Source organism: Triticum urartu, chromosome 1A (assembly GCF_056163025.1).
Source record: "Triticum urartu cultivar PI428250 chromosome 1A, HENAU_Tu73, whole genome shotgun sequence".
Classification (NCBI taxonomy): Eukaryota; Viridiplantae; Streptophyta; class Magnoliopsida; order Poales; family Poaceae; genus Triticum; species Triticum urartu.
The window spans coordinates 464,086,969-464,159,057 of NC_141873.1; the positions used below are offsets into that span (position 1 = coordinate 464,086,969).

Here is a 72,089-nt window from a genome sequence, read left to right on the forward strand (position 1 = left end):
CCTCATACCCGGCAGGCGTCCTGATTGAGGAGTGCGCTGGACTGGTAGGTGCCCCATACCCGGGAGGCGTCCTGGTTGGGACCTCAGGTCTTAGATGTTTAGGTTTGGCTGCGATGTTTGTTTGGTATTAGGCTCAGACTATCCGCGCCCCTTCATCAATTGGATAGGTGTAGCAATAGTTATTGCTTAGACGATGGTTTTAGTTTTGCTGTTGTTTGGCTTTGTAAGGTCTTGTGAGAATAATTAATAAAGTGGCCGTATGCATCGCCCAGATGTAGAGGTCGGGGTCATCCTCTTTTTCTAAAAAAAGGTAAAGGGTGAGTAAAGTGGCGGTGGTAGATATGTGAAGATAGTAGCCTTGCAGACCTTATGTGTATTGGAAAGGGAATTGTTCATGTCAAACGAAACCGAGGTAAATCTATAAGGTGATAAGGAACTTTTTTTAACATTATTAAGGCAGCTCTTTATTCATGTCACAGAGTCATTACATACAGTGTCCTGGATGCGACCAGGAGTAATATCACGGATGAGAGAGTAAGAACAAAGCTCACTCCTCCTAGACTTCCTAATCCCAAGCCATAGAACCAAAGTCAAAATATTTCAAATAAGAAAAGGTAAATTTCTTAATAATGTACAGACACGTATTTCATATTTACCCTGTCACACCTATTAGTCCAATAGCAGTGATCCGCCTCGTTTTTGTTGTCCACCTATTAGATCCAAAGAAGCATAGGCCAGTTGTGAGATAGTATGTAGTATAACGAGTCTATTTATGAGGTAATTTTTTTGGTGAATAATGAAAATGTGCTAGCTTTTGAAGTAAGAAAACTTTATGATTATATGTAGGTTATCAATGAAATGTGTTTGTGGTACTTAGGTTGATTGAGGTTTTCTTTTGTCTAAGTCGATGATGCTAGCGGTCCGATGTAATCTCAATACACTTATCCATGCATGACACATAGGAAAGCTCAATGCGTTGACTTAGACATTAAAGAATCTCAAAAAACTTATAATCAGCAGCACGCTTAAGCTTTACATGTATCCATTTGGTCCAGTTATGTCCTATACTCAAGGAGGCGAGAGGTGGTGCATCAGCTATGTGCAAGATACATTTGAAGATCGTGTTCCTAGAGTTCTTCACCAAATATAGATGAAGATGTTTTTGAAAGGTTATAGATGAAGACGTAACAATGAGCTAGGCCTGGATTTGGCCTACAAGTCTAATGATTGCCAATTTGCATGTTCATTGAACATGTGGAAAAATATGTGTATAGTGGTGCACGTTGTGTGTCGAACTTTATCATCCCACTCACCCAGTTGATGACACGCTGACATGGTAGATTGGCAAGTAAGGCGCAAAATCTGCGCCTATAAATAGAGGTGCTACTAACTCTGGCCAACAACAACGATTACAACATAGTATTCCACTCACAACCTAAAGAGATAAGTGAGAGATATTTGCTCGAAAACCTTAAAATCAACCATGAAGAACACCAAGCTCGTGGCGATCCTTGTCCTCCAGGCCATCCTGGTCATGGGAATCCTCACACACGTGAATGGTTCGTAGTTGTTCATGCTTCTTTATTCTATTTGTTTCCTTAAAGAAGTTTGATTGCCTTTTTGCAATTCCATTGATGTCTTATATATCTTATAAGTGATTACTAACATGATACCATGCTATGCTTGCGTGCAGCCAACTACTTTCCCAAGTGTTGTGACAAATGCAGGTCATTCTCGGGGGTTGATGTATGTGATGACGCGCATCCTCAGTGCCCCAAGGACTGCTCCACATGCCGCGTGGTGCAGACAGGCCGTGTCAAGATGTTCCGGTGTGCCGACATGCGCTCCACCATCAATGGCACATGCGGCCCACGTTGCAAAAAGAACTAACCGGTTCAACTCAGGCCACAAGGCTTGTTCCGCCTATAATAAAAGCTCATATAAGAAGAGAATTGTCATCGTGTTTATGCGTACATGTGGCCTCACAATGCACGCTGAGAATGCATGTACTATTGCCGGTCATCGTCGTTGTTATTGTTTCTATTTACCTCTTTGAGACTAAGATGTTGTCCGCCGATCAGGTGCTCGTTCTATCCTCCGTGAATAAAATTAATTGTGTGCCTCCGTTTAAAGAGCATTTGTTCATGTCACACAAATTTTGCAAGCAACTAGTGTCTAAATATCGGTTTGCTTTTATACATAGTAAATAACTCGTATCATCCTGCTCTTTTATCATTTCTTTGCCAGAATTCAAACACTATATCTGCTAAACCGTTATTAACATTCAGAGTGCTCAGGCTATATGTGGCTCTATCTTCATATTCTACACATGTATATGAAATGATAATTTCATTGGATCTACTTTCGTCTACACAAATGGAAATACGGAAGAAACACAACATAGTTGTTCACGTGTACCGCCCTTAAACTGGTGCGAGAACCATCTCTGTCGCTCCCCCGCTCTCACTCTCATACATCCAAGAACGGGCATCCTCGTCAATGGACAACAACAGTGACAAGAAGCTTGACGAGGTACGTCGGTGGTGACCATCCACTACAGATCCGACGCTGAGAGGTAGGGTGTGGACATCGATGATGTGTCTATAAATCGCTTTCCTTGGGTAGATGTCATCGCGTGAACATATTGTGTAATCTTGTTAATATGGATGCAAGACATGTTCTTCTTAGAAAACCTTGGAAGTATGATGTGGGTACTATACATAAAGTTGCGATGAACACGACGATGCTGCCATAGAAGGGAGGACAAGGTCACCGCGCTCATGCCTCTTCAAGGTCGATCTCAACCCTTGATGTTCAACGTATTAAACCTTCGCCCAGGGAAGTGGCCCGAAGATGACTGCCAGAGAGTGTCAACAACAAGTAGGACATAGTAGTTATCTCTATCTAGTATCCATGTTCGTCACATCTGTAATATGCATTATTTTTATGTTTAGAATTTGGTAGGACTTCTTAACATTAGATCCAAAAATTTGTTGATAAATTAGTGCATCTGTTTCCTCAAGGGCAAATTTTAAGATGGTCCCAACTATTATGGACCGTTGTTAGTGTTTGTACAAGAGACTATCTGATATTAGTTATTTTTTATGCATTGAACATTTCTTTAGGACGATCTTGTAACGTCATGGTTAATCAGCTAGTGTTTAATCTGAAATATTTCTTTCTACGTCATGGTTAATCAGCTAGTGTTCAATCTGAGATGTTATTTTCTAATCCATGATGGATGGTTGGCACAAAAAAATTAGTGGCAATCGTTGTGTGTTTTCGATTGGATGGTGCAGACGGCGGAGTGAATGATTCTCCGGTGTTCTAGTTCCTTCTACTAGTTGCTACTCCCTTCTTGCCAAAGTATGTACAGTGGTTTTAGTCTAAATTCTCTTCTTATAAAAAATCAAGTCGGTGATGATGATCTATCTGTCATCCTGACCGTTTAATCTGTATCTAATAAGTAGAAATCAAACTACGACAGTTTTGTAAAAAGATATCCGCACCTCTCTTCATATTCGCATATAAGGTCTTTCCCCGTTCATCCTTATCCCCACAACCCTATTGATGATCAATTAAAAAAGGAAGCCTCTGAAACAATCTGGCATGGTGACCGTTGTCGGCGTCGTCCATCCTCATGCCTCCGCTCAGTCCGACCACCTACCACCATCACGCCCCACTCCTCAATGTATCTCTCCTCTTTCTCGTCTCCCCCACTCCGCTCAGTCCGAGCTGTTGGGACACGAACCACGCCATCGACGTGCTTGTGGAGGTCAGAGTCGGAGACGATCTGCATTAGCGGTGTATGTGCTGAGTTATGTAAACCTGTAGATGTCGTTAGTTTTTACACATGAGATTACTCCTGCATGGGTCAATCACAACAGAATTTTTCTAAAATAAATGCATCTTGGCATTCCGTGCAATGCACGAGCATCTTGCTAGTCACATACCAAAGAGGAGTTGAGAGGGGTCATTTCTTCTTCATGTAGACTATCCACAGTGGAAGTAATATAGGTAGTAACATCGCACATATCTAAATAAAATAGATGATGTGGCAAACAATAAATGAAGAAAAAGAGGAAACTGGTAACATAGCTAGTTACTAATATTATGAGTAACATCACACATATCAAGACAAGATGAGTCTATAGCCTAATAAATAAAGTGTTGCATGTTACTACACATATGTTACTCCTCACTATAGAGATAGTAATATCGACTAATAACATAGGTGAGTTACTAGTCTATGTTAATACCCATTGTGGCTAGTCGTATTGCCTCAAGGAGCACGCACTATAACATAGGAAAACATTGTACAGTAGAAGGGAAAAAAAATCTAAGATGCACTATGTTTTAGTATGGAGGGAGTATTGTTTAAACAACTCAATTTGCAATTAATCAAATTGATTAGAAAGTTACTTCCAAAATGGTACTATTGCATTAGGGCAGTCCTAGTGCACTATGTCTTAAGCTACATTTAATGTCATTAAACAGATGTTTAGATATAGCCATATAGGAGTTTCGGTGCACTGCTACCCCCGTCCTGATTTATTAATCCCCTTCGCACTTCGTGTCAAAATTTAACCACAAATTTAACTAGCAAAATATAATTTATACAAAAAATCAATGAAAACTTCTTTCAAATATTAATCTATCAATATAAATTTTAAAGATCATTTATTTTGTTCTAATCAAATTTAATTCAAAGTTTAACACAAAATACAAAGGTGACTAATAAACCCAGATGCAGGTAGTATATCTTAGTTTTGTATTAAAAAACCTTCATTTAATGTCTTTCCGAAGAGAAAAGTTATGAGATATCTTGAATTTGGTGTGAAGATCTATAAATATATGATTGCTCGCTCTGTCCTCATTAAATAATCAGGATGTCACGTCAAATTTTTATCTATGAAACCTTGCCCACACAAGCATTGAGAGTGCCCTTAAAGCATCTATAGCCGGAGTCCTCAACCCACTGCCCCTATATCTGCGATTTATGTACACATAGGTTACGATTCATGTGCTTGCATGGATTTAGGGATTTGCTAATAAGATAGCCGGTTGTGGAAGGGGACATTTGAGAGGTGACCAGTCAAATATCCTCAGATGGGCCCGGGCGCGTCCACCAACTTTTGTGGAGCCGGATTAGCTGTATCCGTTGTAGATCTTCTGAGTCCGATCTGAGGTGGTACATGATTAAGCTGTAGAAAATACATCTATAATATTATAGGACTATATTAAAACATGACCATTTTATTGTTCAGAGCATGCCATAAAATATGTTATAATATTATTTATTGTCTTACCTGAGCTGTATCTATTTTTACAAAATCAAATTTCTTATAGTGCAGGAACTAATTTGTTTTATACTCACTCCACTCCATAATGTAGTATAATGTAGTGTGCCCGCACTTTCCGAGATTCAATTTTGACAGTAAATTTAACCAACGAGACCGATTGCGCCGGAGCAAAAATTATAGCATTGAATTCATATTTTTGATATGAATTAAGTGATATAATTTTTGCTCCCGCCGCAATCGGTCTCTTTGATTAAATTACGGTCAAACTTGGATCTCAAGAAACACGGACACACTACATTATGCAATGGAGTCAGAGCATCTCTAGCAGAACCTGTATATAGCCGCGACCTGCAAAATAACCGCCAAAAAATACGTGTCGGCAAGGAAAATTCGCCCGACCAGACCCCTCAAACGCGACCGACCCGTAAAAGATTTTGCGGGGTGCGGCAAAAGTTCGACCTCAACCTCTAAATTCACGGGGTAGGAGGCCGGCCCGAGCTCGCCTCCTATCCACAGCGAGATTTGGCGGGAGGGAACTTTCCGCGCGGCCGTTCTCGCTCCCCCTCCCCCCCCCTCGGCCGCCATTGCCCCGCCACCGCGCGCTCCGGTCTGTCTTCCCCGTCATTCTTCGCCTCTATGGAATCCTTCCAGCCGTCCCCCGTCACCGTGGAGGTTGCGCACGCGCAGTCCCCCTCCCCCCACCTCCCGCGTGCCGGATCTCGGTGCCGGCCATGTCGCCCCCGCCATCGCCCAAGGCCCCAACACGCCTGCCCGCAAGCGGCAAGGCAACGTCATCGTTCAGGGCGGCAATCCGGCTGGCCCTGCCGGAAAGGCACGCACCCCGGGCGCCGCCGCTGCTGTGCGGTCTGCCCGGCCGCCGGCGGAGAAGGCGAGCAAGGTTTCGGGCGTGAAGCGGAAGAAGGTTCCAACGAAACAGCCGTCTCCTTCGTCCACTCCCCCCGCCCCGGCAACATGTTCCCCGGCGATGCCGTTCAACAGAGCCGCTTCCACCGTAGGTAAGGTGTTCGGGGGCGACGATGACCTCAATGGAGGTGGTGCGGAATGAAGAGCGGGAGACGTGGTCGTTTGCAAGTCCTTTTACATTTGTCCTACAAAACTATGATTTTATTTGTGCGTCAATTATTTTTTATTGTTTAAATTTGAATTCATTTATCGGAATTGCCGTCAAATTCGCTCAATTGAGGGTTTTTAGTTTGCGGATCCAAGCGGCGGCGCCCGAACAGACCTCGTGTAGCCGACCCGTAAAAGATCATCTACTGCGAATATCCTTTTTTTCGGGTCCGTTTGCGAGGTCTGGCTCTGCCCTCACCCACGCCGGTCCGCAAAACCGTTTTTCCACACCGTAAATGCGTTTTGCGGGTTGACGTTATATGGGATCTGCTAGACATGCTCTTGATACTATGGATATGGCACGGCACGTAGTTTGTCTTTACGTGATTGTTGTTCTCTTACTTCCATGCAATCACTAGTACTTCAATCTAGGATTGTGCTTTTACCCCATGTGCATGGTCGACCAGTGATTAGTGATTCGGTGATTGCGTTCGGGGCACTCAGGTCCAGTGGAGCCGTACAAATTATGCATGTATTGGGACCATCATTGCTGGACGCAAATCAAGGCCGCGTGGAAGTTGTGGGCGGCTATGCGACATTGGATACTGGCTACCTACCAGACTTAAGGCCATTTTCAGTGTTTCAAGGTGAATAGGGATTAAGCATGTCACATAAGCGAAAATCGGAAATGATACAATATTTAATAAGAGCACGGTTAATAGTATAATTAAAATTAGCTATATAAAGTTGTCATATCATCTACAGTCAATCTAATAGCCAATATTATAGTAGCTATATACAAAGTAATACTACTTCATTAATAGATGGTCCACCTTACAATCTCGCATTGTTTTTTGGAGCACATGTTGCAGCCGGCTCTTAATCTACAACCCGTTTCTGTTCTCTCTTCTCTTCTCTCATCCTACTCAGCAAACATATAATATTTTAATTCTTACAGCCTGCTGACTGTACCTTACTTATACTTGCTCTAAGGCTGGTCATAGTGGGGAGTAACTTAGACTAGTGTCATGCATATGACACTAGTCTATGTTAGTACCTTCATAGTGCAAAGTGTCATAGAAATAGTATCATATATGGTTGCATTTATTAGTTTATAGACTTAATATTTCTTGGGAAGCGCTATGTGATGGTAACATAATATGTTACTTCAAACACCTCTCTCCTCATTAACTAGGTGCCACATAAGCAATTTTGTTTTGGGATGTGTTATGTTACTAGCTAAGTTACTCCCATTATGACTAGCGTAAGACCGCTCACAGTGGGGAGTAATATAGAGTGGTAACTTGCCGATGTTACTAGTCTATGTTACTACCTCCATAGTGGGTAGTAACATATGAGTGGTATCATGAAAGAGTTCATTTATTAGGCTATAGACTCATTATGTTTTGAAAAATATGATGTTACAGTAACTAGCTAAGTTATCACAAACCCCTCTCTCCTCATTAATTAGTTGCCACATAAGCAATCTTATATCGAAATGTGTGATGTTACTAGTTAAGTTACTCTCATTGTGACTAGTCTAAGGAGAGAGAGCATTTTGGTGACCCATGAACCAATGCCAAGCACGAGAACATAGGCAAACCACTTAAATGAAACAACTTGACCAATGCACAGAAGTCTTTAGGTGCTAACTCATTAAATAAAGTATGCTTAGCAACAACAAGTTAATGAGACCAACTCAAGGGCTAACCCTCGTTGGCATTTTTTACAGTAGAAACTCGGTGAGCACCGCGCGTCCGAGCCGGGGATCGAACTCGGGTGGGCTGGCAGCAACCCTAGCTGCCCAGCCAACGGGTCGACACCCCGTCCTCCTTAGCAGCAACAAGTTAAACACCTATGCATTGAAGAGATGAGTTGCTAAGATATTTAATGCATTTAGCACCTCATCTAAATACTTTTGCGCTGAAAAAGGTCTAATGAGAACTAATCATGCCGACTATTATCGTTTATAGTTTTTAAATCACACATGCTGGGTAAGGACAAGTTTTGCGGTAATTTGCGTCGGTGTTTGCAAAGAAAGCAAACGGTAGGTCCTGAAGCTCCTGCGTGGGCATCTCTTTCTTTCTGGTGAACGATTTTGCTGATTAAAGGCCAACTACATTCCCGATGAGGGCTGGCTAGAATTACGCCGAAGACGGAATGTGGCACCATCGACGGAGGCGGAAAAGAAGGTAGGCTAGTGTGGTTGGAGGCCTTTTTCAGCTTTAATGCTGCTCCGATTAGGGCATCTTCAATGCCGACACACTAAACTGCCGGCAACCATTCAAACTGTATGGTTCAGATGTATTGTAGTCCTGTATCGATCCGCAAGACGGTTCGGTTTCATTTTCTTTCGCAAATTGAAGACAAACTAGAAAGATCTTAATGGCGTTCGGACAACGGTCGCGTCTGCTTCTGAGCACTCTGACCAACCCAAATCCATCCCATCCTTGCCCACGCGCCTTCCAGCCTGGGGCCGCCGCTGTAGAGCGGCGACTTCGTATTGACGCCGATCCAGAGTGAACGTCACCTATCACTAGCTCCACCATCGAAGCAGTGCCCCATCCGAGGGCGCCGCCCACGACGCGTCCCCGGTGTCTGCGCATGTTCAATGCTGGAGATACATTACTAGACGGGACGAGATGGCTATCTACCACGCTCGTTTGTGTTCCGTCTGTTCGACCATGCCCATGCATGGCACGTTTCCAGGATAACTCTCTACGACCGATTCAGTAGGAGGTCTAAGAGCAACTCCAACGGGCCGACCCAAACGGACGGCGTTTTTGTCGCTTTTTGTTCGTTTGGGTCGGCCCGGCGGACACAAACGTCTGGCGATGTGTTTGGGTCGGCGCGAGCGCCCAACACTGGCCCGACCCATTTCATTGGCGCGTCAAAAAAAGTATTGCAAGCATTTTGAAAATAAATACGTGCGTTTAATTAAACATAAAAGCCGGCCACGAAGGCCGGCGAAAGTCCACATTACATTAATTAAAATACTAAAAACTAGACGACGCGCTGCCCTAGGCGTCCTCGTCGGCGGCGGCGTCTGCATGGGGACCGGTCAGGTCGATCAACGTCGGCAGGTCCGGCCCAGGGGAACGCCGTGTTCCAGATGGCGGTGATGTCGGGCTTTGCCGTTGCTGCCTGGGCCTCGCGCGCCTCCCCTTCGGCCTCGCGCTCGAGCATCTGCAGGCGCTGGCCCTCCCGACGGTCCTCGGCAAGCCGAACGCGGCGCCAGTGGTCGAGGTAGGCCGCCTCCTGCTTCTCCGTCACCCCGAGCCAGATCGGCGGAGCGCTGACCCACTCGCGGTCTACTCCGGTCTAGGAGTAGCGCTCGATGTAGGCCGGTTCCTCCGGCTCGGCTTTGGGCGGGGACGGCGAGGCCACCGGCGGCACGGCGCAGTCGCCCGCCGCGGAGAGGGCCATGGCCTCCGCCATGGCAGCCTCGAAAGCCGCCTCGTCCGCCTCCCTCCACCGCTCCTCCTCCTCGCTCTCCTTGATGGCCGCCTGGTAGGCGGCCTCGGCCTCCTGATCCTCGTCGCGGACGACGAGCGCGGGCGGTGGCAGGCTGTGTTCGATGCCGCGGACGCCGCGTCGCCTCGCCTCCTCGTGCTCGATGGCGAACCATCGAGCCCAGTTGAGCGAGTCGACGGCGAAGCGCGGGTCGGCGCGCTGCTCCTCGCTCAGCAACGCCCGCCGGCGCCGCACCTCCTCCGCATGGGCCCTGGCCGTCCGCGGCGCCGCCGGCACTGGGATCCTCTCCGGATCCAAATGCCAGTCATGCGGCACCGTCACGTCCGGGTACGGCAGAGGCACGCGGTGGTGCCAGTGCCACTCGGCCTGGTGCACCGGCACGCTGATGCGCTTCCTCTACCGGGGAGCGCGCGCCGGCGCGGGGAGGGCGGGGAAGGAGGGGGAATGGCGGGCGGGGGCTTTGCCCTTGCGGCTGCTGCCGACGCCGGAGAAGAAACCCATGCTGGCGGTGGCTAGGGTTGTCGCCGGCGTGCGGGCAGGGGTGGCCAGATGGGGACGGGGGCGAGTGGTAGTGGATGAGGACGGCCCCGCCGCACGCCCGGCTTAAAAAAGGACGACCGCCGTCGCTGATGCGTGGGCCCAAGGTGGGCGGTCGTCATAAATTATGTTGACCGTAGCGGTTGGACAGCCGTCAGGTGGGGACGCGGCGGACGGCGAGGAGACGCGCGGCGCGTCCGCTTCGCGTCCGCGCCGACGCATTCCAGGCGCAATTTTGGGCCGGAAATGGGTCGGCGCGGACGCCGGGCGGACACGATTTAAGTTTGGGTCGGCGCATTGGGCCGCCACTTTTGTCCGCGCCGATCCAAACGAACGCGGGCGGACGAAATGAGTCGCCCCGTTGAAGTTGCTCTAACTACACACGCGTTGCATGCGCATTACGTGCGCTTGTACGTCCTGCATGCTAGGCATGCAGTTGTACTCTCACCCCATTCTCGTCATCTCCTCTTGTAAACTGTACTTAAAGCACAAGAGGCAGATAAATAATACAAGGTGTGAGAAACATACAGCTCAACTTGGTATTAGACTTCTTTACAATCCTTCTTGCTTCCGCCATGGATCGTCTCCTCCAACGTACCCGATCGGCCGACCTCGACTCCCCTGCCTCCTCTCGCCCAATCGCCGTCTCCCCCGTCGCTCGTGCCGCGGCGACCATTGCCCGCGTAGCACCCGCTATCGCCCGCGCCATGCCGGCCGTTGGCCGTGCCACGCCGGCCGCTGACCGCGGTAAGGGCGCGCTGCATCCTAAACCCCGCGGCGGCTCTTCCTCCTCGATTGTCGCGTTCCCTGCGGTCACCACGGCGCCCTCCACGCCCTGCGCGGGCATCCTGCGCACTGCTGGCAGCACGCCAGTCCCGCCACCCCAGCGCGGCGCCGGCGGCCCCATGATCCCTCTCCTCGACGGCGCTGAAGCTGGGCCGTCGTAGGCCATAGGGCTGCCCCCCTCCATCGCCCACTACTTCTCTCCGAAGCTCGCTCTTGAATCGGGTTCGTACTCCAAGTGGCGCCAACTCTTCTATGTAATCTGCTGCAAGTACAATCTCCAGGGACATCTCGACGACGCCACCGACCCACTTCATGAGAGTGTCGTTTGGCGCAACGACGATCTCACGATCATTCTGTGGATGTACGGCGTTCTCGCCGAGGATCTGCAGGAGGTCGTCGTGTCGCCGACAAGCACTGCCTACGACGTCTGGGCGAACCTCTACCTTATTTTCCGCAACAACCAGGCGGGGCGAGCCATCATCCTGGGCGCTGAGTTATGCAACACGGTCCAGGGCGACCTCTCAATTGCGGAATACTCGCGGCGCCTGAAGAACCTCGCCGACACCCTCGACGACGTCGGAGAGCACATCTCTGATCACACCTTGACCCTGCAGCTCATCTGCGGGCTCAACAGGCGCTTCCAGGTCATGGCAACCCTGCTCCCCATGCAGGACCCCTTCCCGTCGTTCGTCCAGGCGCGCTCCCGACTGCTGCTGTAAGAGATCTTCGCCAACGAGCGCTCCCGCATCGACGGCCGGCCGGAGTCCTCTCCAAACGCCCTCACCATCGGCCAGGCGGACGACCACGGCTCCACTCCCGACCGCACCCCCTCCAGCACCGACAAGGGGAAGGCTCCGATCTCCTCGCCTACCAGCGACAAAGGCGGGCGCGGGAGCGGCCGTGGCCGCGGCGGCTTTGGCTCTGGCTCCGGCGGCTCTGCATCCGGCCTTGCGCCTCCTCCAAGCGCTCCTACGGCGGGCTACTTAGCTTTGTATGGGGCCCTGATCCCGCCGCTGCAGGCTCCTCGTGTGGGCTGGGCTGCGCCCAACGCGGCCGGCATCCTTGGGCCTCGGCCTCCTCTGCCGCAGCAGGCCTATCCCATCTCCGCGCCATCTCCTTCGACCAGCGGGCCAACCTGGGAACAATACCACCAGCTCTACGTGTTGGGTTTTGTAGTAATTTCAAAAAAAATTCCTACGCACACGCAAGATCATGGTGATGCATAGCAACGAGAGGGGGAGAGTGTGATCTACGTACCCTTGTAGATCGAGAACGGAAGCGTTAACTTGGTTGATGTAGTCGTATGTCTCCACGGCCCGACCGATCAAGCACCGAAACTACGGCACCTCCGAGTTCTAGCACACGTTCAGCTCGATGACGATCCCCGGACTCCGATCCAGCAAAGTGTCTGGGAAGAGTTCCGTCAGCACGACAGCATGGTGACGATCTTGATGTACTACCGTCGCAGGGCTTCGCCTAAGCACCGCTACAATATTATCGAGGACTATGGTGGAAGGGGGCACCGCACACGGCTAAGAATATGATCACGTGGATCAACTTGTGTGTCTAGGGGTGCCCCTTGCCTCCGTATATAAAGGATCCAAGGGGGGGGGGTGCGGCCGGCCCTAGTAGGAGGCGCGTAGGAGGAGTCCTACTCCTACCGGGAGTAGGACTCCCCTCCCTTTCCTTGTCTAATTAGGAGAGGGGGAAGGAAGGGAGAGAGGAGAGGGGGGCGCCGCCCCTCCCTCCTTGTCCAATTCGGACTAGGGGGAAAGGGGGCGTGCGGCCTGCCCTGGCAGCCCCTCCTCTTCTCCACTTTAGGCCCATGAGGCCCATTAACCCCCCGGGGGGTTCCGGTAACCCCCCCCGGTGCTCCGGTTTTATCCGAAACTTCCCCGGCACACTTCCGGTGTCCGAATATAGCCGTCCAATATATCAATCTTTATGTCTCGACCATTTCGAGACTCCTCGTCCTGTCCGTGATCACATCCGGGACTCCGAACTAACTTTGGTACATCAAAACTCATAAACTCATAATATAACTATCATCGAAACCTTAAGCGAGCGGACCCTACGGGTTCGAGAACAATGTAGACATGACCGAGACACGTCTCCAGTCAATAACCAATAGCGGAACCTGGATGCTCATATTGGCTCCTACATATTCTACGAAGATCTTTATCGGTCAGACCGCATAACAACATACGTTGTTCCCTTTGTCATTGGTATGTTACTTGCCTGAGATTCGATCGTCGGTATCTCAATACCTAGTTCAATCTCGTTACCGGCAAGTCTCTTTACTCGTTCCGTAATACATCATCTCGCAACTAACTCATTAGTTGCAATGCTTGCAAGGCTTATGTGATGTGTATTACCGAGAGGGCCCAGAGATACCTCTCCGACAATCGGAGTGACAAATCCTAATCTCGAAATACGCCAACCCAACATGTACCTTTGGAGACACCTGTAGAGCACCTTTAAAATCACCCTTTTACGTTGTGACGTTTGGTAGCACACAAAGTGTTCCTCCGGCAAACGGGAGTTGCATAATCTCATAGTCATAGGAACATGTATAAGTCATGAAGAAAGCAATAGCAACATACTAAACGATCGGGTGCTAAGCTAATGGAATGGGTCATGTCAATCAGATCATTCACCTAATGATGTGATCCCGTTAATCAAATAACAACTCCTTGTTCATGGTTAGGAAACATAACCATCTTTGATTAACGAGCTAGTCAAGTAGAGGCATACTAGTGACACTCTGTTTGTCTATGTATTCACACATGTATTATGTTTTCGGTTAATACAATTCTAGTATTAATAATAAACATTTATCATGATATAAGGAAATAAATAATAACTTTATTATTGCCTCTAGGGCATATTTCCTTCAGTCTCCCACTTGCACTAGAGTCAATAATCTAGATTACACAGTAATGATTCTAACACCCATGGAGCCTTGGTGCTGATCATGTATTGCTCGTGGAAGAGGCTTAGTCAACGGGTCTACAACATTCAGATCCGTATGTATCTTGCAAATCTCTATGTCTCCCACCTGGACTAGATCCCAGATGGAATTGAAGCGTCTCTTGATGTGCTTGGTTCTCTTGTGAAATCTGGATCCCTTTGCCAAGGCAATTGCACCAGTATTGTCACAAAAGATTTTCATTGGACCCGATGCACTAGGTATGACACCTAGATCGGATATGAACTCCTTCATCCAGACTCCTTCATTTGCTGCTTCCGAAGCAGCTATGTACTCCGCTTCACATGTAGATCCCGCTACAACGCTTTGTTTAGAACTGCACCAACTGACAGCTCCACCGTTTAATGTAAACACGTATCCGGTTTGCGATTTAGAATCGTCCGGATCAGTGTCAAAGCTTGCATCAACGTAACCTTTTACGATGAGCTCTTTGTCACCTCCATATATGAGAAACATATCCTTAGTCCTTTTCAGGTATTTCAGGATGTTCTTGACCGCTGTCCAGTTATCCACTCCTGGATCACTTTGGTACCTCCCTGCTAGACTTATAGCAAGGCACACATCAGGTCTGGTACACAGCATTGCATACATGATAGAGCCTATGGCTGAAGCATAGGGAACATCTTTCATTTTCTCTCTATCTTCTGCAGTGGTCTGGCATTGAGTCTTACTCAACTTCACACCTTGCAACACAGGCAAGAACCCTTTCTTTGCTTGATCCATTTTGAACTTCTTCAAAACTTTGTCAAGGTATGTGCTTTGTGAAAGTCCAATTAAGCGTTTAGATCTATCTCTATAGATCTTAATGCCTAATATGTAAGCAGCTTCACCGAGGTCTTTCATTGAAAAACTCTTATTCAAGTATCCCTTTATGCTATCCATAAATTCTATATCATTTCCAATTAGTAATATGTCATCCACATATAATATCAGAAATGCTACAGAGCTCCCACTCACTTTCTTGTAAATACAGGCTTCTCCAAAAGTCTATATAAAACCAAATGCTTTGATCACACTATCAAAACGTTTATTCCAACTCCGAGAGGCTTGCACCAGTCCATAAATGGATCGCTGGAGCTTGCACACTTTGTTAGCTCCCTTTGGATCGACAAAACCTTCTGGTTGCATCATATACAACTCTTCTTCCAGAAATCCATTCAGGAATGCAGTTTTGAAATCCATCTGCCAAATTTCATAATCATAAAATGCGGCAATTGCTAACATGATTCGGACAGACTTAAGCATCACTACGGGTGAGAAGGTCTCATCGTAGTCAATCCCTTGAACTTGCCGAAAACCTTTTGCGACAAGTCGAGCTTCGTAGACAGTAATATTACCGTCAGCGTCAGTCTTCTTCTTGAAGATCCATTTATTCTCAATTGCTTGCCGATCATCGGGCAAGTCAACCAAAGTCCATACTTTGTTCTCATACATGGATCCCATCTCAGATTTCATGGCTTCAAGCCATTTTGCGGAATCTGGGCTCACCATCGCTTCTTCATAGTTCGTAGGTTCATCATGATCTAGTAGCACGACTTCTAGAACATGATTACCGTACCACTCTGGCGCGGATCTCACTCTGGTTGATCTACAAGGTTCAGTAGTATCTTGTTCTGAAGTTTCATGATCATCATCATTAGCTTCCTCACTAACTGGTGTAGGTGTCACAGAAACAGTTTTCTATGATGCACTACTTTCCAATAAGGGAGCAGGTACAGTTACCTCGTCAAGTTCTACTTTCCTCCCACTCACTTCTTTCGAGAGAAACTCCTTCTCCAGAAAAGTTTTCGAACTTAGCAACAAAAGTCTTGCCTTCGGATCTGTGATAGAAGGTGTATCCAATAGTCTCCTTTGGATATCCTATGAAGACACATTTCTCCGATTTGGGTTCGAGCTTATCAAGTTGAAGCTTTTTCACATAAGCATCGCAGCCCCAAACTTTCAGAAACGACAACTTTGGTTTCTTGCCAAACCACAGTTCATAAGGCGTCGTCTCAATGGATTTTGATGGTGCCCTATTTAACATGAATGCGGCCGTCTCTAGAGCGTATCCCCAAAACGATAGCGGTAAATCAGTAAGAGACATCATAGATCGCACCATATCTAGTAAAGTACGATTACGACGTTCGGACACACCATTACGCTGTGGTGTTCCGGGTGGCGTGAGTTGCGAAACTATTCCGCATTGTTTCAAATGTACACCAAACTCGTAACTCAAATATTCTCCTCCACGATCAGATCGTAGAAACTTTATTTTCTTGTTATGATGATTTTCAACTTCACTGTGAAATTCTTTGAACTTTTCAAACGTTTCAGACTTATGTTTCATTAAGTAGATATATACCCATATCTGCTTAAGTCATCTGTGAAGGTGAGAAAATAACGATATCCGCCACGAGCCTCAATATTCATCGGACCACATACATATGTATGTATGATTTCCAACAAATCTGTTGCTCTCTCCATAGTACCGGAGAACGGTGTTTTGGTCATCTTTCCCATGAGGCACGGTTCGCAAGTACCAAGTGATTCATAATCAAGTGGTTCCAACAGTCCATCAGTATGGAGTTTCTTCATGCGCTTTACATCGATATGACCTAAACGGCAGTGCCACAAATAAGTTGCACTATCATTATCAACTCTGCATCTTTTGGCTTCAACACTATGAATATGTGTGTCACTACTATCGAGATTTAATAAAAATAGACCACTCTTTAAGGGTGCATGACCATAAAAGATATTACTCATATAAATAGAACAACCATTATTCTCAGATTTAAATGAATAACCGTCTCGCATCAAACAAGATCCAGATATAATGTTCATGCTTAACGCTGGCACCAAATAACAATTATTTAGGTCTAATATTAATCCCGAAGGTAGATGTAGAGGTAGCGTGCCGACTGCGATCACATCGACTTTGGAACCGTTTCCCACGCGCATCGTCACCTCGTCCTTAGCCAATCTTCGCTTAATCCGTAGTCCCTATTTCGAGTTGCAAATATTAGCAACAGAACCAGTATCAAATACCCAGGTGCTACTGCGAGCATTAGTAAGGTACACATCAATAACATGTATATCACATATACCTTTGTTCACCTTGCCATCCTTCTTATCCGCCAAATACTTGGGGCAGTTCCGCTTCCAGTGACCAGTCTGCTTGCAGTAGAAGCACTCAGTTTCAGGCTTAGGTTCAGGTTTGGGTTTCTTCTCTTGAGTAGCAACTTGCTTGCTGTTCTTTTTGAAGTTCCCCTTCTTCTTCCCTTTGCCCTTTTTCTTGAAACTAGTGGTCTTGTTGACCATCAACACTTGATGCTCCTTCTTGATTTCTACCTCCGCAGCTTTCAGCATTGCGAAGAGCTCGGGAATAGTCTTATTCATCCCTTGCATATTATAGTTCATCACGAAGCTCTTGTAGCTTAGTGGCAGTGATTGGAGAATTCTGTCAATGACGCAATCATCTGGAAGATTAACTCCCAATTGAATCAAGTGATTATTATACCCAGACATTTTGAGTATATGCTCACTGACAGAACTGTTCTCCTCCATCTTGCAGCTATAGAACTTATTGGAGACTTCATATCTCTCAATCCGGGCATTTGCTTGAAATATTAACTTCAACTCCTGGAACATGTCATATGCTCCATGACGTTCAAAACGTCGTTGAAGTCCCTATTCTAAGCCGTAAAGCATGGCACACTGAACTATCGAGTAGTCATTAGCTTTGCTCTGCCAGACGTTCATAATATCTGGTGTTGCTCCAGCAGCGGGCCTGGCACCCAGCGGTGCTTCCAGGACGTAATTCTTCTGTGCAGCAATGAGGATAATCCTCAAGTTACGGACCCAGTCCGTGTAATTGCTACCATCATCTTTCAACTTTGCTTTCTCAAGGAACGCATTAAAATTCAACGGAACAACAACACGAGCCATCTATCTACAATCAAGCATAAACAAGCAAGATACTATCAGGTACTAAGTTTCATGATAAATTTAGGTTCAATTAATTTACTTAAAGAACTCCCACTTAGATAGACATCCCTCTAATCCTCTAAGTGATTATGTGATCCAAATCAACTAAACCATGTCCGATCATCACATGAGATGGAGTAGTTTCATTGGTGAACATCACTATGTTGATCATATCTACTATATGATTCACGCTCGACCTTTCGGTCTCCGTGTTCCGAGGCCATATCTGTATATGCTTGGCTCGTCAAGTATAACCTGAGTATTCCGCGTGTGCAACTGTTTTGCACCCGTTGTATTTGAACATAGAGCCTATCACACCCGATCATCACGTGGTGTCTCAGCACGAAGAACTTTCGCAACGGTGCATACTCAGGGAGAACACTTCTTGATAATTAGTGAGAGATCATCTTATAATGCTACCGTCAATCAAAGCAAGATAAGATGCATAAAAGATAAACATCACATGCAATCAATATAAGTGATATGATATGGCCATCATCATCTTGTGCTTGTGATCTCCATCTTCGAAGCACCGTCATGATCACCATCGTCACCGGCGCCACACCATGATCTCCATCGTAGCATCGTTGTCGTCTCGCCAATCTTATGCTTCCACGACTATCGCTACCGCTTAGTGATAAAGTAAAGCATTATAGCGCGATTGCATTGCATACAATAAAGCGACAACCATATGGCTCCTGCCAGTTGCCGATAACTCGGTTACAAAACATGATCATCTCATACAATAAAATTTAGCATCATGTCTTGACCATATCACATCACAACATGCCCTGCAAAAACAAGTTAGACGTCCTCTACTTTGTTGTTGCAAGTTTTACATGGCTGCTATGGGCTTAAGCAAGAACCAATCTTACCTACGCATCAAAACCACAACGATAGTTTGTCAAGTTGGTGCTGTTTTAACCTTCGCAAGGACCGGGCGTAGCCACACTCGGTTCAACTAAAGTTGGAGAAACTGTCACCCACAAGCCACCTATGTGCAAAGCACGTCGGGAGAACCGGTCTCGCGTAAGCATACGCGTAATGTCGGTCCGGGCCGCTTCGTCCAACAATACCGCCGAACCAAAGTATGACATGCTGGTAAGCAGTATGACTTATATCGCCCACAACTCACTTGTGTTCTACTCGTGCATATAACATCAACATATAAAACCTAGGGTCGGATACCACTGTTGGGTTTCGTAGTAATTTCAAAAAAATTCCTATGCACACGCAAGATCATGGTGATGCATAGCAGCGAGAGGGGGAGAGTGTGATCTACGTACCCTTGTAGATCGACAACGGAAGCGTTAACTTGGTTGATGTAGTCGTACGTCTCCACGGCCCGACCGATCAAGCACCGAAACTACGGCACCTCCGAGTTCTAGCACACGTTCAGCTCGATGACGATCCCCGGACTCCGATTCAGCAAAGTGTCGGGGAAGAGTTCCGTCAGCACGACAGCATGGTGACGATCTTGATGTACTACCGTCGCAGGGCTTCGCCTAAGCACCGCTACAATATTATAGAGGATTATGGTGGAAGGGGGCACCGCACACGGCTAAGAATATGATCACGTGGATCAACTTGTGTGTCTAGGGGTTCCCCTTGCCTCCGTATATAAAAGATCCAAGGGGGGGTGCGGCCGGCCCTAGTAGGTGGCGCGCAGGAGGAGTCCTACTCCTACCGGGAGTAGGACTCCCCTCCCTTTCCTTGTCTAATTAGGAGAGGGGGAAGGAAGGGACAGAGGAGAGGGGGGCGCCGCCCCTCCCTCCTTGTCCAACTCGGACTAGAGGGAGAGGGGGCGTGCGGCCTGCCCTGGCAGCCCCTCCTCTTCTCCACTTTAGGACCATGAGGCCCATTAACCCCCCGGGGGGTTCCGGTAACCCCCCGGTGCTCCGGTTTTATCCGAAACTTCCTCGGAACACTTCCGGTGTCCGAATATAGCCGTCCAATATATCAATCTTCATGTCTCGACCATTTCGAGACTCCTCGTCATGTCCGTGATCACATCCGGGACTCGAACTAACTTCGGTACATCAAAACTCATAAACTCATAATATAACTGTCATCGAAACCTTAAGCGTGCGGACCCTACGGGTTCGAGAACAATGTAGACATGACCGAGACACGTCTCCGGTCAATAACCAATAGCGGAACCTGGATGCTCATATTGGCTCCTACATATTCTACGAAGATATTTATCGGTCAGACCGCATAACAACATACGTTGTTCCCTTTGTCATCGGTATGTTACTTGCCCGAGATTCGATCGTCGGTATCTCAATACCTAGTTCAATCTCGTTACCGGCAAGTCTCTTTACTCGTTCCGTAATACATCATCTCGCAACTAACTCATTAGTTGCAATGCTTGCAAGGCTTATGTGATGTGTATTACCGAGAGGGCCCAGAGATACCTCTCCGACAATAGGAGTGACAAATCCTAATCTCGAAATACGCCAACCCAACATGTACCTTTGGAGACACCTGTAGAGCACCTTTATAATCACCCTTTTACGTTGTGACGTTTGGTAGCACACAAAGTGTTCCTCCGGCAAACGGGAGTTGCATAATCTCATAGTCATAGGAACATGTATAAGTCATGAAGAAAGCAATAGCAACATACTAAACGATCGGGTGCTAAGCTAATGGAATGGGTCATGTCAATCAGATCATTCACCTAATGATGTGATCCCGTTAATCAAATAACAACTCCTTGTTCATGGTTAGGAAACATAACCATCTTTGATTAACGAGCTAGTCAAGTAGAGGCATACTAGTGACACTCTGTTTGTCTATGTATTCACACATGTATTATGTTTCTGGTTAATACAATTCTAGCATGAATAATAAACATTTATCATGATATAAGGAAATAAATAAAAACTTTATTATTGCTTCTAGGGCATATTTCCTTCATTTAGCAATAAAGTAAAGTAATTACATGGCGTTGTTCAATGACACGCAGGTCATACAATTAATAAAGACAACTCGTATGGCTCCTACCGGTTGTCATACTCATCGACATGCAAGTCATGATTCCTATTACAAGAACATGATCAATCTCATACATCACATATCATTCATCACATTCTTCTTGGCCATATCACATCACATAGCATACCCTGCAAAAACAAGTTAGACGTCCTCTAATTGTTGTTTGCATGTTTTACGTGGCTGTTATGGGTTTCTAGCAAGAACGTTTCTTACCTACGCAAAGACCACAATGTGATATGCCAATTGCTATTTACCCTTCATAAGGACCCTTTTCATCGAATCCGTTCCGACTAAAGTGGGAGAGACAGACACCCGCTAGACACCTTATGCAACTAGTGCATGTCAGTCGGTGGAACCAGTCTCACGTAAGAGTACGTGTAAGGTCGGTCCGGGCCGCTTCATCCCACAATACCGTCGAAACAAGATTGGACTAGTAACGGTAAGCATATTGAACAAAATCAACGCCCACAACTACTTTGTGTTCTACTCGTGCACAGAATCTACGCAATAGACCTAGCTCATGATGCCACTGTCGGGGAACGTAGCAGAAATTCAAAATTTTCCTACGTGTCACCAAGATCTATCTATGGAGAAACCAGCAATGAGGGGAAGGAGAGTGCATCTACATACCCTTGTAGATCGCTATGCGGAAGCGTTCAATAGAACGGGGTTGAAGGAGTCGTACTCGTCGTGATCCAAATCACCGGAGATCCTAGTGCCAAACGGACGACACCTCCGCGTTCAACACACGTACAGCCCGGTGACGTCTCCCATGCCTTGATCCAGCAAGGAGAGAGGGAGAGGTTGAGGAAGACTCCATCCAGCAGCAGCACAACGGCGTGGTGGTGGTGGAAGAGCATGGTACTCCAGCAGGGCTTCGCCAAGCACCGCAAGAGACGAGGAGGAGAGAGGGGTAGGGCTGCGCCAAGAAGAGATCAAATCGTCATCTGTTGGGCAGCCCCAAACCTCAACTATTTATAGGAGGAGGGGAGGAGGGTGCGCCCCCTCTAGGGTTCCCACCCCTAGAGGGGCGGCAGCCCTAGATGGGTTTGAGGGGGCGGCCAAGAGGGGGAGAGAGGGAGGCGCACCACTAGGTGGGCCTTAGGCCCATCTGAGCCTAGGGTTTGCCCCCTTCCACTCTCCCTTGCGCCTTGGGCCTTGGTGGGGGGCCGCACCAGCCCACCTGGGGCTGGTCCCCTCCCACACTTGGCCCATGCAGCCCTCCGGGGCTGGTGGCCTCACTTGGTGGACCCCCGGGACCCTCCCGGTGGTCCCGATACGTTACCGATAAAACCCGAAACTTTTCCGCGACCAAAACAGGACTTCCCATATATAAATCTTTACCTCCGAACCATTCCGGAACTCCTCGTGACGTCCGGGATCTCATACGGGACTCCGAACAACATTCGGTAACCACGTATATCTATTCCCTATAACCCTAGCGTCATAGAACCTTAAGTGTGTAGACCCTACGGGTTCGGGAACCATGCAGACATGACCGAGACGTTCTCCGGTCAATAACCAACAGCGGGATCTGGATACCCATGTTGGTTCCCACATGTTCCACGATGATCTCATCGGATGAACCACGATGTCGAGGATTCGATCAATCCCATATTCAATTCCCTTTGTCTAGCGGTATTGTACTTGCCCGAGATTCGATCGTCGGTATCCCGATACCTTGTTCAATCTCGTTACCGGCAAGTCTCTTTTACTCGTTCCGTAACACATCATCCCGTGATCAACTCCTTGGTCACATTGTGCACATTATGATGATGTCCTACCGAGTGGGCCCAGAGATACCTCTCCGTTTACACGGAGTGACAAATCCCAGTCTCGATTCGTGCCAACCCAATAGACACTTTCGGAGATAACTGTAGTGTACCTTTATAGCCACCCAGTTACATTGTGACGTTTGGCACACCCAAAGTATTCCTACGGTATCCGGGAGTTGCACAATCTCATGGTCTAAGGAAATGATACTTGACATTAGAAAAGCTTTAGCATACGAACTACACGATCTTTGTGCTAGGCTTAGGATTGGGTCTTGTCCATCACATCATTCTCCCAATGATGTGATCCCGTTATCAACGACATCCAATGTCCATGGTCAGGAAACCGTAACCATCTATTGATCAACGAGCTAGTCAACTAGAGGCTTACTAGGGACATGGTGTTGTCTATGTATCCACACATGTATATGAGTTTCTTATCAATACAATTCTAGCATGGATAATAAACGATTATCATGAACAAGGAAATATAATAATAACTAATTTATTATTGCCTCTAGGGCATATTTCCAACACTTACTTGCGACATTGCTTTCAATGTGGTTATGCCTCTAAGTCGTGCTTCGACACGTAGAAGATATAGCCGCATCGAGGGCGTTACAAGAAGCCATGTTTTACCCCTAGGCCGGGAGGACATTTTCAGCATACCCATGGAGGAGGTAGCTTGCACAATCACAATGGCACCAAGAATGGTAATGGGAATGGAGGAAGCAACGGCCAGAACCGCACCAACCCATCAACCCCAGCCAAGAGAGACCTAAGCCAAGTCACTTGTTTTAAGTGCCAGAAGACCGAACATTATGCCAATGAATGTCCTGAATCCCAGAATGGAAATGGCAAGGGAAGATCTGGGAAGAAGCCGAACCCTTTCAACAGGGGACATGTGAACCACGTTAATGTGGAGGAGGTTGAAGAGCAGCCGGATGCAGTAATCGGTAAGTTTTTGGTTAAGTCATTTACTGCACTCGTTCTTTTTGATACTGGTGCATCACATTCATACATATCAAGGGAATTTGTGGATAATTATAACCTGCCCACCAAAGTTCTTAGAACACCTATGCTAGTAAGCTCACCAGGAGCGGAGTATATGGCTAGTAAGGGATGTTTTCAAGTGCCATTGAGTATAGGTAGGCATGTGTTTTCCTCGGATTTGATCATTTTGGAATCACAAGGTTTGGATGTAATTTTGGGTATGGATTGGCTGTCAATGTATGGAGGAAACATCGATTGCGCCAGTAAGTCAATTTTGCTTACCACCCAGAAGGGAGAAGGATCAAGTATGTATCCCGGCATGTGCCGAAGAGGACTCAAGTAAATTGTTTAACAGGAGTTGTGCAGGAGGAAGTACCAGTGGTGAAGGATTTCCCTGATGTATTTCCATAAGAGTTGCCAGGCATGCCACCAGATAGAGATATTGAGTTTTTGATTGAGCTTTTGCCAGGCACAGGGCCAATATCTAAGAGACCATATAGGATACCCGCAAAGGATTTGGTGGAGATTAAGAAGAAAATTAAGGAGTTACTGGATAAATGTTATATTCGCCCAAGTTCTTCACCTTGGGGATCTCCAGTACTTCTAGTGGAGAAGAAGGATGGATCGTTAAGGATGGTTGTTCATTATCGAGGATTGAATGAAGTAACCATCAAGAACAAGTACCCACTACCGATGATCAATGATCTATTTGATCGATTGCAAGGAGCTAAGGTATTTTCCAAGATCGACCTGCGATCAGGATACCATCAGTTGAAGATTCGAGAACAGGATATACCTAAGATGGCTTTTACCACCAGGTATGGGCTATACAAGTATAACGTTGTGTCATTTGGTCTGACTAACGCACCTGCATATTTTATGAACATGATGAACAAGGTGTTTATGGAGTTTCTGGATAAATTTGTCGTAGTGTTCATCGATGATATCCTGGTATACTCGAAGAACGAAGAGGAGCATAAGGAGCATTTGCGTTTGGTACTTGGTAAGCTCAGAGAAGATTAGTTATATGCCAAGTTTAGCAAATGTGAGTTTTGGTTGAAGGAAGTTGGATTTCTCGGACACGTTATATCCGGAGAAGGTATAGCAGTAGATCCCACCAAGGTTGACACTGTGACAAATTGGGAAGCGCCAACAACAGTCGGAGAGATCCGGAGTTTTCTTGGACTTGCAGGATACTACCGGAGATTTATTGAAAATTTCTCAAAGATTGCGAAGCCTATGACGAAGTTGTTGAAGAAGGATACCAAGTTCATATGGACTGAGGAATGTGAGGCCAGTTTCCAGGAGTTGAAGAAACGTTTGGTTACATCACCCGTGTTGATTTTGCCAGATCAGACCAAGGATTATGAGGTGTATTGCGATGCTTCACGTTGAGGACTTGGAGCAGTGCTTATGCAAGAAGGAAGAGTTATTTCATATGCCTCACGACAGCTTAAGCCTCATGAGTTGAATTATTCTACGCATGATTTGGAGTTAGCAGCCGTAGTGCATGCATTGAAAACCTGGAGACACTTTCTCATTGGAAACCATTGTGAGGTATACACGGATCACAAGAGTTTGAAGTACATTTTCACGCAGAAGGAGTTGAATCTCAGGCAAAGGAGATGGTTGGAGCTCATCAAGGATTATGAAATGAGATTGCATTATCACCCCGGAAAGGCTAACGTAGTAGCTGACGCGTTGAGCCGTAAAAGTCATGTCAACACCTTAATCACAGGAGATTTACCAAGGGAGTTAGCCGAAAACCTTCGTGAGTTTTGTTTGGAGATAGTCCCGAGAGGCTATGTAGCAGCATTGGAGATTCAGTCTACTTTGATGGATAAGATTAGAGAAGCTCAAAGGACTGACAAAGAGATCGCTTCTATTAAGGAGAAAATGAGCAAAGGAAAAGCAAAAGGATTTCGTGAGGATGAGCACGATACCCTATGGTTTGAAGACCGTGTTTATGTGCCCAATGACCCAAAGATCAGGAAGTTAATTCTGCAGGAAGCCCATGATTCACCATATTCGATTCACCCAGGAAATACCAAGATGTATTTGGATTTGAAGGATACTTTCTGATGGACCGGAATGAAGAAGGATATTGCAGAGTATGTAGCAGTTTGTGATGTATGTCAGAGAGTAAAGGCAGAGCATCAGAAGCCAGCATGATTGCTACAGCCATTGCCGATACTCGAATGAAAGTGGGATAAGTTAGGCATGGATTTTATTACGGGTTTACCCAGAACTCGGTCAGGCTATGACTCGATTTAGGTTGTAGTCAATCGTTTGACAAAGGTACGTAGCTCATTTCATTACAGTGAAGAATACCTATACTAGTGCCAAGTTGGCAAAGATATACATGACCAGAATCTTATGTCTGCATGGAGTTCCAAGGAGCATTGTATCAGATAGAGGAACCCAATTTACCTCAAAGTTCTGGAATCAGTTGCATGAAACTTTGGGTACCAGGCTGGAGTTCAGTACAGCTTTCCATCCACAGACAGATGGACAGACCGAGAGAGTCAATCAGATTTTGGAGGATATGCTGAGAGCTTCTGCGCTAGATTACGGATCTAGTTGCGACGAGAATTTGCCATACGCAGAGTTCTCTTATAACAACAGTTATCAATTCAGTTTGAAGATGGCCCCTTTTGAAGCCTTGTACGGAAGGAGGTGTAGGACCCCATTGTCGTGGGATGAAGTTGGAGACCGCCAGTTGTTTGGACCGGATCTGATTAAGGAGTCTGAACAGAAAGTGAAGTTGATTCGTGATAGGCTCAAAGTAGCCCAGTCCAGGCAGAAGAGCTACGCAGATTCAAAACGTAAGGAGACAGTTTACGAAGTAGGACCGAGTTTATCTTCGAGTATCTCCACTTCGAGGAGTTAAGCGCTTTGGAGTTAAAGGAAAGTTAGCGCCACATTTTGTAGGACCATACAAAGTTTTGGAGCGTATGGGAGAAGTAGCCTACAAGTTGGAATTTCCCGAAGGATTGTCAGGAGTTCACGACGTGTTCCACGTTTCCCAGTTGAAGAAGTGCCATGCGGAGATGGCTGATATACCACTGAGAGATACAGTGCCGCCGGAAGCGATTCAGTTGGACAGTGATTTGACTTATGAGGAGAAATCAGTCAAGATTCTTGAGTATGCCAGTCGAGTCACCCGCAGCAAGGTTATCAAGTTTTGCAAAGTTAAGTGGAGCCACCACACAGAGGATGAAGCCACCTGGGAACGAGAGGAAGATTTGCTGAAGGACCACAATCACCTATTTTCTAGCCAACCCGAATCTCGAGGGCGAGATTCATCTTAAGGGGGGTAGGTTTGTAACATCCCAAATTTTCAATTTGGAATGTTATACACTAGATCATTATTACATATCATATTTTATTGAATTTTGGTTGATCCTAGAAAATTCTACGCAACTCAAGGACCCTCGGAGAGAGTTGGGGATTTCATTATTTTCATATTTGAGTTTTCTCAAATTTTGAAAATAGGATCATTTGATTTTATTTATTTTATCTTCAATTATTTCCAATACAAAAATATGAGAGAGGGAATAAAATGACTTTCCCAAAATAAAGAAATATTGAGGATTTAATAAAAAAATCAAATAAGATTTTATTTTGGTTTTATTTGCTATTTTATTTGAATTTAGGAAAAATTCGCATTTTTCAAAATTCCATTTAGGCCCCCAAATAAATGTTTATCATGTGCGTCTTGATTTTAGAAGACGGGGAAATTTTATTTTGGGATTTTTGGAGTCCGTTTAGTTTTTTTTGTTTTTTCTGAGCGTAACTATTTAAAAAAAATCCGAACCGACCTACGGGCCGTATCCGGCCAGGACTCCCTGGCCGAGGCCTTTTTATAGCGCCGCCCGAGGCCCGGGACAGCCCAACCGCCACCCACCCCAAACCCTAACCCTAGCCGCCCCGCGCGCCGCCGCCGCCCCGCCGCGTCGCCACCCACGCCGCCACCCGCGCCGATCCGCCGCCGCCGCCGATGATCGCCGGAGCCGCGCCGCCGCCGCCGCCGTTCGCCGGAGTCGCCGAGGTAGACGTCGTTGCCTCGGTTTTCGTGAAGAAAACCGATCGTTTTTTAAAAAAACTTAGATCTGTTTTTCCGTTAGATCGATTTTTTCGGTTTAGTTAATTAGCGAGCGTTCGCTCGTTCGTCCATTTTAACGAACGCGTTCATCGTTTAGATCCAGATAACGAACGTTCGTTCGTTAATCTGTTCGTCGTTTTTCTTTTTCGCGGATTAAATCCGCGATTTTTCTGATCGAGATTCCTGATCCGATTTTTGTTCTAGTATAACTTTTCGCTCGTTTATCGGCATCAGGCGAATCAAGCGCCTGGAGTTTCATCTCGAAACCCTCATTCCGTTTAACCAACTCAAACAAGTTTTTGCCACTGTAAAAATTGCCCTAGATCAGAATAGTAAACGAAGCCTGTTTTCTTTGTCGTTTGTCTTTCATTGCTTCGTTCGATTTGATTCTTTTGCCAACCGGAGTTTTAAGTTGAACTTTCTGGTTAGATCTCTTACTCGAGTTTTACATATGCATTAGTTGAGTACTTATTGTATGCTTGTTTGTTTGCGATAGAGTACCCGGAGTGCGCCGCTTGCTACTTTGAATCGCTAGGTTTTGCGGATCATCATCAAGGCAAGTAACACTTTGATCATACCTCCTACTACCCAGTTTTTATTGCATTAGATCAATCCTCACACCTTGCATGATTAGGATCTAATTAAATTATGGGTTCTGGGAAGTAGATGAGGTAGTACCTATCACCTGTTCGTTTATCAAACCTTTGGGAGTTACTTCTACGTTTGCTTATTATGCCATGCTATGCTAGTAGACGTGGATTGGGTGAGTGCATCCATGACAGATGTGAGATTGTTAAATTAATGGTTTATCTAAGGTGGCAACTTAAATACACATCTGGGTGGATTGAGGCACCTGGGTATTCCAGCGATTGCCTGTTTTTCTTTTGGACCGCCACCCAGGCTCAAAGGGATCATGAGATTATTCATGCTAGAAACTTCCGTGTGCAGCCACAAGCTACTATGGGCTCTAGCATAGTTGATTAAGTCGTGCGAATTCTTACATTGGTAGACTAGCAGATGTAGGGGAAAGTAGGTGTAACGGTCTATCCGATCGTAAGGTGCTAGTGCTTCTGAAAGACTATGTCTCGGTCATCCGTTTCTCAAACACCATGTAGTGCGAGAATCCCAACGGAGGAGATCGAGTCTTGTGGGAAAAAGTGCGCAAACCTCTGCAGAGTGTATAAACTAATTATGGTTAGCCGTGTCCCCAGTTATGGACATCTTGAGTATCTAGTACCTGGATTATCATGTGAATCTCATCATGTTACTCTAAATTAATTTTGCTGGGTTTTTAATGATGATGCTTAATTGGGATTGAGAATGCTGTCAACCATTCTCAATGTTTAAAAACTTCCATGATAGTTAAATAAAATTTTATTCCGTTGCAGTAGGGAAAAATTAGCTTTACGCAAAACTGTAACTATAGAGCTTTCCACCAGCCAAATATGCATATAGTATAGCCTATTTCTTTCATTGCTCTCTATGTGTTACATTGCCAGCATATTCCATATGCTGACCCGTTTCGGGCTGCAACGTTCATGTTGCAGACTTTTCAGACGACGATTAAGGTGCCTTTAGGTCGTGGTTCTATACTCAGTGATGCCGTTGGAGTTGATGGACTCACTTATCTTCCAAGCCTTCCGCTGTTATCGTTATTTGATGGCCTTAAGCCATATTTATTGTAATAAGTTCTCTTTTGAGACACTCGATATAATAAGTGTGTGATTGTTACTCTATTATAAATCCTTTAAGTACTGTGTGGTTTCAGTATTACTGATCCAGGGATGATACCTGAGCACAGAGATTGGACCATTTGAGGTCTGGTTGCTACAACATGGTTGGGTTTCCCATACTCGTATTGATAAGAATACCATAATAAGGGGGCACGATCTCTGTTTTGACAAGACGTGACGTCGGTGGTTGCGTCTTGAAACACGAAATGGGAGGCCGAAAAATGGTTTGAAATAATAGAATGGTCAGACGTAACGTCTCACCAGTAAAATTTTCAGAGGACAAAACTTATTTGTATTCTAATTCAGGGGTATGACTGTTGTACACAGTCGGATATAGTACTGACGGTCAACTGCTTTGAAGAATTCGGAGGAGGAACCCGCCTTGCAATGCCGGAGACAATCTGCGCGTCGGACACATCGTCATTGAAGACTGGTTCAGGGGCTACAGAGGGAGTCCTGGATTATGGGTCCTCGGGTGTCCGGGCTACGTGATGTTGGCGGGACAGATGGGTCGTGAAGATACATGATAGAAGGCCTTCCCTCGTGTCCGGATGGGACTCTCCTTGGCGTGGAAAGCAAGCTTAGCATGCGGATATGAATATTCCTTTCTTTATAAACCGACTTTGTACAACCCTAGTCCCCTCCGGTGTCTATATAAACCGGAGGGTTTAGTCCGTAGACACAATCATAATCATACAGGATAGACAACTAGGGTTTAGCCATTATGATCTCGTGGTAGATCAACTCTGGTAACCCTTATACTCATTAAAGTCAATCAAGCAGGACGTAGGGTATTACCTCCATCAAGAGGGCCCGAACCTGGGTAGACATTGTGTCCTTTGTCTCCTGTTACCATCGATCCTTAGATGCACAGTTCAGGACTCCCTACCCGAGATTTGCCGGTTTTGACATCGACACCCTTTTTCAGCCGTGCCGCATTTGGGAGCTTCAAGAGGGGGGCACGTGGCTTCACGGCGGGCGCCACGCCACCCGCCGACGAGGTCATCCGTGGCGGCATGAAAAGTCCGCGTGCGATGCCGGTGCTTGGAGGAGCTCTGGCGGAGGTGAAGCCAAAGCTCCCCGTTCTAGGGTTTGCAGCGGCGGCGGAGAGGTCGCGGGTGTAGGAAGGGGTGAGGGGGGTGCCGGCATGGGCATCCATCAGGTCAATTCGCCGATGACGGCGCGAGCGGGGCGAAGGTGGCCGACGGAGCGAGTGTGGCGCGAGCGCTTGAGTGTGCGACGCGCGGAAGCGGGCGCACCAAATACACAGCGCACGATGGTGATTCAGACTGCGTGTCCAACTCTATATGTCGCACGTGCTTATTTATTGCGCCCCTATATCGATTGCGCGCGCACTAAAAAAACAAATTTACAGCGCGGCGCTTATTTAGCGTGGCCGTTGGAGATGCTCTTAAGGCCTTTGTAACTTCTCAAGATGGGCTTGTTTGTGGCCCATTTTTTATTGGACACGTCTGTTTAACGAGGTGGGTTTATCGATGGCTCTTTGCTCTGTTCGTTCGATCTTGAGGGCAACACCGCGAACGCTCTTTTTCTATGAGAGGTTCGCCAGTTCATTCCTCCCAGTTCGGACGAACTCTGAAAAGCTATCCGCTCGTAATGAGTGTTTTGGTGTTAATAACAATAATGATTAGACGACTAACTATGTTTTGAATGTGCTTTCAGTATATGCATTATTGGAACGGCACATAAAATTGGCCAGCAACCCTCTAAGCTAAAGGATAAAAGAAGATGACACGCTCAATTTTCTACCGACAATTTCTCGTAAGAGGGGATACAACATGGATCGTGTGTGGAATCAATGAAAATGATAAGACAAAATTACCACCCAAATCCCAATGAGAGACGAGCCCATGTTTCACTTGTTATTTGACTCTAGGACAAGTTGGACTATTTGTCTAATATCTAGCCATTATCTGACTTGGTAACAAAAGCCTATGTAAAGTCAGATAATCATTGGATATTACCCAGATAATCTGATTAGTTAGACTAACTGACTTGATGACAGTAGCCTCTCTAAAGTCAAATAATCGTTGGATATTGCCGAGATAATCCGACTTTGCCAGAATGAACATAACGGGCAGAAAACTAGGAGACATATAAATAGCCCCTTCTTCTCCACAGGGAAGGGGACGAACTCCATTCCTCTTTCCTCCACTGATTCAAAGCTTCAATATTTGATTCATCTGTCTCTAGCCAACCATATTTCAGACAGACAAGGCGGAACACCCGATCTACCAATCCATCTAAAAAAACTTGAGTTTGTTGATTCACATGAGATCCTAGCAAATATTGTTACTCTTGGATTTGTGAGAACCCTAGACAGTTGGCGTTACACGGGAGTTTCCAAGTCGTGTGATTGTGCTCCGGGCTCGTTTGCGACGTTTTGGAGCTTGCCCCAAAGAGCTACCCCTAGACGAAGCGAGCCAAAGCATTCGTTTCTTGTGGTTGAAGAAGGTGAGACACTTGTTTTCGTGGGAGCATTCAATGTTCTCCCCTCTCAAATGGAGATTAGCACACTCCAAGTGTGTGAACTTTGGACTACATCATCATCTTCACCGCTTTCGCTTGTCTCTTTACGCGAGCTTTGCTTGTTGTTTATACTTGCTTGTGTGTTGTCTTGTGTAGCTTACTAGCTTGTTGCAACACATCATATAGGGTTGTATCACCTAGTTTCATTTCTAGAAAACTTATATTTCCGCACTTTTGTGCAAAAGCAACTAAGAAAAGGATTTAATTTGGTAGTCACCTACTCAACACCCCTCCCCCTCTAGGCGACATTATCGCCATCTTAGATCCTTCAAAAACGTTCAATGGGATCAGATGACTCACGTTCAGCCAGTATTGACGTCCAACAATTATACGAAGTACAAAGCACCTCAAACATAATAAAAATGACATTGAAGCCTCTAGACTACCAACAACCACTACCGATGCCAGAATGAGCCATCAACGCGCCGCTCCCCTATCTAAGCCGGTTTGACTTTTTCGATGATAGTTGAGAAGTCTTCGTGCACATGCCCCTAAGGACCAATGCCTTAGAGTCGTAGTCGTCGCCATGGAACCATTGAATAGACCTGAAGCAATGGCATCAAATCTCGCCATTGAGGACACATGGCGAGAGACCCTAACCTCGCCTCCCCAAGGAGATGGCAGGAATATATGTCGGAGCTCCGTCAATAATGTCCATGTGGACGAACTTGCGGAGGATCGGAGCCCAAAAGTCAGACTCGAAGAAGAAGCGCCGCCATCCGCATGGGTGTCGCACATGTAAGGACTAAAAAGCTCTAACCTGAACTACTAGAAGGAGCGAAGGCATCGGGATTCCACACTCACCACTAACTGATGGAACGAGATGCAAAGGATAAGCGAATCCACGAGCTCGATGGTGAAGCCTGTTGGATAGAGTTTTCCCTAGTCACTGGGAGAAAATGGAAAAAATCCTATGAGGAGAGGTTTGATTTGATAGGACTTCATCTCTAAGTTCTTCTCCCTCAGAAAAGCGTCCTACGTGTGATAGTCTGAGATAAGTATATGTTTTTTCATGGGGAAAACTTATAATCTATTTAGCAAACATCATGGCAGCGTAAAGAACAAATAAGCAATATAAATTATATCCATGTCCATACGCCACCTAGCAACGACAACTACCTGGAGCGAGCTGAACGTGTGTCGCCGTCAACATCCCTCCCTCGCCCAAGCTTGGCAAACCTTGTTGTAGTAGACAATCGTGAAGTCGCCGTGCTAAGGCTCCAAAGATTAGCATCCTAGAAAAACAATCGTCTTCGATGAAGAGCAGCGTAGATTTAAAATATCCAACCTTTAGAGACACAAACATAGACAAACGAAGACCGGATCCAAGCAGAGCCATCGAAGACAAACATCGACTGAATCCCGTTAGATTCGCCGGAGACACACCTCCACACATCCTCCTCTGACAATAGACGCTCTGTCAGGGCAAGGGCTGGGAGAAAAGAATCATATTCCATCTTCAGAATGTTGTCCCCGCCTTGTCTTCCAGGGCAGGAAACAAACCCTAAACAAACTAAGAAAATGCATCTAAAAATGAAGCAGGAGCCCTCCCACCAACAAGCGGTGGCTGAGGCAAGGACTGTCAGGGGCCTCGGCCCGGGCCAACGTGCAGATTTTCCCATCATATCACAGATGGTTTGGTTAGCTCCTCCCCTGACAACACATGGCCCTCCTCATTAAGTTTTCCTTGCTCCATCACTACTGGCAAAGACCGATATCCACCGTGTCTTCGTAGCGTCAGGGCAATGGTAGAGCTACGTGAAGCCTTGGGGTGGCGCCACACCCACCCCCCCACCCCCACCCCAGCCCAAACGAATTTTTATTTTCATTAGGTATAAGATGTGGCCCCTACTGCCTTGTAGCTTGCCATAGGAGATGGACTATCTCATGGATGTTTCAAGCATAAGCAAATCTTCACGCATTAACGAGCATGCATGTGCTTCTCGGTTGCTCATGTGTTCTATTCCATCTCGTCCAAACGGCCAACTCCAACCAGTCGAGGCCGAGGCACATCCTTGAGCCTGTGACACATCGCGAGGAGGCGAGAAGAGACTCAGATAGGGTGTTCGTCGATGTCATCGACTGCATGAACTCTGGCTCGCCAGCCGCTGTCATGGCCGACTACAACGCTATGGACAAGCTCCACTAGTCGTCAGCGGCTGGTAGCGGATCATCTGAGTCGTCGTACGAGGAGCCGTGCTCGCAATCGTCGTCAGAGGTGTCGGAGAGGATGATGAGACCTTTCAATCGCCGGACCTCCCGGTCTTGCTGCTGCTTGAGCTTCGTGAGCCAAGCTGCCTCCGCCGCCTCGTGCTCGGACTACTCAATGACAATCAGGAGCGCCTTGGTGTTCTTCCGGCGGAGCCGCCGCGCGTCCATCTCCGCGGCCGTAAGCAACCGGCGGTAGAACCATTCGAGGAGGCGCTGATACGTCTTCATCGTATCTACTTTTCCAAACACTTTTGACCTTATTTTGGACTCTAACTTGCATGATTTGAATGGAACTAATCCGGACTGACGCTGTTTTCAGCAGAATTGCCATGGTGTTATTTTTGTGCAGAAATAAAAGTTCTCCGAATGACCTGAAAATCAACGGGGACATGTTTTGGAATAAGTAAAAAAACTGGCGAAAGAATCAACTCTAGGGAATCCACACCCTGTCCACGAGGGTGGGGGTGCCCCCCCCCCCCGGGGCGCGCCCCCTGCCTCATGGGCCCCCTGAGGCTCTACCGACGTAAACTGATCCAACTCTATATATTCACGTTCGGGGAGAAAAAAAATTAGGGAGAAGGATTCATCGCGTTTTACAATACGGAGCTGCCGCCAAGCCCTAATCTCTCTCGGGAGGGCTGATCTGGAGTCCGTTCGGGGCTCCGGAGAGGGGAATCCGTCGCCATCATCATCATCATCAACCTTCCTCCATCACCAATTTCATTATGCTCACCGCCGTGCGTGAGTAATTCCACCGTAGGCTTGCTGGACGGTGATGGATTGGATGAGATTTATCATGTAATCGAGTTAGTTTTGTTATGGTTTGATCCCTAGTATCCATTATGTTCTAGGATTGATGTTGCTTTGACTTTGATATGATTAATGCTTGTCACTAAGGCCCGAGTGCCATGATTTCAGATCTGAACCTATTATGTTTTCATGAATATATGTAAGTTCTTGATCCTATTTTGCAAGTCAATAGTCACCTACTATGTGTTATGATCCGGTAACCCCGAAGTGACAATAATCGGGACCACTCCCCGTGATGACTATAGTATGAGGAATTAATGTATTCACTAAGTGCTAATGCTTTGTTCCGGTACTGTATTAAAAGAAGGCCTTAATATTCCTTAGTTTCCAGTAGGACCCCGCTGCCACGAGAGGGTAGGACAAAAGATGACATGTAAGTTTTTTTCCATAAGCATGTATGACTATATTCGGAATGCATACCTACATTACATTGATGAACTGGAGGTAGTTCTGTGTCACCCTATGTTATAACTGTTGCATGAGGAATCGCATCCGACATAATTATCCATCACTGATCCATTGCCTACGAGCTTTTGACATATTGATCTTTGCTTAGTTACTTTTACGTTGCCACTGTTACAATCACTATAAAAACTACTACTGTTACTTTCACTACCGTTATCGTTACTTCCATATTACTTTGCTACTAAATACTTTGCTGCAGATATTAAGTCTTTCAGGTGCGGTTGAATTGACAACTCAACTGTTAATATTTGAGAATATTATTTGGCTCTCCTTGTGTCGAATCAATAAATTTTGGTTGAATACTTTATCCTCGAAAACTGTTGCGATCCCCTATACTTGTGGGTTATCAGGCACGCGTCCTCATCGGGCTCCGCCCCTTCCTCTCCCTTTCCCGCTGCCTCTCGCGGTGGGCGGCGCGCGCCTCTAATTTTGGAGTGCGCGTCCAGGCCGGCGGGGCCGGCACAAGCACCCACCACTTCCCAAGAGGGGGAGCAGCAGCCGACGGGGGCAGGCGACGGCGTAGGGGAGGCGCGGATTGCACAGGCCGCCCGAAGAAACTGCGCATGGGCTGGGATCGGTCAGCGCCAGCATCCGAGCTGCGTCGACGGGGAAGCTGCGTCTGTGGCAAGGCTGCAGATCCGGAGCCTCCCCCTGTTGTTCGGTCTGTCCCTAGACTAACTCTCTCTTTCACAGCTAACTTGCTAATGCAGGTGGCGACAAAGCCAACCGCGAAGGAGGTATGGGACGCTGCACGGCGAGTTTGATCGCCTGCGAATGGACGACGGCGATGAGCTGGACGAGTACGTCGGGAAGGTCAGCGGCATGGCGGCGAGGTACGCGTTACTCGGGTCAACGCTCGACGACAACGCCATGGTGAAGAAGCTAGTAGACACCGTGTCGGACCGGCTGTACGCGGCGGTCGCCGGAATCAAGCAATTCTGCAACGTGGAGGAGATGGCGTTCGAGGAGGCTCGGACGGCTCAAGGCGTTCGAAGAAAGGACGCGGCGGGGCGTGGAGGCCCGCGGCGAGCGCGCAGACAGGCAGCTGGTGATGACTGCGGCACAGCGGACGGCTCGGCAGCGGCGGCAAGGCGAACGCGGCTTCGGCAACCACAACGACGATTGCGGGAGAGCACAACGTCGAGCAATGAAGGAAAGCATCGTGGACACTACAACAATTGTGGGGAGTATAGGCACTTTCGGCGCGAGTGCCCGTAGCTGCCGGAAGGACCGGCGCCGGAGCAGGCTCTCCTGACCGACACCAACGTCGACGACGACAGACTCCTCTAGGCCGTGGCTTAGGGAAGTATTGGAATAAGCCACGGCATCTGGTGCGGTCGGGCGTGTTGGGTGCACGTGGGACGTACGGGACACAGGGGCGTGGCATGTATGTGTGTGCAATGGTACAGTCGCGTGAGCTAGCTAGCTAGATGCGTTGGCGGTTCCGTTGCGGGCAGCCGCGGTGTGCGTGTGGGAGCGCATTGTGTGGGCGCATGGAGTTAGCTGGTAGTTAGATCGTGGGCTCGTTCGCTGAGTGCCAGGTCATGTGGTTCATGCAGTTAGTGGCTAGCATAACGGGGCGGCTACGCATGCATGAGTCTGCTACTTAATAGTTGTATCATATTTGCCTGTTAGTGTAAGGAGAATAGAAGTGAGAAAAGGCCGAGGCTGTGTGTACGGCTGGCCGCCAAAACTATCTGCTTGTACTCCGTCTTACTTCGTCCGTAGCGAGAGAGAGCAGCTCCAACACCGGTCTTCACCTTGGATCGCTCCAAGACGATGAGGATAAGCTTATAAAAGCTTGGAGTCAGAATGACTGCTGGAGCTCGTCATTGCGCCGGATTCGATCAAAATTGGTGTAAGGAGAGGAAGGAGCAAGAAAGCGAAGTGTGAGTGAGCTAGAGTTTCGGAGCGATGAGCCGGATGGGATTTTTTGTGGGACAGCCCTGAAGTCGGTGGTGAGCCGGGCTTATCAGGTGGACGCGTCTGGGTGTGCCCGAGCGATTCTATATTCGCTCTATATTTAAACTGGATATAAGAGGTGCCGTTCAACCCGGATGTTTGAGATGTTTGTCTGAATTAAAAAATCATAAGTGATCAGTGATTGGACGGACCACCTAAACATTTAAGACTAGTTTTGGACCCCCAGTTGAAGATGCTCTAAGGGCACAACAGATGAAGCTGATCCAGGACGACACCAACGCGAGGCGGGGAAACACTAGCATGGGACTCGCTCTTGGTCGGAGCAAGAGGAAAACGTTTTGCGTAGTATATGTTTTTATATTATAGTATCAACTGGAAGGTCTAGCTTTGGCCTAAACTTATTCCCAAGTGATCTCGGTTGTGTGTTTACTGTCGTTCGGTAGTGTGAATCATGCGGCGCCGAGTTTGAAATATGTATCTTTCCCTAGGCTAATCCGATCCACTGATATTATATATTATGAACGGATAAATGTACATCTAATTTTTTTCAAGTCAAAGTTTTAAAATGTTTATGAACTTTCTAGAGAAAAGTACAAGTATTTAGGGCATCTCCAAAGGTAACCCGTAATTTTTTCCCGCATTCGTCCGTGGACGGGGGACATATCCGTGGACATAGATGTGGAAAGACGCCACCCAACCGTAGCCACATACATTTCAAACTCTTTTTCAATAAACCGGATGAAATTCATGCGAACACGGCTAGATTTCAAATAAACATGAGTGAATTCATATAAACTCTGACGAGAATGGTTAAATATTGGACATATTTAACTTAAAAGGTAAAACTATATGCACATACAGTCGCGCAGACCTCTACTTCCATGAACGGATACACTACACTAGTCTACGGCCGATCACGACGGATCCCTTTGTCTTCTCCATGTCCGGCAGCCCGCTAACCGGACTACCGGGAGCCCCGAAGACATATTCTTCCCCCGTATCTTCCCTATGTCCGACTACGCTGTTCATCGAAGTGGCAAAGAGAATGCTTCAGCCGAAGAGGAAGGTGCTTTCGTGAAGCCCAGACGGGTGTGCCCACGATGGTCTGAGAGAAAGACCAGACAGATCACCGCATGTACAGGCCGGCAACGCGCCAGTGGTGGCCTCCATGGGATACAAGTGGCGGCGGCCTCCACCTCGCGGCATTCGTGCAGCCAGCTTCTTTCTGTACGTGCATAGCGCAGCTACGGGCGCGTCAACGGCGGATGGCACGGTTGCAGGCACTGGAGGCGGCGATGCCCGTGCCGCCATGCTCCTCGCTGTGCCGGGATGGAGCAACTCGCCACTCCTCCGCGACTGGCTTCGAGCGTGTGACGCCCGGATATTTAAACTACAGTGAACTTCTATTAATGATGACATGTCACCGCTGTCATTGTTGTTAATCTCGCATTGATTCCAATCCATTCGAAGTTCAAATTTAAATTAAAGTCAAATGGTCCAAGTATTCAAACGTTAAAACTAAAATGTTCTTTGTGTGACAAATAATCCCTAGAAAATATTGAAGAAGAAACCACATTTTTATGGACTAATTAAAAGCCCCAAAATAAATAAAACAATGGCTTAAAAAATTAAATAAATGCCTTTTATAATTTATAAAGTGTTAAACTATTTTATTTAGGAGTGCAACTTTTTGTGGCAGTGGTAAAACTAGTCACACTAATTTGGGTGCTCTTGTATGTATTTTGTAAAACAAAAAAACACAAATGAGAATAAAGTTAAAACAGTAAAGAAAATTACTAAAATAAAAAAGACCCCCCTCCCCCGATTGGGCCTTGGCCCAGTTGGCCGAGTGGCAGACCGACTTGCAGGCCCACCCCCGCACGCCCCTGGCCTACTTGGCCTCGCCCACCAGAAACCCTAACCCCACACACTCGCCCTCCCCACATTCGATCCCCACTCCACCCGATCGATCCCATCGCCCCTCCTCACGCCGCCAGGAAGAGAGCAGAGAGGAGAAAGAGACCCTGCGCCCGATCCCGCTCACACGCGTCCTCCTTGCCATGCTTCGACCACCTCTGCCGCCCTGCCGTTGTTCTGGTCGGCGAGCTCCTCACCTCTGACCCCCTCGCATCGCCTCCTCCTCCTTCGACCTACACGGCCGCCGGCCCCGCCCCTGCCGCACACCCCATATCGCTGGCGTCGCCCGCGTCCCGCGCCTCCCATGGCGCACCAGGCCATGGCCGGGACCTGCCGGCGCGCATTGGCGCTCGCCCGCAGCTCGCCACTACTCCTTCGCGCGCCCCGCCCATGCTGGTCACCCCTGCCTGACTGCCTCGTCACCGACGGCCCTCGTGATGTAGGTTAGGAATCCTAATCGGCCGATCTTTCACGAAAGGAGCGGATCCCGCGATGAACACGAAGAACACGATGAGAGAAACGAGGGGAAAACACAAGAAGAACACGAGAGAACACTCAGACCAACAAGAATGATTACACAAGTGCTAGATCCTCGAAACACGATAAGAGATACAAGATCCAAAGTCAACAACGGACGATACGAAGGTAACCGGTCTTCTCCGTGAGGAGGTCTTGATGTTCTTCTCCGCAAGGAGGTCTTGAATCCAAAGGGATCTTCTCCGTAGAGGTCGCGGTCTCTCTCGTCGAGTAGATCCGATATGGATGAGCAATGCTCTATCTCTAAATATGAGCTAAACCAATGCTAACCCTAACTAGGAGGAGGTGGGCGAGTATATATAGTGCTAGCCCACGAAGGGGTAAGTGAGAGGGGGGATACATGGGCCCTTGGCCCGAGTCTTTGCATGCAGGCAGGCCGGAAGTTCTCGGTGGGCCCGGAAGTTCCGGGCTCCGGAAGTTCCGGGTAGGTTCCGGCCGGGTTCCGGGCTATCCAGAGAGTTGGCGCGCTCGGGGCTAGTCTGGACTCCGGGGGCCGGAGGTTTCGGGCAGGCCGAAAGGTCCGGGGGGCGGAAGTTCCGGCAGAGCCGGAAGTTCTAGGCTTTCCAGAAGCTTGTCCATGCTTCTTCTTACTTCTCCTCTTCCATGCTTGGCCTTGGTCCTTGGATCCTCCATGGTCGTCTCGGTTGTACCTGAGTATATGCAAGGTCCATGCATGAGGTAGTAGCTATGTCTCATATGTGGAAAGTGACGGTTCGGAGAGGAGTGAGTTCACCTTGTGTCCAATGGTGTATGGTCGAGGTCTCATCGTATGTCCTCTTGGGGCTTGGGGAGTAGTTGAAGTGTACATGGGGATGATCATAGGATGCTCCGCATCATCTCCCCTCCCTTGGGAAAGATCCGACTTCGGATCGTGATCCTCATCACCATGGAAACGGTTGTTGTGGATGGACATGTAGTTGGACGGAGTTGAAGACATTGCGCAATCCAAGTACTCCAAGGTGTTGTCGGAGTGGTATACATGCAAAAGGAGCAAACACAAACAACACTCAGAAATACAATGGTTAGCGCACACAAAGTGTCCATCATGTAATAATGAGTCCGTGCGACAAGATCGTTCATGACAAAGTGCATGAAGCTTATCAAGATTATCTAGAAAGATATGCAAAGCATTCATGGGCGAAAATGCAACCATTGTGCACACATATGTGTTGTGAATGTGATCAATGCAACCACGGTGCAAAATGATGTCATAGTGAGACGGTTTATCAATTGCATGAATATGGCAATGGATGCTCAATGTGATGTGATCATGCAATTGATGATAGGCAATAAGATCATGATGTATGAATATGCCATCAAGGTATATCACAAAAAAATTGCTAAGGAAATGCACAACTCATATATCATGGATGACATAGAAAGACAAGATGCAACAAGGCAATCATAATATGAGTCAATCCATGCATAAGATGCAAATTTTTCATGTGTATGATATGTCCATCGAGCATGACATGTGTGAGCACAATCAACAAATAAGGAGGTGTTGGTGTACCAATGCTCGATGTCTTGGCATGAGTGGAGGTTCGAAGGTGTTTCCAATAAGTCCGAGTGCTCCTCAATGTGAAGGTCCATAGAGCCAATCTTCAATGTCGCTCCTCCATTCGCGAAATGTATCATGTAGACAACAAGAAGGAAACAACAATGAAAGAGTGACCCATCCAATATGCGTATTTGAGGATGGCTCAAAGGGAAGGAGTTCACCTTTAGGAGATTCTTGCAAATGTTGGTGTTGCATATCGTGTATGCCTTCGCATGACCAACTTGTCGCATAACGGCACCGCCTTGTGAATCTTCCAAAATGAAAGAACAAGACAAACACGCGGAAAAACAACTGAGGTTGGCGGAAGTGCAAAACCTATCATTCGTGTGGTAAGATACCCAACAAGTGTATGCATCATGCTCATCATAAGAAAGGACAAGGGAGCATGTCATAGTATGGAGCCATATGATGCGAGAACAACCAAATGCAATAGGTTCAACCAAACAAGCATGCATCACAAGTAATATGTCCAAGTCTCCACGATCAATAAGCATAGCAAGTTGGCACTCAATACAAGGGTATATGAGAGATGACACTAATGGAGACAAGAGACAATGATCAATACAAATCAAGTGAGAGACATGAACATATATGTCATCAACCCAAGAAAGCAAGTAATAATGGAACATGGGTGATGCGACAAATCAAGCAATCATATGAATCAAGGCAAGCAAGCTAGTAGTGCGAACATGCAATGTACTAGAAGGAATCATGGCAAGCATGTCGCGGGTGCAAATAGCGTGCATGAGTAATTCACATGACATATCACAAGCATGAAAACAAGATATGAGCAAAGTAGGTTCATGGTGTTCGCAAGAAGTCCTATGTAAATGGCAATGGAACATCATGACTCTCCCAACACAACAAGCATCAATAGAATGAGGCACATGATAAACATGGCAACAGCAACAAGGATCTCCACCAAGCATGAAAATACACATAGGAGTAGCATAATGGTGAATCATGGGTAGATGCAAGCAAGGGTCACAATTGCATGGCAAAGAAGCAAGCATAGCATGCAAAGTGAACACGGTAAAATGAGCATGAAGCGACAAGCGGTATATAGCCCATAGCCGTGTGAGAGCCAAGTGAGAGAGATGCGCATAGTCGTTGCGCGAAGATAGCGGTGGGAAGGATAGTTCACGGGATCCCAAGTCATATTTACTCTCAAGATCTCGTTTCGTCAACTCTTGGGATTGAGAGGTTGACGAGTATATGTGAGTACCTACAAAAAAGAAAGGCAAAGGAAAAATTGTGTGTGCCTGGTATATGTACGTACTCATCATCCATCATGATGCGCACGTGCTTGTGTTGGTTAGCACAAAATAGCCAATGCTCAAATAAATGAGATGCGTGATATAGAAACATGTCATCCATCATGATAGGTTTGTTGTTATGTATAGCATAATGGAGACTCAAATTGTGTAATGCATCACAAGAAATATGTAGAGCATTGTTATTCATGGAATGCATATGTGCAAGCAATTATGAGAATCATGCAATGTATGGAATGCATCGAAATCTCCTAATATGTATGAGAAAACTATGGGGGTCTCCTCATGATCATTATTAGAAACATCACATGGAGAGTATTGACAACATCCAAAACAAAGCATATTTGGAACAATGTGATCATGGCATGGCATAGTAGATGAATTGCGCAAATCATGTAAAGGAAGCATGGCAATATCATCACATAAAAAACAAAAGTCAATGACCATGATCTCGTCATCTATTCCATAAGTGCAAATGGATTTATTTGAATGGGGCATGCATAGCTACTATGTTGAGATTGACATGACGCCATATGGGAGATCTCACTCATAGTGTATGACAAGTTCAATGGATTGTCAAACATGATGTGACCAAAAGAATTTTCACATGATATCCTATGGAGCATAACATCACAACTAGGCAACTCGACATGCTCATCATCATATTCATCATAAATAGGTAAGTCATGACATGAGGAAGTCGCACTAGCATGAAGCATGGGAATAGGTGTGTCAACACCAAGCAATCATTCATAAAATAGTCCACTAGTAAGACAAGAGAAGCACCATCACCTATGTTACCTTTGGAGCATCGCTCATGTGTTGTAGGTGAGGTGTCGCAGACCAAGTCATGGTCATCTTCATCTTGATGGAACCATGTGGGGGGGTGCATCATCGTCCACCATGGCCATCGTCATCTCCATTGGAGGTATGGACACGTCGAGGATAGGCATGTCATCATGTAGGATACCTAGCACCAAGGAAGAAAACACACTCGGAGTATAGGTTATGTCGTTATAAATCATAGTGGCCTCACATGTCGTCTCAACTACCTCACTCATTAAGTGTTGTCGCTCACTCACTCCCTCTTAGATGCTCTCACTCATATGGTTGGTGGAGTCACTCAAATGGCTCTCAACCTCACATAGGATGTGTGGCATGCTCTCAAGTGTGGGGCTAGTGGTGGTCACACTCATCCTCTGATAGGAAATGCTCTCAATGTCATGTAGGGTGGAGTCACTCATGTCACTCATGTGGTGGTGGCTCTCCTCACATGGCAATTGGGTCATCTCGTCATATGTGGGTGTCGGAGAGATGTAGGTGCAAATGTCTCCATGCTCAATCATGTCCTAGTCGTAGCCATGGATGAAGGACGAAGATGGCACATCATCACTCTCCTCTAAGACCAAATATAAGGTCTCATGTGCGGTCTCGTAGCTTGAATTGGAGTATGAGTCCAATATGGGCATCGTCTTCATGTTGTTTAAGAGGTCTGTGCTCGTCTCCGTGGTCGAAGGCGATGGCCCTTGCTCGACCTTCTTGTCGTCGTCTTGTTGTTGGAGGCCCATATGATGTGGCACCTCGTAGCTCGTCTCCATGACCGAAGGGAATTTCCCAAGCTCGGCCATCTTTCTTGAGGGGCTTCCGAAGATGGAAGTGTCGCCCTCGCTCGTAGGTGGTCGCCTTGTACTTGATGATGTCGATGTAGGCAAACTTACGGGAAGTAGGCGAAGATGTCGTACGTCCAAAGGCGAAGATGCCTTGATAGCACTTGGCGAAGATGCCAAAGTGGTTGTTGTAGCCGTAGTTCCGTCTTGGTGCTGCTCGTATCACGGTCTTCTCTTATGCTCATGAAGTTTGGACTTGGCGTGAAGTAGGGCTTGTTGGGACTTGTAGGTAGGCGCATCTCGATCATCGTCATGTTGATGGTGTCGTTGTCGCACTTGAGCTTGTAGTAGATGTCGTTCATCGTCGTCGTGCACATGTTGCTTGGATGTGACTTTCCCTTCATGACGAGGTAGATCACGAACGTGATGGTGGTCTCCATGGAGATGTGGACGTGGATGACTTGCGCTTGCATCTTGTTTGCGCTCCGAAGACTTGTGACTTGAATGTCGCTGCCTTGAGGATGATGAAGGAGAAGAACGGTTGATCAACAAGGTCTGAATCTCCTCCATCCTTGCATCTTGCTCCTCCTTTTGTGCGGAAAGCTTGTTGTCGATGTAATCCCTTTTCCTTGCTTCGGAGTGACGAATGTCGATGGAGAGGTTCTCAATGCGCTCTCGCAATCTTGATTGTGCGCCTTGCATTTGTCGTTGTAGATCGAAGATTGACGCTTTGGTGATGTAGTTGTTCATGCCGTCGTTGTTGTGGAAGACCGGAGATGAAATGCCTTGCCTATCCATCACAATACTCGAGCAAATGTGAGTGCAGAAAGGAGAAGAACTATACCAAATGTACCTTGACTGAAGTTCAAGATGGATCAATGATCACTCAATGATGTAACAAGGAAATAGCACAATTGGTACCAATTCTTGTTGGTTTCTCATACCTACACAAATAAGGCTTATGATGGAGCTCGGTGAGGATAGTGGCACAAAATTTAATGCAAAATGTTAGCAATAGTCAATAATGTTGAAAGAGATTCACAAATTCGCAAGTGAAACAAGTAGACCAATAGCAATAGGTGGCACACGAAAACACACACACACACAGATAGATAAATGGGGTCATGCAACCAAGGAATGAGCTCAAAATGTGGAATCCACGGAAAATGCTCTTGTTGCACAACTCTATAGAGACGCTAGCATGATTGCTCAATAGGCGGATACGACACTTGTGCACAACCTATAGGAGACAAAAATGCAACGACTTCTATCCCAAGTATGCTATGTATATGATGTTCCGGTGGTATGATCCAAGATGATCGGATATGACAATCTTATGCAATGTGGTATGATGCTATGGCACTTGCTTGTGTGCTCACTCTTTTTCTTTGCTTAAAAGCTTATTCTTTTTTTGCATGGCCACTTTTGCACAATGCACAAACCAAGATAGAAATTGTATATATGCGGGAACAAACTTGAGGCACAAAGGATGATATGATACCAAGATGATACCGATATGGTATGGTATGTATGCAATGTATGGTGTAGATCACTAATGTGCACAAGTAACGTTGCTAGAAATACTCAAATGGCTAGTCTCGATAGGCAAGTGACGCAAAATGGGCTAGGGGTTATCAATGCAATGGCAAGGGAATATACAATGGAGGAATACCACGATATCGAGATGATATGGAGGTTACCGTCCGTGGTGATGATGAGTGGCGGTGATCTTGATGGAGATACCAAGATGATGGAGACTCATCCCTAAGTAGCCGAAACACCTTAGGAAACGGAAAAACCGGGAACTCAAAATCTCAAATGTCAAATGTCAAATGGTGGTAGTGGGAATACGGTGGTGGTGGCGGAAGCTCAATGGGATTGCGGAAATGCAATGATGGGTTTTGTGAGGAGGCAATGTGGAAATGGAGGGTAAGGTGGTGGACTATACACGGTGTCTGAGTTGGAAGCACGGTCCCTAAGTAGCCGAAACACCTTAGGAGACACAACTCACAACACAAACAAAATTGGGTTAAGTTGGGGTGGCTGAAGTGTATGGTGGGTAAGCCTATGCGAAAGTGGTGGTGGTGGCTGATGAGGACGCAACTGTCCCTAAGTAGCCGAAACACCTTAGGAGACTCGAATCACTACTCAAGCAACCACATATGCAATGGGGAACAAAATTGGTTAGGTTGCGGAAGTCGATGGTGGTGTAGCGGATGATGTGGTGGAAGCAGGCAAAGATGCCAAAATTCACAAAATTGTATGGTGTCAAAAGGTTGTTAAACCAAGGTGAGGTCCTCGGTCACGTCGATATCTTCAAAACGAGCCAAAGAACACTCAAATCGGAGTTCGGAGCGAAAAGTTGTGATGAAAACGGTGAAGAAGGCTGATGCTGAAATTTCGGGGAAAGTTTTTGGTTAGGCCGGAAGTTCCGGGCCTAGGGACGGAAATTCCGGGCTCCGGAAGTTCTGGGGGGTGGCTGAAAGTTCCGGGGGTCGCGGAAAAAGTGCGGGGAGTCTGGGGATTTTTGGGGTAAACTTTTTTGTTAGCCCGGAAGTTCCAGGGTTAGGACGGAAGTTCCGGGGGATGGAAGTTCCGTGGGAGTCCGGAAGTTCCGGGGGTCATGGAATTTCTTCCGGTACGAACCCTAAATTACGGATCTGAGAACAGGGGCGGAAAAACTCGATTTCCAAGGTCAAAATCGATGAGATTTCGTGGATGAAAGATGGGGAAACTTGGGGAGATGCTAGATCCACATGAAACCAAGCAAATCTATGGATCAAATCCAACAAAACTTCGTCAAACCAACAAATCACAAAAAAAATTGGGGCTATTTTTGGTGGGGATTTTCGAAATGGGGGAAGAACACAACAAAATTAGGCTAGAAAACAATGATGGGAGGCTCCCAAATCATGATCAATGTGGCTCACGATACCAAGATGATGTAGGGTAGGAACCCTAATCGGCCGATCTTTCACGAAAGGAGCGGATCCCGCGATGAACACGAGGTGGGAAACAACGGGAAAAACACAAGGGGAACACGAGAGAACACTCAAACCAACAAGAATGATTACACAAGTGCTAGATCCTCGATACACGATGGGACATACAAGATCCAAAGTCAACAACAGACGATACAAAGGTAACCGGTCTTCTCCGTGAGGAGGTCTTGATGTTCTTCTCCACAAGGAGGTCTTGAATCCAAAGGGATCTTCTCCGTAGAGGCCGCGGTCTCTCTCGTGGAGTAGATCCGATGTGGATGAGCAATGCTCTATCTCTAAATATGAGCTAAACCAATGCTAACCCTAACTAGGAGGAGGTGGGGGAGTATATATAGTGCTAGCCCACGAAGGAGTAAGTGAGAGGGGGGATACATGGGCCCTTGGCCCGAGTCTTTGCACGCAGGCATGCCGGAAGTTCCGGGTGGGGCCGGAAGTTCCGGGCAGGTTTCGGCCGGGTTCCGGGCTATCCAGAGAGGTGGCGCGCTTGGGGCTAGTCTGGACTCCGGGGGCCGGAGGTTTTGGGCAGGCCGGAAGTTCCGGGCGGAGGCCGGAAGTTCTAGGCTTTCCAGAAGCATGTCCCTGCTTCTTCTTCCTTCTCCTCTTCCATGCTTGGCCTTGGTCCATGGATCCTCCATGGTCGTCTGGTTGTACATGAGTATATGCAAGGTCCATGCATGAGGTAGTAGCCATGTCTCATGTGTGGAAAGTGATGGTTCAAAGAGGAGTGAGTTCACCTTGTGTCCAATAGCGTATGGTCGAGGTATCATCGTATGTCCTCTTGGGGCTTGGGGAGTAGTCGAGGTGTACATGAGGATTGTCGGATGTGGGGTTCCGGCAAACCCTTAAGGTTTGAACGCTGGGGTGCGCGTGAAGTCTTTCCCCCTACCAATCTACGCCCTAGCTCGCTAAGATCTCACGGACGAACTCGACGAACTCGCAACACGGAAAGACACGAGATTTATACTGGTTCGGGCCACCGTTGTGGTGGAATACCCTCCTCCAGTGTGGTGGTGGTGGATCGCCTCTTGGGCTGATGATGAACAATGCAAGGGGAAGAACAGCCTCCTGAGGTTGAGGTGTTCTTGTGCTTGGCCAACTTGTGCGGGTCAGAGTGATCTGAATCCCCCCCTACGGTGGTGGCTAGCTCTACTTATATAGGCCCTGGTCCTCTTCCCAAATATTGAGCGGGAAGGGAGCCAACAACGGCGGGCAAATTCGAAGGGGGGCAACTAGTACAAGCTATCCTGAAAAAAGTGATCTTCGCCTACGAAAGGCTCTGGTGGTGACGCAGTCTTGGGCTCCATGATGACCTCTATCTTGCCGTCCTTCTGGTCTTGGTATCGTTGCACCGATATGGCAACCTTTGCCTGATGCCTCGGTACTCTTCTCCTGAGCCTGCTTCCTTAGCACCAAAGAGGAAACAAGGACGCTGGGCGCGCTGACGCCCACCTGGCGCCGACCGTCATGGCTCACGTCACAAGAGCCTCGTGAGGTTTGCCTCGCCTTGATATCTCCGCTCCTCGTGAGCCTGCCTGACTAGGCCACTCCTGAGGAGGTCTTGCATCGTCCGCCTCGCGAGGGTCTTGGATGCCTTGTTGGTGAAGATGGGCTGTACGGCCTGCTGGCACTACAAGAAATATGTCAACTAGTGACCTTCTGTCAGTGACCCTGGAAGAATTGGTCATAGATCTATGACCATTTCAGACCAATTGGTCAAAAGCTGTTCGGGGGGCTCCAAACCCTAAACTATAACAACCATTTTGGTCAAAAAGGTTGTAATTTCCTTACACGAAATGGCCATAAAGCAGATAGCACTGGTCTGCTGCCTTATTTCTAGCTGATCATGACCAATATAGATGGTCATAACCTTGTAAATTGTGGTGGGTTGCTATGACTAGGCGCCACCTCATCAGTTTTGCCTATGTGTTATGTCCATGTGGCAGTTTTTGCCCTAGGTTGTGAAGCAACCGATATTTCTGTCATTCCCAAAATTCCCAAAAAAATCTCATAAATTCTTTGGGTCATATCTTTGTCAAATATGTAAAAAAAATATTCCTTGCCTAGTTCAAAAATAATTCAACAATATTCATTTTCCTATTTTGTTCAGAACAACAGTTTGTGAAGGAAGTACCACTTTGGCATGTCCAAATAGTATCCATTTTCTACAGTGCTTTCCTATGCCCGAATAACCATCCTCCACCAAATGCCAGCTCAATCCATTCATCATTTTGAGCCCAGCTTCAACATTCGTATTTATGTCCAGTGTGGTACTTTGCAAAGCAAGTACCACCTAGGCTCATCCTTTTGAGCTGAAAATTTGTGAAGACGGTCTTCTTAGTAACTGATCATCCTCAGCCAAAACTCACGCCCATTAGCCATGTACATTTCCTGTACCGCTAATCAAGCACTTGGCTGCTAATTCATGTTTGAGCATCGATCGGTCTCCTCGTGAGAATCTTATGTTGTAATTTTCTTCCTAGCACCTACCTGGGCAGTGCCCAACCCACTAGACATGCCTAGGCTGCCTAGAACACATGGCAATGCCACGGTCACACGGTGACCACGCGGCGGGCATGCGAGTTCACGCGCTCTAGAGTTGGGGGCCTCGGCCACCGCCCAAACCTTGACGTATCTCCACCAAACCATGTATTTATGATTAAATAGGTACTTATGTAACTATAAATGATTTTTGGAAAAAGTAAATAGTAAACTATGAGGCAGCTGCAGTTCAAATTTGACCCGCTTCCACCTAAATCGGTGGGAATTTGTCTTTTTCACCAGAGGTGGATCAAAACTTTTGACACCCAACCATTTTGTCAATTGTGCATTAAATATGGCCTAGTATTTTATAAAATTGATTTGGTCCAATTTTGCAACAAATATATGGTAGGTCCTTCACAAAAAAACTCATTTCGGGCACTCAGAAAATGGAAAATGTATTTTCCGTGCAAAGAAAATGAAAACTCCCTTAGGCAACATTGTTTGAAATTCCAAGATGCACCCTTGTGCACAATATGACATCATTTGAACAAACTATGCCAAGAATGTGGCCATAAGATTGATCATTTGGCTTGAAAGCCACGAATCTTCACACATGATAGCTCATTTCTGAGAACACTTTTTTAAAATAATTGTCGTATTACAAGTTTATTATTTTTCCTGGAAACATGATCACATATAATGACACAATGCGAAGGTTTTCCAATTTTTTTATTTTTTTATTTTTTATGCCCGCTTCAAAATGCGGTCAAAACGGCGGGCTTGACCGTTCCTAGCTAGTGGTTGAATCTTGGAATTTTTTTGGTGTTTCTCCAATTAAATAGATACTTATGTACCTAGACATGATTTTTGGAAAAAATAAAGAGCAAACTACGAGGTAGCTACAGTTCAAATTTGACCCGCTTCTAGCTGAATCGACGGAAATTTGTCTTTTTTACGAGAGGTGGATCAAAACTTTTTACACCCAACCATTTAGTTAATTGTGCATTAAATATGTCCTAGTATTTTATAAAAATGATTTGGTACAATTTTGCAACAAATATATGGTAGGTCCTTCACAAAAAAACCTCATTTCGGGCACTCGAAAAATGGAAAATGAATTTTCTGTGCAAAGAAAATGAAAACTCCCTTAGGCAACATTGTTTGGAATTCCAAGATGCACCATTGTGCACAATATGAGATCATTTGAACAAACTATGCCATGAATGTGGCCATAAGATTGATCATTTGGCTTGAAAGCCAAGAATCTTCACACATGGTAGCTCATTTCTGAGAACACTTTTTTAAAATAATTGCCGTATTACAAGTTTATTATTTTTCCTGGAAGCTTGGTCACATATAATGACACAACGCGAAGGTTTTCCATTTTTTTTATTTTTTTGAATTTTTTATGCCCGTTTCAAAATGTGGTTAAAACGACGGGCTTGACAGTTCCTAGCTAGTGGTTGAATCTTGGAAAACTTTTGATGTTTCTCTGATTAAATAGATACTTATGTACCTAGAAATGATTTTTGGAAAAAAGAAAGAGCAAACTATGAGGTAGCCACAGTTCAAATTTGACCCGCTTCCAACTGAATCAGCAAGAATTTGTCTTTTTCACGAGAGGTGGATAAAAGCTTTTGACACCCAACCATTTGGTCAATTGTGCATTAAATATGGCCTAGTATTTTATAAAATATATTTGGTCCAATTTTGCAATAAATATATTGTAGGTCCTTCACAAAAAAAACTCATTTCAGGCACTCGAAAAATAGAAAAATGATTTTTCCGTCCAAAGAAAATGAAAACCTCCTTAGGCAACATTGTTTTCCATTCCAATATGCACCCTTGTGCGCAATATGAGACCATTTTTTGAGACTTTCATGTGTAAAAGTAGAAGAAAAACAAAACAAAATACACAAATCACATATACTCTATTCCCATTGGTGGAGTTGGTTTGACACGGATCGATGACATGGCGCCCATCCATCCATCATCCCACATCCATCCGAAACCCTAGCTGGTCATTTTCCAGCCACCCCCCGCCTCCTTTCTTCCCCACATTCATCCATCGATCCCCATCTGTCTCCTCGCTATCTCACCCGATGAAGAGAGAGCGAACGAGAGCTCGCCTCCTCCCTTCCAGATCGCTGCCGCCGCCTCCCTCTGACGGAGCTCGCCGTCGTCCATGGCCTTCCCCACGCCCTCCTCCTCTCGCCCTCCCCTTCCCTCACCAGAAGGGAGAGAAGAACCCGAGGGAGGGAGATCCAACGCGATCCAACCTCGGCCTCGCGCCTCGCCGGCGCAGCTCCGTCGTCAACCGAAGTCCCGCAGGTTGACGTGTTCCCCCGCTCTTCTTCCTCCCTGTGTTTGTGTCTCCCTTTTTTTCCCTCAAGTCTCAATTTTTTTGAAAGAAAGGGGTTGCCCCCCTGCCCCAATTTTTATAGATTGAAGCAGATAAAGCAGTCTCACATAGTTCCAACAGCACCTAAACACAGATAAAAGCAGCAACCTAGTAGACTACGCTACCTAGAAGCTCGAGAGCAGAAGTTCTCTCCAACAGAAAACGGAAACGGAGTTGGTGCACTAATTATTACAAAGTCAGGTCCGAAGGAAAGGGAACGAAGAAGAATTTTATCCATCAGCTCTTTTCATGCTCCCCTCCCACACTTCACTTCCAGGCTATCCGCATCACCTCTCCACGTCGCTTGTCCAGCAGAAGGATACACCTTTGCAGCTGGGTTGCTTGAACATCGTCGCAGAGAACTTTCCACTGGTGCAAATAACAGCTTAGTCTTGCAAGAATGTAGTTCACGTTTGTCCATTTCTGGCCCTGAAAACACAAATTGTTTCTTAGTCTCCACAAACTCCACAAGGAGGCAGCAATAACCATGTTAAGCACAGGCTTTTTTTTATGAACTCGCCAGAAAGCAAAGATATCGTCAAAGTTAGCAATTCTATCCATCTCAAAGAAGTCAGATACAAAACCCCACACATGTTGAGCAACTACACAATCAAACATCAAATGTTGTACAGATTCGAGCTCTGCACAAAAGAGACAGGAAGGATCCTCAACCTCCCTCCTCTTTAACAGATTATCCCTAGTCAGAAGTTTATTGTGAGCACACAACCATAGGAATACATGTATCTTCTGCGGGCACATAATCTTCCACAGATCATCTTTGATAGCAGAGGCTACCCCCCAAAGTTGATGCATTTATAGAAAGATTTCACCGAGTATAATCCATTAGATTCCAAGGACCAAATCGGTGTATCAGGTTCATTTGATAAGATACACTGTTGAACAAGTTTCAACAGAGAGTCCCATCTGTTAAGCCCATTTTGATCTACACATCTCCTAAAGGATAACTTAAGTTCTTGCCCGTCCCATACTTGAGCCACAGTGCATTCCATTTGGTTGCAGATGCAATACAAGTCCCAAAATTGAACCTTCAGGGAACATTCCCCAACCCAGGTATCATGCCAAAAACTAATCAACTCACCATTACCCAGCTTCCATCTATAGAAATTTTTAGCAGCTGCTAACGCCCAAGTGATGCTCTTCCAAAAGGTAGAGCCTCCATCACCTTTTTCCCACAATAGGTTAGGAGAGTTCACTCTATACTTGTAACCAATAATTTTTTTCCAGTCTGCATCAGATTCATCAAAGAACCTTTTGCCCCAGGAAGCCAGCAAGGCCATATTAAATTCCCTGATGTTAGGAATCCCCAATCCTCCATATTCTTTTCTCCTAGTAATAACCCCCCAATTAGCTAGATGATATTTGTGCTGGTCCCCAATATTTCCCCAAAAGAAGTGAGCCATTTGGGAGTTAATGGCATTAATAGCCCATTTTGGAAACTTAACGACAGACATGAGGTAGGCAGGTATGCTAATCAAGCATGCACAAAGCAAAATAATTTTGCCTCTATATGTGAGGTATCTCCCAAGCCATCCAGAAATGCCCTTGATAATTCTATCTATAATGGGCTGGAGATCCTCCCTTTTCAACTTGTCATAGTGCAAAGGCACTCCTAAATACTTAATTGGGAAGCACCCTTTCTTGCAACAGAAGATCTGGGCAAAGTCATTGGCCATTTCTTCATCAATATTAATGGTCATTAGGTCACTTTTATGGAAATTAATTTTCATCCCCGAAAGGGATTTAAAACATGATAAAAACCACTTAAAATTTCTGGCTTTAGGAGCTGAATTCTCTAGAAAAAGGATAGTGTCGTCCGCATACTGCAGACTCACCACACCCTCTGGGATTATATTGGGCAGAAGCCCAGAGATAAGGTCTTGGGAAGCTGCTTTTTAAGCATCTTTGTAAACACATCAGCTACTAAGTTAAACAACAAGGGGGAGTGGGGATCCCCTTGTTTAAGCCCTTTCCCACCAACAAAATAGTTCCCATTAGTATCATTAATCCTCACAGCAAAAGTACTGTTAATTAAAGTGATTTTAATCCCGGCAATCCATTTGGGGCAGAAACCCCTAGACTGTAGCATTTCAAACAAGAAATCCCAGTTAACCCGGTCATAAGCTTTTTCATAATCTAGCTTAAGCACTAGACCTTGAGAACCAGATTTCTTGACCTCATGAATCACTTCATGAGCCATAACCACGCTTTCTAATATATATCTCCCCTTAATAAATGATGTTTGATTTGAAGAAATTAACCTACGACCAATAGGAGAAACCCTATTGGTCATGGCTTTAGAAAAGATCTTAATCCCACAGTTTCTCAGGCCGATTGGCCTAAATTTCTTCAAATCCTTGGCATCAGGCTCTTTAGGAATAAGAACTATCAGAGAAAAATTCAGCCTCTGCAAGTCTAGTTTACCTTCTTCAAAATCTCTCACAAGTGCCATAAAATCAGTTTTAATAATATCCCAGAAAGTTTGATAGAATAGAAACGACAACCCATCTGGACCAGGGGCCCCATGTGCATAAGACCCGAAGATGGCCTCCTTAATCTCCTACTCAGAGAAGTTACTTTGTAGACGCTCATTCTCCTCTTCCGTAACCAGATCATCCTCCTCCCAAAAGGAAGGACCAAGATGTACATGAGGTTTTTTCTCAGCTCCAAATAAATTCTTATAAAAGGTAGTAGCTACTTCCAGCATTTCCTTGGTACTATAGACATGACCATTGTCCCCATTCAGTTTGGAAATGTGATTTTTCCTATGTCTATAATTAGCTAGTGCTTGAAAATAAGCATTGTTTTTGTCACCATCAACAATTTTACGATCTCTGGAGCGCTGCCAGAAAGTAGTTTCCTCTTTACTCCAAATACCATTAAGCTCATTTTTAATCTCCTCCATCCTCTCTCTATCCACGTCATTGATTTGATTCCTCTCCGAAAAGACATCAAGAATATCAAATTCGAGCAGAAGCTCTCTCTTTTTTTCTTAATACCTGCCTCTATGTTAATGCTCCAGCCTTTAACTTTCTTCCTAAATAATCTACTTTTATTCATCCAAATATCCATGGCCGTATCGCCAGGTACTGGGGTGTTCCAGATTTTGTGTACTAAATCTTTAAAGTCAGGTTGGTCAAGCCACCATTTTTCAAATCGGAATATTTTGGGGGAGGTAACCCTCTGAGCACCAGTGTCAATAAGCAGAGGGGCATGATCACTCCAAACACGTGGGAGAGCTGTCACCACAGACAAAGGAAATTTGGTATCCCAAGATCCCGAAGAAAAAATCCTATCTATAGTAGCAAAAATAGGATTATTCTGGTTATTACTCCAAGTAAATTTCCTATTGGCGCTTTTGATCTCCATAAGGGACCATTTATTGATCCAATCATTAAACAAGTATGAAAACTGGTTATTAATAACCCCGTTATTTTTATCGTCAGCCGATCTGACCAAGTTGAAATCCCCTCCAAACAAAACTGGATAAGTGAGGTTATCCATAGTATCATGTAGTTCAGCAATGAACTCGAGCTTTCTATCATTGTAAGCAGTGCCATAAACAGCTACTAAATGCCAAACAAAACCTTCACATTTATTCTTAACCGTAGCCACAATACAAAACTCTTTATTGATAAAACCTACCACCTCGAATAAATCACTTTTAAGGCCCACAAGGATCCCCCCAGCAGTATTCACAGCCGGCAAAAAATGCCAAACAAATTCCTCCTTACCAGAAATATATCTAAGGACATATTCATCAATGTTTTCTTTCTTGGTTTCAAAGAAACACACAAAATCCAGATGATTATTATTAATAAAGTCACCTAGGCACTGATTTTTCCCAGTTTGGCCCATACCCCGAATATTCCAGAAGGCCCCTATCGTTTAACCTTAAAAGGATGTGACAAGCCACAAGGCTTTTTTTTGTGTTCAAGACAGGGCTTTCCACTAATGGACCAGCAGTGCCATCTGAACCATTAGACTGAAGGTCACTGCCCTTAGAATCGACCTCATCAAAACCTGTTTCTAAGTCAAGATTTTCAAGGAGAACAATCTCCGGATTATCATCAGCAAATTTAAGACAACGATTTTTCTCCTCATCTATCATATCCTTGACAATATCCACTTGTTCTTCAATGTTACTACCAATGCATAAATCAACTTTCCTAGTGTTAGAAACCAGCACATCAGGATCAAGGACAGCAAACGATTTACCTTTGAGTGTAGTGGGAATTTCCAGATTCTTCCTCCTCATATACGCAGCTGCTTTGTCCATGATCTTGACATCTCCATGACTCCTGGTTGTTGGTTTATTTGCAAGAACTGGCCTACAGACTGGAGATTTCTTGACAGTTGGTTTCTTCTTCTGCACTGATTCCACACTTTCCAGAGTTTCCAGCAGAGATCTTTTGACAGACCCCATTGCCAGAGCCAAATCATCAGATAAACACTGCATTTCATCCAGTAGTTCTTCCTCCTCTTCATCAGTCTCAGCCATTTCAAACTTGCTTAGTTGTGCAGAGCAATATTCCATATGTACTGACAAGGAATCAGATCTTCCAGCAGAAGAAGTTTTAACAGGAGTGGAATCTCCATTCTCTGTCTCTTCCTTCTTCTCAGGAGTTTTGTTCCTAATTTCTTCCACAAAATCCTCATGAATTGTGTCCATCAGGTTGGGAGGGTGAAAATCCACTGCAGAAGCAGATCTCTGTGGGTTTGACTGGCTAGAACTTGCAGCCAAATTGTTCTTGGAAGGGAAATTAGCTTTGTCCAGCTCATCAATAGGTTCCCCCATATCTTCTTCTTGATCTTTATCTTTGCTAGACATGTCTTCATTGTTGTCTTCTTCCTCTTTCTCCATATTGTCAACATCTGGGTCTAGATCATCTCCATCAGAGTCCTCCCCCAATTGCTCAAAACCCTCAACAGTAAAGAACAGAATGTATAGCTTCCTTTTCATTTCCACTAACCTCTCAAAAGGAATTTTCGTGGGGTCCCTACAAGCCACTTTAACTCTTATATTCTCATAGAAGCTCTTGAATATACCATTCCAATCCACATCCACTAAGATCCCAAAACAAGTTGTAATCTGGGCAAACACCTTCCATGCACACCACTTTGGAGGAATCCCTTCTATCTGAACCCAGGCCTCAGTAAGTCCTCCAAATTCATCCAGCATCCCCACCCGTTCACAGATCTTAACAGAAACACCATCAATTGGGAGCTCAAAAGCAAGAAACTCAATCAGGTCTTCCACATTCTTCCAAAGTGGAAATCTTAGCAAGAATTTCTTCTCTCCCAAATCTCTAATCTGCTAAGGCCATTCTTTATTTTTACCGAAAATCCCATTGAGCTGGATCAGCAACTCTGAGGCAGAAACCTCGCCCTTAACAACTTTGAGAATTGCACAGTTCTTGTAGTTAAGCCAACTTAGCTCAGATGCAGTAGGAACATCAATGTGGTAAAAACCAAGACCAGCCACTGCTCTACTAAAGTAAGCCGCTGTAGGATGTGGTTTCGCCCATGCAGCACAGTTATTGACATTATGGCCTCTCGCAAATAAAGCACTTCTTTGGTTTGATACAGTTCCCTACATAGTGCCCCGGCCAACTACAGTTAAAGCAGGTCATGTCCTTGTACCTTGGATCCAACGCTTGAACTGTAGCAGCAGGGGGAGTAGGTGGAGCTGGGACAGTTGCATCTGCCACTTGCTGCTGCTGGCCCCCCCGCGTCGCCTGCTTGGGGGCCTGCTGCCCTTGCTTGGCAGCGCCTGTCACCGTAGTCGCACCTCCGACCGGCGGGGCCGTAGCCTTCACCTCCAGCGACGCAGGCTTCTTCCCTGGTGGCGGTCGACGTTGCCGTTGCCCTCCTTGTCCCTGCTCCATCCCTTCCTTGACCACTTCGACAAACGATCTAGGGAAACCTAGCTTTTCGGTGGAAATTCTAAAGATAGTAGGAGTTGGATCGAATCTGCTCACCGCCCTAATCGGGAAACAATCTTGAGCTGAGAATTTTCTATCCTTAAACATATCTTTCCTAACCCAAAACAGTTTGGGAATTGCAAAACTAGGGTTTGGTGGCGCCTGCCTCTCAATATGTAGGGGCTGGCGGCAGTTGGTAGAAGGAACCACCCATAGCTGGCCATAGAAATCCGCCACTTCCTCCCCGTCCCCGCTTATAGAAGCAGAATGCATATTTTTGCGACCCGTTTTCCTCCCAACCACATGACCCGAAATCAACGGCGGTGGTTGAGGGATTGGCCCCGTTTGTGGGACCATCGAATTCGAAACAAAACTCGCCCCTCCCGCACAAGCGAGCTCGTCGGCGGCGGCCTGGCTCACTGGAACCGCAGATTCACAAGAATCTCTCATTGATTCAGGAAGAATGGGATTGGATACACACAAAATCTCACTAGGGACAACCCTATTTTCCTTAACATTCAAATCATCACCCAAATCACAACCAGATCCCGAACGAGCATGAGGATTGGATCTGAACTTCCTCACCTTATCAGGAAGATGTGGTATCTCCCCGCGGTCACCCGGCCATGGCGGAAGGTTGAGGTAGCGCGCCTCGCTCCTTCCACATCGCGCCCGCAGGTTGGAGAGGCCCTGCGGGGCGAGCACGCCGGGCTCCCCATGAGTCAGGGGACCCGCGGCAGAACGGTCCCCGGTGGCAGGTACTTCGGGGGGATGTTGGCGATCTGCACCACCGACGGCGGCCGGATGTTGAGACGTGACGGATTCCTTGTCCTGAACCTCGCCCACTTCGCCGCCTGCCTCAAATTCGTTGACTCCGCCTCCTGGATGGCCCAAAAGATGAGCTCGTAGTCCATCCCTCCATCGTCACCGGCGAACCGCGCGTGCTCCTCGAACGTCGCGTGCTGGATAACCTCGATGAGGATCGCCGGCCAGTTGTCGCGGTTCGGGAATCGCTCCCCCACCACGCGCACCATCTCCGCATGCGCCTATGGTGATCCCAGCTCGGTCACCGGCAGCTGCGACACCGGCACTGGTGGCAGAGGAGCCATCGGCGCCGCCACCTGGTGATTGGGGCGCACCCGTCGCGCCCTTGCACCCCTCCGCGAACCCCCCACCATCTCTCTCGCCCAACTGGCCCGTGGGATCTGACGAGGAGTAGCCGCCGGGGGAGGGAGACGAAGTGGTGAGAGGGGGAGGGGAGCTAGATAAGCTCGCACGGCCATTAATGGTGGCTGCGGCGCCATTATTCGTGGTAGGTGAGACGCGTGGGTGGGTGGCGACTCGCGCGGCCATCAGATGCTCTCTTCTTTCTTCTCAAGTCTCAATCCCATCTGTACTTCTCTGTGCAAGGAGGCCACCATGGACGCCAGAGGTCCTCCGCTCCGACCCACACCCAGGCGGCCTTGCCGACGTCGTCGCCGAGGTGAGCCGCAACCTCGATGGAGGTCCGGCTTCCGGATCCGAGCCGCAAACACCCACCCATCGTTTTCGTCTGCTTCCGCACCTGCTCCATCGTTCTCACGCGACCATCTTGACTCCCTCCCGCATGCACGAGCAACAGGAAGATGCAGTTCTTCGTCAAGACCTCACAAGTGCGCCGCCAGCCCCGCCGCCCTCCCCCTCCCGATCCTGTACCCACTGATTGGTCTGGTTTGATTTTGCTGGGCCGATGTGCCCAGTAAATCGTTGATGCGTGCTGCTTGGTGTGCTGTTTGTGCGCATGTTCGTTAGGATTCAGCTTGCGCTGCGTTTTTTTCAGGCAGGCTATGTTCAGGTTTCTTGGCAGGGAAATTACCTGGTGAAGTTTGGATTGCTCGAATCAGGCTAACGTATGCCCCTGTGTTAGGACACAGGGACGAACGTATAGATGATCAGTCCACATCTACAGATGTAGATGCCTGTTAGGATGTGGAGTAGAGTATTCTCAGAGCCTAACTGCTCCACTAGCCAGCCCACTGTTGGTACCAGATGGATAGCAGCAGTATCATACAGTATATGGAATAGGATTCAGCGTACACGTTAAAATAGAACATGTCCGTACGATGCTAGCTCAAGATACTACTACTACTAGTGACAATATAGTTGTATAGTAGTGTGGATCAGGGTATGTTTCTACAATTCTGCTGTCGACAGTATTTTATTTTCATTCACCGAAAAGGAGCAGTGCTGCCGGCTGCTATGCTAGTGTGCAGTGCACATGCTGGAGATGCAGATGCATTGGGGGTGTCTGTGTGAAGAATATTCCCAGCGATCGGTCGAAAATGCAACCTGACATGCGTGAAAACTTACTTGAGCAACACGCCCTTCTGTCGTTTATGTAAGATTCCACCGTGATTGGCTCTTAAAAGCGCCACCCTGCGCTAGCTGCTGTTGTTCTACTTCGCATTGACTCGAGACGCACAGTGCCACGTAATGCTGCTACTTTGCTTGGTATTTGGTGGATTATAGAACATAACCGTACCAGCAGTTGAGGCTGCATTTGGTGGATTATAGAACATACTTGCTAACTTGCCGTAGATCACATTCGTATAGCAGGAGAAAATCGTTGCGTGAAGAGTAGAATATCTTGCATCGACCGGTGAAGTTACACATAAATAAATACTCTAGGACATGAGTTGAACTTGTAAAGGTGTACAGAGAGCACCGAATTGTCATTTATATACCACGCGATGTTCCTGTTCAAAAAGTAGGACGGTAGCTTCAGGTTTGTATATAAAGCATCTATGTCCAGTTTGATGATGTGTGTTGTTTGTTTCTTACTGGCAGCTGTGGATACTGTGGCTACACATTGAACTTGAGCTCCTCAACACGGAACACAGCCAACATTGGATCCAAGTACGGGAAGCAGATCAGGAAAGACGCCATCTCATTCTTCGCGATTTTTTGTATTGTGTGCCTTGAAAAGCATGGTTGCAACCATTCCTAATTTTTTGTTCTTGTTCAGTTTGGATTTGGATGCAGCAGGTGCTCTGCTCTGCCGCACGTTTGGTGGTGTGTCAGGCGCAGCCGTGCTTCTTGAGGCGACCGGCGTGATGGCGGGTGTGTATGGCGGCGACCACAAGCTCTCTAGTGAGCGTCTCCCTCTTATACTCCTATAGCATTGCTTTGTTGGTTTAGAACACTAGCAACAGGAGTAGTAAAAGCTTATTGATGTAGGAGTAGCGAAAGCTTCATGGTTGATCATGATTGCTAAACATGGGAGATGTATCTTCTTTTGTGTATCAATTACATAGCAGTACTATGTAATGGAACAGTCTATGTACTGTTATTTTTAGGTTAGGTTGAAGTGATTGGTAGGCATTTGTTAAGAAGCGAGCTTCTTCAAATTTCTGTTGTTATTTGCACTATATTCCACACACGCCTCATGTGAATCTGTGATCGTATCCATAGACCAGTGAATTTATTGCACTATTTGCTTGTTGTGAAGTATCCAGTATTTGTTACATTATGTCTTTAAGTAGTAAAATTGAGAATGGCAATCAAAATTCTTCAACTGAACTGCTCTTTCATTGTACCACAAAATACTAAAGTTTTACTATGTATAACACTGCTAAATGTGTTTTTGTGTATATAGAATTGCATTCATTTCCTCTTCTTTCAGTAGTTACATAGCTTGAGGTCTGTGTATTCTTTTGAATAGGATGTACTGTTCTATGTAGAAGATCTGATTTGCACAAACATAGTTATCTGCGTGTGTTGTCTGACTTGGTATTTGTTATATCCTGTTGGTTGAATGGATGGTGGTGCCACTACAGTGGTAACAGTGGTAGTTTATTCAGGTTGCTGTGAGGTTAATCCCCTTGGCAACATTCTTTGAGAATTTTGAGGGTGCTGATACACTATTACACAAGTTTTATGGTATGTGAGTTGTTGTTGTTGCTGCAAGCATTGATACAATATGTCATGTGCAGGGAGCTCCGCATCTGAGTCTCGGCCATCCTCCACAGCAAGGAGCTGGGCCAAGGGAGCTAGCAGCGCTACTGGTTTCTTGAGGCAGGATCGTGTAAGATGGTGCACCACGTCGTGCGGCGGCCTATTCTGTCATAGTGTTATTGTGTATAGTCTCATCCAGCACCGAGTATCAATATGTTGTTTTAATCCTGATGATGTTGTAGCATAAAGTGGTTACTTGTCTGATGCACATTGTTCTTTGCAGGGTTATGATGATATTTCCAAGGAAATATACTGACCCTGATGTGGCTAAGGTGCCCATTTGCCCTTTGTGAAACAATTTTACTCTGTTTTGTGTTCTTCCTGTATGTCCAGTTTCACATTGCTGGTGTTTCATGCCATATTCATCAATCCTGCTCATATTGCTGTTGTTTTTTCAGTAGCATATAAGTAAAGTAAATGTACTATATCTTGGTATTCTAGAACTTCAGTGCCTCACAGAAGTTGCTTTATGTCTTGCTTTAGCTTGCAAACCTGATGATTTGTTGTCTGTTCTCATTTCTTAAGTTTGAAATGTTTCAAACTCTCATGTGCCCCCATCCTCAACTAGACCTGTATGCACCTTAGTAGTAATAAATACATTGGTCATGTAAATATCATTGGGAACTATATCTGCATCCATATGTTTTTGCCATCATTAAATGTTGTAAGTAGAGATTAGAAATGCAGAACTGTTATGTTGTGCTGGGAGCACCCTTACTGTAGTCATGGGTTAGGTTTCAGCTTCACATCTTCTCAGGTTTAACTGTTGGTTTACATTGAAACTGTAGCAAGTGTCAAATGAGTGCATACTGTGCAATTTGTCTAGTAATCTAGGCGCACATAAGTATCAGGCCGTATGTTTTCTTATAAGTAAACTATACTGATGGTTGTAAGATGAGTTAAAGTATACTAGTGCTGTCGTGATTTTCATACTAAATGTCATTCATTTATTAGTTTGATGTTATATATGCTTCTAATGCGTGATCCTTTCAATGCTAGGTGATTTGATTTTTAGAAGTTGGAAGAGGAAGATGACGAAGCATGATGTTTTTTTATCAATCTGCCTCTTGTTCTGTTTGTACTCTGTAGCTAGTTATATTGTAATCGGTAGTAGTCAGCACATCTATTTCTATGAATACCATGTAAAGACTATAATAGGCTGATTTTCCATATCATTTCAAGAATTTAGTTCTGTTCCATTTGAAATATTTGTCATTGTACTGTGAAAACGTGAGAAATAGAAAGTTGGCAAGTTGGACCAACTTATTGAAAAAGGCGAAGTCCCCAAAAGTAAATGGACTATAAAATGGCCGAGGCCCAAATAAGAATTGGGCGAATTGGGCTAGAATTGGACAGTAAAAGGTTGAGGCCACAAATGGATTGCAAAAAAACCCGACTTTTAATGGCTATATCCTGGAAAATAAAAGGCTGAATTGTTGGGCTAGGCCCATGTAGCTAATCAGAGCATAGAAAAAAATACAATAAATGGGCTGATTTAATGGGCTCGGCCCATATAGACACTGAATCGGACCGGGCTAAATCTTGTCAGTGACCTTTTGAATTGATCGTAATTTTGCCACGTCAGATTGCCACATTGGATCCGACGTGGCCTGGGCAGACAACCAGTGACCAAAACAAAAGGTCATGGGTTCAACGACCTTCTGTTTTGGTCGTAAACATCTACGACCTTATCACAGAGAAGGTCGTTAATTTCAGTTTACAACCGCCAGCTTTTAACCTTCTGTTTTTGGTCACGAAAGGTCATAAATGAAAAACAATGACCTTTCAGTGACCAATAGTCAAGGTCACAAGTTGACATATTTCTTGTAGTGTGGCTTAGCCACGCCGTGGGCCGTAGCCTGGCAAGTCTGGGGACCCCCATTCCCAGAACGCCGACAGTAGCCCCCAGGCCCAAGGTGCACTTGGGCTTGGCTTCGCGGCGAAGCCAAGAGTCAAGGACAGAGCATCGCAGGCCCCAAAAGCCTGCAACCTCGGTTGACGCGTGGCGGTTGATTGGACGTGGGCGTCTCCGCTTCCCCACGCTGCCCTTGAATCCGCCTGGATGTGTGGCCCTCGCCTCTCACACAATTATTCTTCCTTCGCCCACGCCTGGCTCTTCCAATCTCCCTACTTCCTCGAGGCCCTACTCTGCCCTCCCAATTTGACTTGTGCTTCGCCTGCTCCCTCGCCATGGCGCCAAAACAAGCTGAAAAGGGGAAGAAACCTCTGTCTTTGCCAACTGCGCTTCCGTCCTTTGAGCCGGCGCTTGGCCGGCCTCGGGTGCTCAACAACGAGGCCATGGACAAGGTGCACCCCATGCTTGCCTCCAGTTTCAACGAGTGGGGAGAGACGGTGGCTTGGCCCACGTCTCGTGCTCGCATGGCTCGGGCAGCCACTAAGGTTCCGATCTTCATAGAGGCCCTCTGGGTTGTCCTGATTCCTCCCTTCTCCGCCTTCTTCAACGTGGTGCTCGAGCATTATCAGATCCACATGCTCCATATCGGCCCTCAATCTGTGACCCTTCTTGCCGTCTTCGCCTTCTGGTGTGAGGCCATGGTGGGCATCGCCCCTTCCGTGGCCCTCCTCCGCCATTTCTTCTCGTTGCATCTGACCGGTCCCCGGCAGAGCTTGGGGTCTATGGGCTTCCAAGCCGTGGCCGCGATAGCGGGCACGGGGATCGACTTCGAGCTTCCTTCGTCCACGAGCGAGGTCCGTATATGATGGGTGTTTGTTGACGCCGGCGTGCTCAACCCTCTGCTCCAAGTTCTAGCGGGGCCTGTTGTTCCAAACTCCGGCTGGGGCCATCAAAAGCTCACAAGCCCCCGCCTTGCCCCTGTCTTGGCCAGGCTGAGGTGGTTGAAGGACCTCGGCGTGACTGCGCCCATGGTGGTGAAGGAGTTCGTCAGGCGTCGAGTCGCTCCACTTCAGCGCCACTCCCGCCCGATGTGGGACTTGCTCCGCAGCCAGGACAACATGAGGTTTCAGGAGAAGGGGCTTCCTCTTGCGACACGGCAAACGGTGTGCATGGTCCTATCGGGTGTCCCTCTGCCGGATGAGATGCCCAAGAACAGCTGCCTGTTGTACCGCTGCGATAACAAAGCTGCATTTGCCGCGAGCATGCCTTCCTTTGATGAGTGGGGGCCGTGCCCAATTGTCTTGGTGGGGTCCCGTGAGAACCCCGTCGTCGTGGTTCCCTTCCTCGCCACCGGTGCCGAGCTCGCCCCAGGAGACGGTGCAGGAGAGCGAGCTCCGACGGGGGCCGGTGGCTCGAGTGCTGAGGAGCACATGCCGAGTGGTGATCCAGGGGCGCCGTCCTTGGGAGCCTGCGACCCCCCTCCTGAGGCATCGGTCGTTGAGGAGACGCGGCATGCGGCTCCCGAGGCCGGGGCTCTAGGAGCCTCGGGAGGTTGTGGTGAGATGGCACTCGGCTGTTCGCCACAACCGGGCACCCCTGAAGCCATCCCTCTCAGTTCTTCTTCGGCCCCGCCGTGCACCGGCCGTAACATCCACCGCTTTGGTCGTCTTTGTGTGGACTTGAGGAGCTCCGTAAGAGGAAGGGATCCCCCCGCGGCAGCAATATCTTCGGGCCGTTGAAGCGGCGAAAGTACATCGCCACTGACGCGTAAGCATCTTATTACCATGGCTTCTTGCGTGTGGTATTCTTATCCTGACATTTGTCCTTCAGGGCTCCTTCCATTGGAGCTGCTGCGTCTTCCGTGAAGCGGCCTCCTCCTCCACCAACTTCCCCATCGGCCTTGAGCATTCCTGGTCTGCCTGCCGCCCCTGGAGCAGGGTCGGTTGGGGGAGCATCTCCGCCTTCGTGGCGTGCTGAGCCCGCGGCTTGGCCACCCCTCCCCCATGGTCTGGCGTGGAACTTGGCGGGCGTGCCCAAGACTCCTCCTTCGCTCATGAACAACAGCTGGTTGGCTTCGATTTTCGGTTCCTCTTCAAGCAGCGAGCCCCGATCGTCTCGGGCTCCTCGCGAAGACGGGCTGACGTCAGGTGTGGTGTCAGCCCCCAGCCTCCTGCCGGGAGGTGGCGCGCCACTTGGCGCCCCGCCCGCAACCCCCGAGGTGGAGACAAGGTGGGTCGAGCGTTCAAGCTCGAGCGCGGGCGGTGCGTAGTTTGTCACGAGCTCTTCCAGGAGGCGATGGGCACGATGAGCCGACTCGGTGAAGAGCTCGCCGGTGTCGACTCGCGCCTTGAGGCTGAAGATCTCCAGCTGGTGGAGGAGCGGCGCAAGCTGAGGGTGGCCATCAACCTCGGTCGCTATCAGCGCGACCTTGAGAATGCGAAGGCCGAGGCGTCCCTCAAGATCACCCATGAAGCCCGCTCACGAGCCTTGGAAGAGGCTCGCGAGGCTGACCGTCGTCGCGGTGCTGTGGAGGAGCGCACGTGGGAGCTCCAGGCCTGGAGCGCGTCCCTTGAGCAGCAGGTGGAGGTGCGCAGGGCCGCTCTTGCATCGCTGAGCGGGATGCCCGTGGAGGAAGAGGAGGTCCGGGAGCGCGAGGAGGCGCTGGCCCTGAAAGCCATGGAGCGCAGCCTCGAGCTCGAGCAACTGGAGATGAGGGAGCGTCAAGTTGCTCAAGCAGCAGATGCCGTCGGGGCCCGCGAGGCCGGAGTCGAAGAGGAGATCAATCGCCGGGTGGCCGAGGTTCGCGCAGACCTGGAGGGTAGGTATGACTTGAAGCTGAAGCTCGCGGGTGTGGAGAATGCGGGCAGGGCCGCTGCCCTCAGGCCCAGGTTGGACGAGGCCGAGAGGCGTGCAGGGGCCACGGCCGCCGCCCTAGTTACGACGCAGGTGGACTTGGCCTCCGCCCGCGCCGAGCTGCTTTCTCTCCGGAAACGGGTTGATGACGCCGAGGCCGTCGCACGATGAAACAGGGAGGAAGTGCTCCAGCATCGGACGCTGGAGCGCGAGCATGCTCCTATGCTTCAAGACCTCCAGAACAGGGCCAACACCGCCCTGGCTTACATCTGCGATGAGAATGCTCCGGCCCCTCACTCGAATGACTATGCCACCCATCTGACCTTCTTTACCGAGGTGGTGACAGGCCTGGAGGCTCGATCTGCCAGAGCTCGCCAGCTTGTGGAGGAAAGGGGCCGTGGCCTGCTTGAGCGCGCTTTCTCCCGTGTCTTTAGCCACCTTCTGAATGTCGACCCCAACTTCGATTTCGACGCCGCCATTGCCCCCATACCCACAGCCTTCTGCGGCGACCTGGCGCGTTGGGTTGAGGACAATGTGGACGCGTTGGTCAGGGCCTTCACCTCGGAGGATGACGCGGTGGTGGTCGTCGCAGACGAAGGTGACGTGGTTGACGACAGCGATGGGGGCGTCACCGACGGTGGCGACGATGCCGACGAAGGCGATGACGACGTGAGTGACGCGTCCGCGGGTGATGTAGTTCTGGCTGATCCCATGTTCTCCCGTCGTTTCACTCTGCACACAGAACTCAGGCGTGGCCCTTGGGAAACTTGTAAGAGCATTTTGAGAGGGGGAGCCCCTCATGTAAGAAAATTGCAGTTTTTATTTTCCTATGCGATGTGAGTATGTGTCCTCGTGAACCCGTGAATCCGAGGGTGAGCTTTCCGTCATGGTTTACCTTAGTCAGCGCCAGCTTCGGGCTAGGTCATGAAGCGACGAGTTCCTGAGAATCCTGTGGAGCTTACCGCCCCATTTGAAGGGGCCCACAAGAGGTGAGCACCAGCCGCAGTGCTGGCGCGCGCTTGACGAGCGTGTGCTCCGCGCGGTCTGGCTCGCGAGGAGCTCGTGAGGGAAAGTCGATGGACATGAGTCCTAGACAAAACGAGATCTAGAAGGCAAGAAATTGCACGAACGAGTAAAGGCACCCCCCGCGCGCATCGATAAAAATTCGGCTTCAACTTAAATCCAAATCCAGAAGGCAAAGCTACAGGAAGAGAGATCCAAAGCAAAAGGCCATGTCCGGCACCTAGTCTAGTCTTCCGGTCTTCAAGTCTTCTCACCAGCGCGGAGCTAAGTGCTGCCACTAGGCGTGGGAGGGAGCCCCAGGGCCTGAGGCCGGTGCTCCTGAGACTCCGGAGCGTGTACAGCCCCAACTCATTATTACGTGAGAGTGTCGCGGGCGGCGAGCTTCACAGGCACTGGGCCTTCTTCGCAGGTACATGCCTTACTTCATATCGCCAGACATGGGCTCCGCCTTGCGCCACCCTTGACCTCCTCTAAGCCGACCGGTTACCAGGACGACACAAAAGATGGAAAGGGGACGCCAGCGGTGCCCTCGACGACCACAGGTCCTCTGCCGGGGGAAGGGTCATCGAAGCCTCCCCGGCAAAGGGCCTACCTCCGGGTGTCCCCTGGCTTCGCGCGCCTTGGGGAAGGGCCTGGCTCCCAACCCCTCTCCTGCAGCCCCCAATGCAATCCTCCCGCCGGCGGGGGGGCCGTCGAGCTGGGGCCGCCAGCCGTTGCGGTGATCTGTTCCTCCTGTGACTCATGGTTAGCGTAAGCCTGCTCCTGAGGGATTAGAGGTACCCTGTAGTGGTCGTCGCACATGTGGTCGTGGTGGTTCCCTGACGGCTCCTGGAAGGCTTCAAATCCTAGCATCCCTTCTTCCCAATATTCTCTGACGAACGAGCCGGGGTCGTCCTCCGGTGTGTACTCCTGGTCCGTCATGCGGGGCACGTAGGCTTCCGGGGCTGTTACCCCGAACACCTCGCCGTAGTGCCCCACACTCCATGTTGCCCGGCCCAGCATGGCGTCCTGAGGATGATAGCGCGACATCCCACTTGGGCCATGGGAGGCGACGCTTGTGCTCATGCTTGTTGCGAGCGGTATGGGGGCGGCAGAGCCCCCGGCGCCGCCGGCCGTGCTGGTGTTGACGAAGCCCCCTGGCGCACCTGACGGCGCGTGGTGGCGGCGTGGCCCGCCGTGAATCCCTGTAGCGGCCTAAGGAGGGAGCTGATGGCAGAAGGGCCGGGCTCTCGAGGTCGCCGCGTCCAGCAGCTCGGCAACGCGTTCCAGTAGTGCGTCCCGGCCGCTTTCCATCAGCCCGCACCGCAGCAGCTCCCTTGACACGGTGAGTGTTGCACGCGTGTTTGCCTCTTCCCACCGTGAATGCGGCGCCATCGCCGCGGCGTGGCTTGCTGCTCTGGCAGCAGCTTGCGCTTGCCGTGGAGTGAGGATAGACGACGCCTGGCCGCGCCGCCCGCGCCACGCAGGATTGGGCGACACTCGTGCCGCCTGGAGCGCGGGGCTGAGGTCTTCATAGGTGGGCGGCGCCGACCGGGCTGGCCAGGCTGCCCAGTGATGACCCACAAGTATAGGGGATCTACCGTAGTTCTTTCATAAGTAAGAGTGTCTAACCCAATGAGGAGCAGAAGGAAATGATAAGCGGTTTTCAGAAAGGTATTCTCTGCAAGCACTGAAACTATAGGTAACAGATAGTTTTGTGATAAGATAATTGGTAATGAGCAACAAGTAACAAAAGTAAATAAAGTTCAGCAAGGTGGCTCAATCCCTTTTGTAGCAAAGGACAAGCCTGGACAAATTCTTGTATAAAGAAAAGCGCTCCCGAGGAAACATGGGAATTATCGTCAAGCTAGTTTTCATCACGTTCATATGATTCGCGTTCGGTACTTTGATAATTTGGTATGTGGGTGGACCGGTGCTTGGGTACTGCCCTTACTTGGACAAGCATCCCACTTATGATTAACCTCTATTGCAAGCATCCGCAACTACAACAAAAGTATTAAGGTAAACCTAACCATAGCATGAAACATATGGATCCAAATCAGCCCCTTACGAAGCAACGCATAAACTAGGGTTTAAGCTTCTGTCACTCTAGCAACCCATCATCTACTTATTACTTCCCGATGCCTTCCTTTAGGCCCAAATAATGGTGAAGTGTTATGTAGTTGACGTTCACATAACACCACTAGAGGCTAGACAACATACATCTTATCAAAATATCGAACGAATACCAAATTCAAACTACTAATAGCAAGACTTCTCCCATGTCCTCAGGAACACACGTAACTACTCACAAAGCATATTCATGTTCATAATCAGAGGAGTATTAATATGCATATAGGATCTGAACATATGACCTTCCACCAAATAAACCAACTAGCATCAACTACAAGGAGTAATCAACACTACTAGCAACCTACAGGTACCAATCCGGACTTAGAGACAAGAATTGGATACAAGAGATGAACTAGGATTTGAGAGGAGATGGTGCTGGTGAAGATGTTGATGGAGATTGACCCCCTCCCGATGAGAGGATCGTTGGTGATGACGATGTCAATGATTTCCCCCTCTCGGAGGGAAGTTTCCCCGGTAGAACAGCTCTGCCAGAGCCCTAGATTGATTCTGCCAAGGTTCCGCCTCGTGGCGGCGGAGTCTCGTCCCGAAAGCTGGCTTATGATTTTTTTTCCTCATCGAAAGACTCCATATAGCAGAAGATGGGCATCGGAGGGCCACCAGGGGGCCCACAAGGCAGGGGGCGCGCCCAGGGGGTAGGGCGCGCCCCCACCCTCGTGGGAAGGGTGTGGCCCCCCTCCAGAACTTCTTGCAGTCAGTATTTTTATATATTCTGAAAATGACTTCCGTGAAGTTTCAGGACTTTTGGAGCTGTGCAGAATAGGTCTATAATATTTGCTCCTTTTCCAGCCCAGAATCCCAGCTGCCGGCATTCTCCCTCTTTATGTAAACCTTGTAAAATAAGACAGAATAGGCATAAGTATTGTGACATAATGTGTAATAACAGCCCATAATGCAATAAATATCGATATAAAAGCATGATGCAAAATGGACGTATGACCTAGCGGTCGGAGTCAGCTCTTAGGTCGTCGGACATCGTGCCCGCGGAGCGTCGGCATGTCGATTGGCGGAGAAGAAGCTCCGGCGCACCCCTACCTGGCGTGCCAAATGTCGGATGTGGGGTTCCAGCAAACCCTTAAGGTTCGAACGCTGGGGTGCGCGCGAAGTCTTCCCCCTACCAATCTACGCCCTAGCTCTCTAAGATCTCATGGACGAACTCAACGAACTCGCAACACGGAAAGACATGAGATTTATACTGGTTCGGGCCACCGTTGTGGTGTAATACCCTACTCCATTGTGGTGGTGGTGGATTGCCTCTTGGTCTGATGATGAACAGTACAAGGGGAAGAACAACCTCCTGAGGTTGAGGTGTTCTTGTGCTTGGCCAACTTGTGTGGGTCAGAGTGATCTGAATCCCCCCTACGGTGGTGGCTAGCTCTACTTATACAGGCCTGGTCCTCTTCCCAAATATTGAGCGGGAAGGGAGCCAACAACGGCGGGCAAATTCGAAGGGGGATAGCTAGTACAAGCTATCCTGACAAAAGTGGTCTTCACCTGCGAAAGGCTCTGGGGGTGACGCCGTATTGGGCTCCACGATGACCTCCGTCTTGCCGTCCTTCTAGTCTTGGTCTTGTTGCACCGATATGGCAACCTTTGCCTGATTCCTCGGTACTCTTCGCCTGCGCCTGCTTTCTTAGCACCAAAGAGGAAATAAGGACGCTGCGCGCCCTGGCGCCCGACTGGCGCCCACCTGGCGCTGATCGTCATGGCTCACGTCACGAGAGCCTCATGAGGTTTGCCCCGCCTTGATATCTCCGCTCCTCGTGAGCCTGCCTGACTAGGCCACTCATGAGGAGGTCTTGTATTGTGCGCCTCGCGAGGCTTG

General features: G+C 47.5%; 2 protein-coding genes and 1 pseudogene across 2 annotated transcripts; 2 read left to right on the forward strand and 1 right to left on the reverse strand.

Annotated features, from left to right (window-relative positions):
* Positions 1 to 1,414: 1,414 nt before the first annotated feature.
* On the forward strand, positions 1,415 to 2,137 carry LOC125535536 (Bowman-Birk type wound-induced proteinase inhibitor WIP1-like). Its single transcript, XM_048698605.2, has 2 exons — positions 1,415 to 1,559; positions 1,694 to 2,137. The coding sequence occupies exons 1-2, from the start codon at positions 1,484 to 1,486 to the stop codon at positions 1,888 to 1,890; spliced, it is 273 nt and encodes a 90-aa protein (XP_048554562.1). The 5' UTR covers positions 1,415 to 1,483; the 3' UTR covers positions 1,891 to 2,137.
* Positions 2,138 to 10,960: 8,823 nt separating this feature from the next.
* On the forward strand, positions 10,961 to 36,983 carry LOC147991711 (uncharacterized; annotated as a pseudogene).
* Positions 36,984 to 52,715: 15,732 nt separating this feature from the next.
* Positions 52,716 to 58,143, reverse strand: LOC147991712 (uncharacterized). Its single transcript, XM_087539079.1, has 2 exons — positions 56,705 to 58,143; positions 52,716 to 52,897 (listed from the first exon to the last, which is right to left on the reverse strand). The coding sequence occupies exons 1-2, from the start codon at positions 57,666 to 57,668 to the stop codon at positions 52,716 to 52,718; spliced, it is 1,146 nt and encodes a 381-aa protein (XP_087395205.1). The 5' UTR covers positions 57,669 to 58,143.
* Positions 58,144 to 72,089: the final 13,946 nt, after the last annotated feature.

Bases quoted from the DNA above. Each gene is read 5' to 3' on its own strand.
- LOC125535536 (XM_048698605.2), top strand. From the start codon at position 1,484: ATGAAGAACACCAAGCTCGTGGCGATCCTTGTCCTCCAGGCCATCCTG. The intron at 1,560-1,693 runs GTTCGTAGTTGT...GCTTGCGTGCAG, and splicing joins AATCCTCACACACGTGAATG to CCAACTACTTTCCCAAGTGT.
- LOC147991712 (XM_087539079.1), bottom strand. From the start codon at position 57,668: ATGCTGGATGAATTTGGAGGACTTACTGAGGCCTGGGTTCAGATAGAA. The intron at 52,898-56,704 runs GTAAATCGTTTG...TTGTGTTTTCAG, and splicing joins AATTCCCACTACACTCAAAG to GGCCAGAAATGGACAAACGT.